Here is a 72089-nt window from a genome sequence, read left to right on the forward strand (position 1 = left end):
CTGTCAAGAAACCTATAGCATAACATGAGCTCAAAAAATGGGATCCTTAGAGAGGGAGAGATCTCTCTCTTTTAAAGGTATAGGGATGGTTGATATCAAGGCAAGAAATGGATAATCAAGGATGGGGGTTGACTTTTGGCATGATCCATGTGTAAGAGTAAGTCAACCAATGAAAAGGAGTTGAATTTTCATGTGAGGCAAAAGCCTTTTCTTTTAATTTTGTAAATAGGAAAAGACTTTATTTGTGCATATTGAATGGTTAGGATAATGGGGTCTTTTATTTAATTAAAAGGAGGACATGGTCTTTTAATCAAATATGGACTTAGGATATTATAGTCAAACTATAGGTTATAATTAAATAAATTTATTTTTAGCAATTTGGCCTAGGTAAATGATTAAATAACTTTTCCAAAATGCTAAGAAGGGGACTTATAGTCTAGATGACCATTATTAGGTGATTACACTACTCTCTCTTTATACATATCTTTGATTGGTTGAATAGCATGGCACACACACTTTCTAGACCATATTATCTATCCAAGCGCATACACGAACCATTCTCATGATACAGGAATACTATATCATGGCAGTGTAAAGCCACCACAAGTGCAAGTTTTTGGGATTGACTATTAGGAACACAAACCCGCTAAGACCATTTGATCCTCCCCTTTCTTTTATTTGTAGGATTGACTATTAAGAACACAAACCCATTAGAACATTTGATAATGCCTCCTATTTTTAATGGGATTGACTCTTGGGCAGGCAAACCCACTAGACTATTCAATCTTATCCCATTTTTGTGTGATTCACAATAAGGAACACAACTTTTATTGGGGAAGTTTATCGCAACCCCGTCTCTCTCTTTCTTTCTTTTCAATGACATCTCTCTTATTATGATTTTGGGATATGATGAAGACTCGAGATTTTTAGGAGCAAATAATGATTCTAAGTATGGCTTAGAGTACTTTAGCATTTTTTGGCTTGATATGATTTATGGTCTATCTTCAAATATATGCATGGTTCCTAGGTTGGTGATTTCTTTGTCTCCTAAGTTATGATAAGATCATCTACTTCTTTTGATCTACTTCACCGTGAGTTTGAGGCAACTTATACTCCAGCTAAAGTTGGGGCTAAATGTGTTGTCTTAAAATGGACCCACTTGCCTTTTTAAGACCTTTTAGAACCCATCCTTTACTAAATTCTTGGACCATGGATGGATCTATATTCAATGTTCTTTTTCTCCTATTTTGCACCATATTTTCTAGTTTTATTTGTGCATCCTTCTAGGCCTTCTACGGGCATGTTTTCTGCATCCTCTAGGACTTGGTCAACCCAAGTCAACTTGGTCCTTTCTGAGACCCTTTTCCTCCATCTTTTGGGTCAAGGTTGACTTAGATCAACCTATTCTAGGACTAGGTCGACCCAGGTTGACCTAGTCCAAGATTAGGTTGACCTAGGTCCATGATGATTTTGAGTTTCAAGGCTCGAAAGATCTTGAGTTTACCAGCTGATTTATTTCTCTCCCTTATTGGCCTAAAGTTAATTCTTTGCTTAAAAATCAGCCTAAAGTTAACTCTTTTCTTACCATCCAGCATGCAGTTAAATCTTCACTTAACAAATGGCCTGTGATCAACTCTCCACTTAATAGTTAGTTTTTAATTAACTCTTTGTTTAACAGTCAACCCTAAGCCCTCCTTTAACCATTTTCCCACCAAAAAACTAGTATAAAAGGAGGTTTAGGGGCTTCATTTTCACATCACATCTCATCAAGCATTCACAGATCATCAAATATTCAAGGCATTCTAGAGCTTAAGGCGTCCAAGCATTCAAGAAGCAAGTTTCTTCAGGCATTCAAGGATCTTTTGTAGTCATTTCCTCTTCAAGATCTAGCATTTATTTTACCATCAAGGGAGCAGATCTACACTGAGGCATTCATTATATTCTTCATTGATGCACATTTACATCTATGTCTCCATTATATAGTTATGGTATATATGTTGCAATTGTGGAAATATCCTATATCTTCCATATTGAATTCAAGATTCTACAACATACATCACAATAAATCCTTATTGACAATGGTTTCTACAAGCAAAGTGAATATTTAAATTTATCTCATTTCCTTTACATTTAAATTTATCATTTACAGTTAATTCCTTAACCTATGGCTTGACCAAGGAAATCCCTCCCCCAACAAAACCACAAAAACCATTCTTTTTTGTGTTTATTTGTAGGATATCAATCGGAGCTTACAGATCTTAAACCTACTCCTTGGGAGATTTTTGAAGAAGTTTTTTGTTGAGTCATCAAGGCACATCAACCTAGTTGTAGGATGTCCTTCCAAGTCAACCTAGTCCTTTTGTGCTCTTTTTCTAGAATATTTCTGGGTTTCATTTCTTTCGGTGTTTCATCTTGAGATCTACAGTCAAATATTTAGAAAATAGTTCAAATCAGTGACTTTTGGAATCAAAATACATCTTCCTCTATTAATTTCAAGGTGAGTCATTCATTTTTATTTTCTTTCATATATTTACCCTAGATCTATATCTTAATTGGGATTTTTGTATACACATAGCATCTAGATTTACATTATTTAATCAATTGGTTCAATTTTAGAGACACATTATCGTATTAAAGGCCAAATAGTAAATTTCCTTATATTGCGTTCCCCTTTATAATTTGAATTTAGTATTTGTTCACTTATTCCTTTGTGTTCTAGTTTATCTAATTTGGATCATAAGTGGAATCATATTTAGAAATTTCCTTCTTTTCCTCACTTACATGTTTGAATGGCTTAGTGGCTTAGATAAGCGAAGACCTACAACCCTATTAGAGTGTCTCCCTTTTCTCCCTAAACACTCCTAATAGATATGGAATCTAATTAAGTGAAATGAGATAGATGTTGAAGACATTTTGAAGAAGCTTTGATTAATCACATGCATCCAAATGATCAACGAGTTTGAAGCTCTGATGATTGTGAGCCAACAGATTGCTTGTAATTGTGAACAAAGATGTAATATTGTAATGTAACATGTGTTGTACTATCTTAATTTGGTCTTTTATTGTTATAGTAAATTAGAAAAGCCTCAAGTCTACCTCAATAGCTTATTCTATTACTTGGTATAAAGGAAGGTCATTTCCTTGGATGTAAAGTGTGATATCTGGCCATATCTATTTGATGTATTGTGTGAGCTTATATGCGAAGAATATCTTTTGGATCAAAGAAGGAATTGGTGTTGTTGAGACATAGTGAGTTTACAAGAAACTGTATTTGGTAAGAGAATTTTTTGTTGGATAGGTGTTGATGTACACTTGTATTATCCAATGAGTCCATAAGTCTTCCTTTCAACTCCTAATAGGGTTGGAATCTCCTAACAGCGACTTAAAGTCTCCTAATAGGAACTCATATGTACTTATTGTATTTCATTGACTCCTAATAGGGTCCATCCTTTCACAAAGAACTTTTATATTAAGACATCATCTTGTGGGTACCTTCCCCCACTCGAGTTTTCCCTCTAATCAAGGGTTTCCCTAGTTAACAGAGTAGGTGTTATTGTTTATGGTTATTTTTCTATGGTTGTTGCATCTATTGTTTACATATTTTAGAGTTAAAGGAGATATTGAGAGTTTTTTTAATTGCATAATTGATTCACCCCCATCCTCTCAGTTGTCTTTGTGGACTTTACTTTCTAACAATTGGTATTAGAGCATCAAGTCCTTGAAGGAAAAGCTTAACAACTCAAGGAGATCTATGTTGAACTTCAAGAAAGAAAGTTTGAAGTTTAATGGAGTTAATTGTGATAGATGGAAAGAAAAGAGTAAGACACATTTTCTATGCATTGGTCTGGGTTATTGGTTGATTACTAAATATCAAAAGGATGTGATTAAAGAAGACAAGCTTGAAGGTTGTAATTAAATAGAGAAATACGTGTTCATGTATAATATGCTTGCTAGAGAAGCACTATTATTAGCTCTTCCTGAAACTGAATTTGGCTAGGTAAAATCTTTAAAACTTTCTCATAAAATTTGGAAATCTTTGAAAGGCACATTTTAAGGTGATAAACATGCTTGGAAGGTTAGATTACAGAATTGGATATGCTTATTTCAAGATGTTAAAATGATGGAAGATGATTCTATAAGAAGTTATTTTGGTAGAATATCAAAGATTTTCATATGAATAAAGACTTTTGGTGGAGAGAAATCAAAAGATGAAGTTGTATGGAAGATATTCAAGATGTTAACACTTTCATACAAATAGACCGCAAAAATGATTGAACAACCCCCTACTCATCTAATTTTTAAAGAGAGACTCTTCTTGGGAGATTGTAGTTAGCTGAGATATGGATGAGATAAAGTGAATAATTTCCTAGAGTTGAAACTACTTTCAGCGCATTAAGTGTTAAACCTGTATTGACAAGGAGTGCTAGTACAAGTGGTGATTATGCTAATAACAGTCGAACAAAAGTGGATGAAGACAAGAAGATTGATGGACTTTCCCTACTTCTAAAGAGAGAACCTGAAGGTAAACAAATCTCTAAGTTTTGGACTTGTAATGAATATGGTCATTATTCTTCTAAATGTCCTAAGAGAGTAAAGAAGTTTAAGAATCCCTAAAAATCAAGAATGCCTAAGGATTTCATTTTTGTTGATGAAGAAGAAATTAATGCTAAACTAGAAGAATTCTTGAGTGAAAGTGATGATGAGAATGATGAAATGGGATTTGTTTCTATTAAGGAAGAAATCCATAAAAAAGAAGTTAGAGAAGAAAAATCATTAGTGTCACAAGTTGAAAAGATAAAATCAGATCAGATTATAGATAGTGGTTGTTCCCATCACATGACTAGAGATATGAATAAGTTTTTTGAGTTCGATAGCTATGATGGAGGAATAGTTAGAGTTGGAAATAATGCATCCTATCATATAAAATAAAAAGGATATATTACCCTTGATGGAAAGACTAACACTGATGATGTGATGTAAGAGCATCCTAGGTTGCCTTTTAGTCCTGCACTTTTTTTCATTTTGACAAGTTTAGACCAAGTTCTTTTCGGAACTTTTCAAGCTCTTCAGTATGAACCAATTGTTTCTTTTGGTGATCGAGTTCCATTAGTATGAGCCAGGTTGTTCCTTTGGTGACCAAGTTCCATTAGTGTGAACCGAGTTGTTCCAATATTGATTAAGCATTTCTTCATTCATCGAGTGAACCTGTGTTGGTGATTCTCGAGTCCTTCTTTAATCAATTTGTCTATGTTTAGTTATTAGTTGGAGACAACTCTTGTATTTAATTTAGATCATAAATTTATTGATGAGATCTTGTCTTGAGATGAGTGTTGATTGTTTTGAGCTCAGTCTTTCTTTGATGTAATATTCTAGAATATTATGTAAGTCATTTTGGCAAGTATAAGTAGAGGTATTTGGTTTAATTTAGATAGAACTTAGAGGACTGGGAGTATAAGTAGATGTTGCAAGATTGAAGCTAAATATAGAACTTAGGGTTGTATTTTGCATCTAGTTGTAACCTAGAAGGCCTTACAATTGTGTATGTATGTTGAACATTTGATGAATCAATAAAAGTATTTGTTCTCTCTCCTTGGAGTAGTTTTCTATTTTTTTCTTCTATCGTGTTTACTCAGTGAGGTGGTTGGTAAGTTGAATGTGCCTTTGGTCCTTGTTGTCCATACCTCCTTCTACTAGGTGGTATCGAAACCAAGTTCATCCTTGTGAAGATTAGATTATGTAGAATCGTAATTTGATTTGGTTGTAGCTTAGTAGGTTTGAAGATTTGAACTATAATTTGTAGAGGCTTACGATCTTGTAGGAACCTGATTATAAAGATGGTTCAAGGTAGAGGAAATGTTTGAAATGTCATATTGGATACATTGAGACAAATTATAGCCAAATTGGATGTTGTGAAGATAGCCCAGAGGAGAGGAGCACATCTTGATGATGTCAGTGATGATGAAGCCATAGCACCAAACCCTAATCCAGAAATTGAAGAAGATTAAGATGAGGAAAGATTGTTGAGAGCATTGGCTATGGCACATTCAAAGCCTATTGTAGAAATTGTTCCTTATGAGGGAAAATTGGACACCAATGATGTGTTGGATTGGATCTCAGATATGGAGAAGTTCTTTGAGTTTGAAAACACTCCTGATAATAGGAAGGTGAAAATTGCAATTGCTAGGCTAAAAGGTCATGCCTTACTATCGTGGGAGCATTTTTAAACTGATAGACAAAGAAGAGGAAAGGAGAAGATCAAGACTTGGTTGAAAATGGTGAACAAGGTAAAGACAAAGTTCCTTCTTGTTGATTACCAGGTTAGCTTGTTAAGGAAAATGTAAAATTTGAGACAAAGGGACATGACAGTGAAGGAGTATACTGAGGAATTATATATATTGGACATTAGATCTAGACATGTAATGATGATGTTGAGAAAGTTTCAAGGTACCTAAATGGATTGAGATCTAGAATTCAAGATGAAATAATTTTTATGAAATTGGAAAGTGTGGAGGAAGCATATAAATATGCTTTGAAAGCTAAGGAGATCTCAACAAAGAAGCATGAACAAAGACAAAAGAGGTGGAAAATTCTAAAGATGTAGAGGTAGATATTATGGAGAAGGTGGTAGATCTAACAATACTGTGCAAGATAAGAGAAAATTTGAATGTAAGAATGATGACAAAGGAAAGACCAAGTGGAAAGGTGGTATTTGTTACCGAGGAGGTACTAGTTCTTACCGAGGAAGAGGTCATTCTTATTCTAGAGGTGGTTTTTGTGGTAATTGTTTCAGGTGTGGCAAAGAAGGACATAGATCCTTTGGGTGTAGATCTTGTGAGATTGAACAAGGTAAAAAAAATGCTATGATTCAAATAGACATTGAGGGTTCGTCAAGTGGACCTAAGGCTAGAGAAAATCTTATGGTGAGAAGAACCTTATGTAATAAGGGAAGTGATGAGGAACTTGTTCTAAGAAAAAAAAATTTCAAGACCAGATGTAAGATGGCTTGAAAATGATGCAAGGTGTTTATTAATAGTGGAAGTTAAAAAAAATCAGCAATAGAAGAATTGGTTACAAAGTTGCAATTTAGAGGCTGAAGCATCCTAAACCCTATGTTTCATGGATCAAAGATGAGCATAATCTATTGGTAAGTGAGAAATGTATTGTGAAGTTCAAGATTGGACATTATTTTGATGAATTTTTGTGTAATATTATGCCTATGTACTGTTGTCATATTCTATTGGGCAGACCTTGGCAATATGATAGATATGTTATACATGATGGAAGGTTGAATCAATATAATCTTTTGGTGAATGGGAGAAATAAAATTTTGTTGCCTTTGATTAAAAGTCCAGATGAGTTCAGTTGTACTACTATGAGAATTTGCATGGTTAATGGAAAGCAATTTGAAAAGGACATTAAGAGGAATCAAGTTTGTTTTGCCATAATTCCTAGGAGACCAAGTTGTGCTAGTAGCAATAGAGTGACTGAAAATAGTAGCAACTAAGTGTCAATCAATAATAACCAAGTACCAGGCAATAGTGACCAAGTAACAAATGGTGGAAATCGAGTGAAAGAAGAAGTTGGTAGTATTGACCAAGTACCAGAAGAAATTGCCAATTTTTTGAATGGGTATAAAGATATTGTTGGAGAGGATATACTTGATGGTTTACCACTAGTAAGGAGTATAAGTCATTGTATGGACCTCAAACCTAGAGCTAGTTTTCCAAATAAAGTACCATATAAATTGACACTTACAGAGAATTAAGAACTTAATAGAAAAGTGAATGAATTGTTGCAAAAAGGTTTAATTAGAGAAATTTTGAGTCCATCTATTGTACCTATTGTATTAGTACCTAAGAAGAATAGAAAATAGAGAATTTGTATTTATTCCAGAGCTATTAACAAGATCATGATGAAATATAGTTTTCCTATTCCAAGGATGGATGACATAATTAATTGTTTGAGTGGAGCAAAGTATTTTACCAAGATTGATTTGAAGAGCGGTTATCATCATATCAAAATCAAAGGAGGTGACGAATGGAAGATTGCTTTCAAGGTAAAAGATGGTTTGTATGAATGATTAGTAATGCCTTTTGGTTTGATTAATGCACCTAGTACTTTCATGAGGTTGATGAATGAAGTTTTCAAGAGATTTTTGGGTAAGTTTGTGATTTTTTATTTGGATGATATTCAAATATTCAATAAGACTAAGAAATAACATCTTGAGCATGTTAGACAAGTATTGAAAAGATTGAAGGAGGAGAAGTCGATGATTAACTTGAAAAAGTGTTCCTTTATGCAAAAGAAGATTGTGTATTTGGGATTTGTGATTTCAGCTGATGGTTTGAGAATGGATCCTGAGAAGGTTAAAGTAATTTTGGAATGGCCTACACCTAAGAATGTGGGTGAGGTAAGATCATTTCATGGTTTGGTTAGTTTTTACAAGAAGTTTATAAATCATTTCAATTCTATTTGTAATGCTATGACTGAGACAATGAGGGGAGATAAAAAGGATTTCAAGTGGATGCATGGAGCTGATATGAGCTTTGAGACTTTGGAACAAAATGTTGTTGAGTTACCTGTATTGTCTTTGCCTAATTTTAATAAGGTGTTTCAAGTTGAATGTGATGCAAGTGGCAGTGCGATAGGAGTTGTGTTGAGTCAAGAAGGTAAACCTTTGCTTTCTTTAGTGAAAAGTTAAATGATGATAAAAGGAACTATTCTATGTATGATCAAGAGTTTTATGCAATTGTTCAAGCCTTGAAGAAGTGGAGACATTATTTGATTCCTAAGGATTTTGTGTTGTATACTGATCATAAAGCTTTACAGTACTTGAGAAGTCAACATAAATTGAATCAAAGACATATAAAATGGGTTGAGTACTTGCAGAGTTTCACATTTGTGATTAAGCATAAGAGTGGAGATAACCAAGTTGTTGATGCATTGAGCAGAAGATGTTCTTTTTTTATCAAAATGAAGGTTGAATTTCTTGGTTTTTATAAGATGAAAAGATTGTATGATACTAACCCTGAGTTTTATGAAGTGTGGAGAGAGTGCAGAGCACCAAATCTATCAGATCACATGAGTAAGTATGATGAGTATTTCATTCAAGAAAGTATGTTATTCAAAGGAATTCATATATGTATACCAAGAAGTTCTATGAGAGTTAATTTGATTAAGGAAAAACATTATGGTGGATTAGTTGGACATTTTGGAATTGATAAGATATTGAGTTTTATGAAGGATAAATACTAATGGCCACATATGTATAAGGATGTTTAGAAGTTTGTAAGGAGTTTCAGAGTTTGTCAAGTTGCAAAAGGAGTAATTTAAAATACTGGTTTGTATGCACCTATTTTTGTTCCTGAGAAACCTTGGAGTGACATTAGTATGGATTTTTTTCTTGGATTACCTAAGACGGTAAAAGGGTATGATTCCATATTTTTTTGTTGTGGATAGATTTTTTAAGATGGACCATTTCATACCATGTAAGAAGACATCATATGTTGAGCATGTTGGTAAATTTTTCTTCAAAGAGATTGTTTGATTGCATGGATTACCAAAAAGTATTATTTCTGACAAGACAATAAGTGTGTTGGTTACTTTTGGAGGACTTTGTGGAAGAAGATGGATACTAAGTTGAGATTTAGTTCTGCATTCCATCCACAGATAGATGGACAGATAGAGGTTGTGAATAGAAGATTGGGTAATTTTTTGAGATGTTTAGTTGGAGATAAACCAAGTAACTTGGAGTTGGTATTGGCACAAGTTGAATTTGCATTTAATAATTTTGTGAATAGGAGTACAAGGAAAACACCTTTTGAGATTGTTACTAGAATGTAGCCTAGAGGAATATCAAATTTGAGGGATGTTGTTGGTGAAGAAAAGAGAATTTTTGCAGGGGAAGAATTTGCTAATTTTATGGAGTCTTTGCTTAAGGAAGTAAATTTGAGGTTGGAACAAATTAATCAAAAGTATAAGGAGAATGCTAATAAGTCTAGAAGATATCATGTCTTTGAAGTTGGTGATGAGGTGATGGTTCATTTGAAGAAAGATAGATTTCCTATTGGGACGTATAGTAAATTGAAAATGAAGAAGTTTGGGCCTTGTGAGATCTTGAGGAAGTTTGATAGTGGTAATGCTTATGAAGTTGAGTTACTTGATGACATGGATATATCTCCTATATTTAGTATTTTTGATTTACATAAGTATCATGAGTAAGATGATGAAGTTTTTGTATTAGATGATTATATTAAGAAGTAGATTGAAGAGGTTGAACAAGTATTGGATCAGAGAATTGGCAAGAGCACAAGAGGAAAAGATTACTGTGTATTTGGTGAAATGGAAGAATAGACCAATTGAAGATGCTACATGAATTTCTCAATCTGAGTTGGATTCAGCTGAAGTTGTGACACTTTCATGATTTAGAAGAATCATTTCTTCAACCCTAGTTGTCTGCTATAGGAGCATCCTGGGCTTCCTTTTAATCATGTACTTTATTCATTGTGACAAGTTCAGACCGAGTTCTTTTCAAATTTTGTCAAGCTCTTCAATATGGATCGAGTTGTTCCTTTGGTGATCAAATTCCATTAGTCCAAACTGAGTTGTTCTAGTGTTGACCAAGTGTTTCCTTATTTGCCAAGTGAACCTATACTGTTGATGCTTGGGTCGTTCTTTGATCAAGTTATCTGTGTGTTTAGTTCTCAATTGAAGCTAACTCTTTTATTTAATTTAGAGCATGAATTTATTGATAAGATCTTGTCTTGGGATGAGTGTTGACTATTATGAGGTCGAACTTTCTTTGATGTAATATTCTAGAATCTTTTGCAAGCCATTTTGGCAAGTATAAGTAGAGGTATTTGGTTTAGTTTTAGATAGAACTTAGAGGACTGGGAGTCTGAGTAGATGTTGTGAGTTTGAAGCTGAGTATAGAACTTAGGGTTATATTTTGTATCTTTTCATAACCAAGAAGGCCTTTCAACTGGGCATGTATGCTAAACGTTTGATGAATCAATAAAAGTATTTGTTCTCTCCTTGGTATTGTTTTATGTGTTTTGCTTCCATTGTTTATATTCAACGAGGTGGTTGGACAGTTAGGTGTGCCTTTGGCCCTAGCTAATCATCCTTCCTTGCACCATGATGTTTACTTTGTGGATGGTTTGAAACATAATCTTATAAGTGTTGGACAACTAGTGGACAAGGGATATTAATTGTAGTTTATAGAGAAGACTTACATCATCAAAGACAAAAATGCCACATTGATTGTTACTAGTACAAGAAAAAGAGGTAGTGTATTTTAGTTGCATCCTACTAAGATGACATGTTTAGCTGCTAAGTTGGATGATAGTTGGCTATGGCATAAGAGATTTTGGCATATCAACTTTGACAACATTGTGAAGGTCAATGTTGCATTTCTAGTTAGAGATTTGCCTAAGATTTTAAAATTGACTAACATGGTGTGTAAGGAATGTGTAATGGCAAAATAGAAGAAAAATTAATTTTCAAACAAGAAATTTACTACTTTGGCAAAGTTGGAGATTGTGCACATAGATTTGAGTGGTCTTGCAAAGAGAAGAGCATTCTATAGTGAACTGTATTTTATCATTCTTATTGATGATTTCACTAGAATGGTGTGGGTAGCATTCTTAGAGAAAAAATCAAAACTTTTGAGAAGTTCAAGATACTTGAGAGCAGAGTTGAGAATGAATTTGGTTTGAAGATTAGATGTTTGAGGTCTAATAGAGGAGGAGATTTTAGTTCAAATGAGTTTAATATTGTTTATGAAGATAATGGTATAAAGAGACAACTTTCAGCCCCTAAAATGCTTGAACAAAATGAGATAGCAAAAAGGAGAAACAAAATAGTGACAAAGGAAGCAAGAGCAATGATGCTTGAAAATAATGTATCTAAAATCTTTTGGACAAAAATAGTAAATATAGCAGTATACACTATGAAAGAGTAAAACTTAGACAAGGCACTAGTAAGAAACCTTATGAACTTTGGTTTGGACATACACCTTCTATTAAGTATTTCAAAAATTTTGGAAGGAAAGATTACATTAAAAGAGATGATGATGTAGGAAAGTTTGATTGAAGAAATGATTAAGGTATGTTCCTTGGTTATTCATTGAAAAGTAAAGCATGTAGATGTTTTAATCAGAGAACTAAGACTTTTGTTGACGGTGCTAACATGGGAGATGATGAAAATTTTAGAATTCGAGAAAGGATACTTGATTATAATTCTGATGAAGAGATTAATCCAAGGTCTAATAGAGATAATGTTGTGCAAAAATTATTTTATGAAATTGACACTCATTTGCAGACTGAAATTCAAAGAGAACCTAAATCTGAACCTAGAATAGAAATTAGAGTTGAGACAATGACACCTAACATAAATTTGATAAAGAATCACCCTGTTGAATAGATAATTGGAAGCAAAGATAGAGGGTTGATGACAAGAAACAAGGTACAAGAAGAACTATGTTTAATTTCTCAAGTTGAACCTAAGAATGTTGATGAAGCTTGCAAGGATTATTATTGATAAATTTTATAAAGGAAGAACTAGAGTAGATTGAAAAGAACAAAACATGAGAATTGATTCTTAGAACTAAGGATAAGAATGTTATTGGAACTAAATGGGTATTCAAAAACAAGATGAATGAACATGGTGAAGTTGTAAGAAACAAAGCAAGATTGGTATGTAAAAGTTACTCACAATAAGAAGGAATTGACTTTGAAGAAACTTTTTCACTTGTTGCTAGATTAGTAGTAGTAAGAATATTTTTGGCATATGCAACTAACAAAAACTTTAAAGTTAATCAAATGGATGTCAAATAAGCTTTATTAAATTGAGAACTTGAGGAACAAATATACATTGAGAAACCCAATGGTTTTCCTTTGATAGAAAAAGAGGATATGATTTGTAAATTAAAGAAGGTATGTATGGACTGAAGCAAGCACCTAGAGCCTAGAATGCAAGATTGCACAAACAATTGACAAATTTGGGATTTGTGAAAGGTAATGTTGATAGTAAACTGTGTGTCAGAAAGATGATAAAGGATTATTGATTGTTGAAGTATTTGTGGATGACATTATGTTTGGAGGTAATAATGAAGCAAGTAAGGTATTTTAAGAGAAAGAATTTAAAATGAGTATGAGTGGTGAGATGAAGTATTTCTTGGGATTGTAGATTAAATTGAACAAAGGCAGTATTTTCATATCACAAGCTAAGTATCTTAAAGACTTATAAGAGATTTGGTTTGGAAAGTTGTAAACATGTTTGGAACACCTATGATAACTAGATGTAAATTGTCTAGCAAAGATTAATCCTCTATTGTTGAACAGAAAAAGTATAGATCTATGAATGGTGGATTGCAACATTTGACACACACTAGACTTGATATAGCTAATAGAGTTGGAATTGTGGCAAGATTTCAAGAAAATCCTAAAGAGACACATTATGCGGCAGTAAAAAAAAATTAGATAGTACATCTGATTATTATGGTATGAAAGATCAAATGATTTCATTTTATGTGCATACACTGATGCGGATTGGGCAAGAAGTGTAGATAACAGAAAAAGCACTAGTGGTGGATTTTTTTTCGGAGGAAGATTGGTTTCTTGGCTAACTAAGAAATTGGACTTTACTTCACATAGTATGGCAGAAGTAGAGTATGTAGCAACATTAAATAGTTGTAATCAAATTATTTGGATGAAACAAATGTTGAAAGATATTGGGATTGAGTTTACGAATCATGTTATCATACATTGTGATAACACAAGTATAGTGAGTATGTTAAAGAGTCCAGTTTTACAACCAAAGAAAAAGCATATATCTATTAAGTATCACTTTTTAAGAGAGGAAGTTGCAAAGAAAGAAATCAGATTGGAGCATGTTAGCACAAAGGAGCATATAGTAGACATATTTACAAAACCTTTGGCAAAGAACACATTTGAGTACTTGAGAGTTATGCTTGGGGTTATAACCTAGCCTACTTTTTGAGTTAATGATGTAGAGATTGCATCAATCTAGTGGTAAAAAAGCACTATTTCTTTTATCTTGATTGGATGCTTGATGCTTCCTCTATGGGGGAGTATCTAAGTTTGAGCTAATTCATTAAGGACTCTTGGTAACTAGTATCTAATAGTATCTTTGGACACTTGAGCTTACTATAGATCTTATGTAGAGAACTAACATAATGATACCTTTGTCATTGATGTCAATGGGGGAAAGATACACGTGAAAAATATCCTATGAAAGATTATCCTTTGAGGGAGAGATGAGTACAGTATAGTTGATATATCCTATGAGAAATGAGGGAGAGATATTCATAAGAAAGACATTCATGTTGATTGATAAAGAGGGTATGAAAAGATGTTGATGTATGGGGAAGATTAACACCTTATGCATGATGATTACAATACTAATTACATTCATGGATAGCATCAATGAGAGAGCAGATGCAACAAAGACGCATTTTCTATTTAGGGAACCTAAATGTTTTTCATCTATGTTGCCATCAATGCTAAAGGGGGATATTGTTAGTATTAATCTTGATGGTATTCCTATGGGGGAGTATCCTAGTAGTGTTGGAGATATGTTTTAGTGATTGTGTGTTGCATTCATGACAAATTTTGTCATTGATGTCATTATACTAGTTATTCTATGAAAATTGGCGTAGTAGCAGACAGAGTTTGACATCGCATAGTTCGAGGATTAAAGTTCATCTTATGCACATGTGGGATTATGTTCTAGAGTATGACTAGATGCTATAGTTAAGAGGGTGTATGAAAATAGGAAGACTAGACAGAGTCATGAAAGATTTGAAGCATTTCTAGAAAGCGGGTACTAATATTTTTATTGTATCTCCTTACAAAGATGGAATCTAGTTAAGCAAACTAAAATAGAGGTTTTGGAAATATGAAGACTGGACAAAGTTATGAAGGATTTGGTGAAGGCAACTTTTAGAAAGTATTTCTAGAAAGTGAGTACTAATGTTTTGATTGTATCTCCTTACAAAGATGGAATTTGGTCAAGCGAACTAAAATAGAGGTTGAAGATATGTTGAAGAAGCTTTGGTTAATCATGCACATTTAGATGATCAATGAGTTTGAAGCTATGAAGACTGTGAGCTGAAAAATTTCTTGTAATTGTGCAAAAGATTTAATATTGTAATGTAACGTGTAATGTAATATCTTAAGTTGGTCCTATATTATTATAGTTAATTGGAAAAGCCTTAAGACCAACTTGATAACTTATTATAGGACTTGACATAAAGGAAAGGTTATTTTCTTGGATATAAAGTGTGATATGTGATCATATCTATTTGATGTATTATGTGAGCTTACATGTGAATATCTTTTGGAACAAAGAAGGAATTGCTGCAATTGAGGCATGATGAGCTTACAAGGAACTATATTGGCAAGAGAAGTTTTTATTGGACAGTTGTTGATGTACACTTGTATTATTCAATGAGGATAGTACTGAAGTTGTTTGGACAGTGGGTCCATCTATCTCCCTTTTAACTCCTAACAAGGTCTAGACAACTCCTAACAGGGACTCATATGCATTGATTGTATTTCATTGACTCCTAATAGGGTCCATCCTTTCACAAGGAACTTTTTTATTGGTACATCATCTTGTGGGTACCATCCCCATCAAGGTTTCCCCTCTGATCAAGGGTTCCCCTAGTTAATATATCTGGTGTATAATATATGGTTATCTATCTATGGTCATTGCATCTACTTTTTAGATGATTCAAAATTAAAAGAGATATTGAGAGTTTTTTTACTTGCTTAACAAGTTCATCCCCACCCCCACCCCCAATTATCTTGGTGGACCTTACTTTCTAACACAAGATCCCCACCCCTAAGAAAAATAACCTTGTTCTTTTTAGGAGTGAGGTAGGTAATAAGCCAAAAATTGGAAAAATTGTTGGTGTTGATCTTAGAGATTTAGTAGAGGAGACTGGTGGGAACCATAGAAGATCAAGTAGATTAGCTAAAAATTGGGCTAAATAGAAGAAAAAGGTAAATAGGTATTTGGACATGGAGTGGTGGAACAATTATCCAAGAGAAGGCTAGGAGGAATTTAGAGGAAGAGGGAGAGGTGGAAATTGGAGAGGAGACCTCTAATTCTATGGAGGGGAAGTTGAAAATGAAGGAGGTGGTGAGTAATGGCACCTCCCATGTCTTTGTCAGCTTCTCTCTGAAGCCTTATAACTTCAGCAATGATACCTACCTGAGTGCCTAGGCCTCTAAAGATGCTTTGCCTATGACTCCCTCCTCTCCTTGGAGGAATGATAAAAAAAGAAAAAGAGAAGTTTTTTTCTAACCCCTCTATGTTACAGGTTAAGGAGAAAGACCCCCCCACGGGGAATTGCATTGTTTGTCTTACTCTAGTTGAGAATGTGGTGAATACCAGCAGTGAATTAAATAAGCTCAAAGTGACATTCTTGGCACTAGATGAGAACTTCATAACCTTTTCAAGGTTTTTTTGTGAAGGTGACTCGTGTTGTGGCCACTACCCTTTAGTTGTTGCTATAGGAATAAGAGGAGGAAGGCCTTGGGACCGAGGACTCTAAACTGTTGTATGGGTTCCTTGTTGAAAACTAGGCTGATGTGTAAAGGGAAAAGAAAAGGCTAAGATTTAGCCTTTCTCATGTTGTTTTATTTTTTGTTTACTCAATTATGTTGGGGTGTTCTAGCCTTGATACTTTTAACTAACCTCGTATGGCTTTAAACTTAATGCTTATAAGACTTTATATGTTAAGAAGGTTTAAGTGGTATAGCTATTACCATAATTGTGGCTTTTTGGAAACTGTAATATGGAAGTTGGTAGTATTAATATTATGGTTTTGAAGAAACCTATGCTAGGAGGAACTTGGGGGGTTAATTTTGTTTTTTATAGTAAGGGTTAAGGATGGTGTGGCAATGTGATTTTACTTGTTGGTTGTCTATTGTTTGGACTACCATTATTTTATAGAAGGGTCAGTCCCCTAGTTTTAGTTGCTTTAATATCAAAAACTTAATAGTTTATGAATAGACTTGTGTTTCTTGTATTAGTTTAAAAAGATATCGTATACTATCTTTACAAAGATTTTACAATTATCTAGATGAAAAACTAATTGAAATTAACTCCTAAGCTAATTGGGAATGACAAGATTGATGAAGTCTTTATAACTACATAAAACACATGGAGACATTTGTCAATAGTAGGATCTACACTTTTAACTCATTCTCCTAGTTTTACATTAACATGTTACGATTTTTGGATGAAACTAGATCATTACAATGTGAAATTTTTGTTTACTCTTTGGTAGAAGGATATCCCTAATGGTCTTAAGCTTCTTCCTTTTCTTTTAGCTATGTTGGATTGTTTTCATTGATGTCAAAGAAGAAACTTGTTGTGTGTGGACAAAAAGTTTGACACTTCTATAAACCATTATACTTAAGAATGCCCATGAAAGAGAGCATCTCAAGAGGCTGCTTACAGCTCTCTATCTATGATGTGCAAAGGTGCAAATATAAGTATGGTGGCTCTCAAATGAACCAAACTATGCAACCCTTGCAAGGTGCACCATAGAATGAGAGATTCAAAGATGGGAGCAAGAATGCTAGCATCCAAGAATCTAGAATGAATGTAATGTAAATTAAAGTTAAATGAGAAAAAGTAGAATGCAAGATAAACCAAAAAATAAGTATTACAACCTCTATTTAGAATAGATGAATTAATCTATAAGCATGGAGAGAAACTAGAATGAATGAGAAGCATGAATAATGAAGAATAGAAGATATTCAATTCTGCAGCACAACATTAGTAATAGACTAGAGTTTTGAAGTGATGAGAGAGCTCTCCCTTTTAAAGAGAAATGGACGATAGAGATCATGAGGCAAGATGCATGTGATCAAGGGTGGATTTTGAAGTGGGAGTGATCCATGTGCACAAGCACTTCCACCAATCGTGATGAAGAGTTAATTTTTGTCCCCCATGTGGGACAAAAATGTCTTTTCTTTTATTTTTAAATAAGGGAAATGCTTTTGTGTGTGCAACTTAGGATAAGAGATGAGTAGGGAATTTTATTTAATTAAAAGTGGGACATGTTCTTTTAATTAAATGTGAACTTAGGATAAAGTAGTCAAACTATAGGATAAAATCAAATAAATGGATATTTAGAGATTTGATCAAAGATAAGCATTAGATAAATTATGCAAAAATGCTAGAAAGGGGGCTCATAGTCTAGATGACCATTTTTTGGTGATTACATTTTATTCCCAAAATACATAGGTTGGTAAAGCAAGACAATGGTCAAATGCCACTGATCAGTTACGCTAATCTTGGTTGATTTTACCTATGTAAAGTTGTTTAAGTCAATTGGCATCAATCAATTGTTTTAAGTAAAATGGGCATTTTTTATGCCCCGATTGGAGCTAAAAAGGTTTTAAAATAAATAATTGTATATTAATTATAAAAGGATCAACCGCTTATGTGAGAAATAAAGATTAACAAGGTGTGTATAAATGTGAAGTTATCCTCCTTTGTAAAGTGCCTTTTCAAGTAGTCGTCCTCCGTGAAGATTGTGAGATGTCAAAAAGGTGTGTGAATGCAAGTTATATCACACAACGCACAAGCAAATTTGAAGTGCAAAATACTATTTCAAGGAACAAAAATTGAAGGACAATTATTTTCAACAAATGCAAGTTTTGTATTTTAGAAGGTTAGTGCCTCTCCATAAAAGAGATCGGCATCTCTTTCCAAGTTGGTGCTTACTTGGGCAAATTAGTGTCTCCACGTGAGTCTTTTATTCTTAGTCGTCAATGTTGTTGAAAAATGAGTGAGTGAAAAAGGGTAAGGGAAATCCTTATACGAGATTAGTATGAACTCGAACAAAAGATCGAAATATTTAAATGGATGTTTGGATGTAAGAAAGAGTTCTGCAAAAGGAATTAGAAGTTGGGTAGGGAAATATTGAGGAGTTGGACATAGGATATTTCCCAAAAGGAATTGGAAGAATGTAGAGAAATTATGTGAATGTTGACAAGGGTGTGGGAGGGAAGTGGACCAAATGTCCAAATTCACACAAGCTCTTAGGAGAATAATAACACTATGCAAAAAATTTCATGTAGAATCATTTATTAGTTCTTCATGCCATGGTCAGGAATACTTATGCATTCATGTTAGTGCTAATATGACATTAACTTGACCAATCAAATCAAAGAATTTAAAAGTTTATATAGAACTTACAATGTTTATATCTATTTTTCATTTCTCCTTATTTTATAAATGACATTTTGTGCTCGTTTTATTGGTCCATACTATTTTTGGTAGGGAGAAAAATCAATTTTCCTTAACAAAAATTCACATATTTTTTCCACCAACAATGTCATGCATTAATGATAGCTTTATCTTTTTTCACAATTGTGACAAATTAATTGGAGTTTCCAAAAAGTAATTATTTTATCTTCCACCTCACTACCTAACACATAAATGCATGTCTGATCAACAATAATAACTAAATCATTTTCCTTACCAAAGATTGTAAATATATCATTCTATTATTTTTAACATCTTGTGAGTTTAAGTTTATTTAAAATTTTACTTAAAAACTAATTATCATATCATTTTAAAATACATTTATTTAATTTTTTCTTCACAATAATTTAAAATTATTTTATTCTAATTTTAAAATTAATTTTTTATTCTAAATTATAATTAAATTAATATAAACAAAAAACCAATTGATGAATAGTCCTTTTTTATTAAAAAAATAATATAATAAGATTTACAATTCACAAAAAAAAGTCAGGATACAAAATTACAATTCACAAATATATATTTTTAAGAATATAATTATTTGATAAATTTTTACTAAAATATTTATAAATTTTGTTAGAAAAAAAATTAAATTTAGTTTTTAATGTTTTATATTTTCTATTTGAAATATATTTATTAGTTTTACATTGTCCCTTACTTTTGTCAATTGTAAAATGTTCTTTTTTCACACTATATTATAACTAGCTATTTTTTCCAATTATGTTTTAATCAATGCTTTTTGTTGAATTTGATGCAGAGGCGAAGCTTCTGCGTTTTTGCGAATTGCTGCAATCTTTTCCTGCGTTTTTCTATTCTGCCGTTTGATTGATCAGCGACGTGAGGGTTCCGTCGCGGTGGCTACTTCCGACGACGTCAATGAGGGTGGTGGAGGACAGTTGGACGCCTTTGTGCTTCCCCTCGAACTGCGTGATCCACTTCCCTCTGCTACTCCTAATGACATTCACATGGCTGAGGTAAACAAGTCTGCCGAACCTATACCAGGTAAGGTGTCTTCTACGATCCCCAAATCTGTTGTTTTAAATAACAATGTCACCTCCAATCCTCCCATCAACGATCGACCTAGATCTTTTTCTGAGGCTGTGGCTCGATCCGCCTCCATTAACGCTAAGGCCAGGTTTGAATGCGCTTGCTCTGGTGTCAATGAAGCCTCCGAATGCGGTAAGGATTCTTCGGTTTCCCTTTCTCCCTTTTCAATTGTTCCTAACCCTGAAATGCTAGAAGAGATTGTGAAGGAAAAAGATAGATTAAGAAGCACTGCTATTTTCTTTTCCGCTGTTGAACTTGATAAGTGTCCACCAAGAAAATTTATGGACGACTGGTTCCATAATTACTGGAATTTAAAGTTAGGCCTTCACATATCATTCTGTAGACAAATCCAGAAAGGTTTGTATGTGATCTTCTTTGTTAATCATGATGCCCAGAGAGAGGTTCTTAAAAAACAATATTGGAATGTGGGAAATACTTCATTTAGGGCTCTCGCATGGTCACCGGATGTCGTCCATGAAGAGGTCCTTGCCCTATCAGCACCCATGTGGATTCTTGTTAAAAATATTCCACCATTTATGTGGCATTTTCTACCACAACTTCTTGAACCTATAAGCAAGATTATCAGGATGGACGATACTGTAAGACTTGTCCCGCATATGGACGCTAGAGTTTTAGTATCGCTCCTTCCTGGTAAGGATATACCTGCGGATATCTCTATTATTATCTTAGGAGAAACTTTCATTTGTCTTATTGAAGTTCTGGGGGGTTTAAATGCGTGTTTTTTGTGCCGAAAGGAGGGGCATCTCCGTAAAGACTATCCTATCATTAAGAAGAACACTGACAAAAACCCTAACCATTCTCAAGCTTCAAACAAAACCGCTTCTAACCCTCCTGTTGCCAGTTGCCCTCCGCCTGAGGGCACCATTAGTGAACCACCTCCTGCCTCGTCCCAGCTGCCTTCCACCTCTGGCTCCAAACTGCGACCTAATCCCGACATGGCTATTGATCTTAACACGAACGATGCCTTTGTTGTTTTTCGTAATAAGAAAAGGAAGGGTAATAATTTGGCCCAACCGGAAGTTGTTGCCCCTGTTCCCATTATCACTGCTAACCATCATAACTCTTTTTCGGCTGCCCTTGTTAAGCACAATTACTCTAATAAGCCTCAAATTGGAAATATTATTACTAACTCCCATGCTAGGGCAGGCATTCAGAAGCTTCCTCCAAAAATTTTCAAAGAGATTGGGGAGGATTACACTTTGGAAATCATCCCAGCCATTCCCAGTACTGTTAAATCATCAAGCATCCCCTCCATGGATGTTGATGCCCAGTCTGAGTTTGAAGATGATCCTAATACTGATCCTTCAACCATTAAACGCAGAGGTAGGCCCCCTGGCTCTAAAAACAAGTCCTCGGGGCTAAAGACAGGTGAGACCCTGAATAAATTTATGCCCCTGGCTGATCAAGCTGGGAATGCGTGCTCCACCCCTCAAAATGTGTCTCAATGAACTGCCTATCCTGGAATGTGAGGGGCTTAGAATCCCCTAATAGGAAGTCCATCATCAAAGGTTTGCTTAACTCTGTTCATCCTATCGATGTCTTTATGATGCAAGAAATCAAGGCTGTTGGTTTCACTCTTGAATCCAATTTAAATTTTATATGGAAATATGCGATTAAATTCTTTACTAACCACACTAGAGGAAGAGGAGGAATAGCCCTCCTCATTAACCATAAATGGGAAAAATACATAATTGATAACGGGTGTTCTCCCTACCACAGAGCTATTTGGGTTACTATGCAATATGATACTAAGGTCTTTGGTGTTTGTGCTATCTATGCTCCTAACAATCCTAAGGAAAGAATTGAGCTATGGAACTGGTTAATAAATCTTCCTGATATACCATGGCTTTTCGGTGGAGATTTCAACATGGTTGAATCTCAAGATGATAAACTTGGAGGAAACCCCTTTCACTGGAAGGATAATGAAAAATTCTTTTGGAATAGACTTTTAAACTCTAAAAATCTCTTTGATCCTATTGCTGGCAATAAAAATATTAACCCTGGTATATGGCACACCTAGTGCAATTTCCAACAGGGCAACTCTCGAATTTATTCTAGGCTTGACCGGTTCTATGGGAACAAACACTTTTTTTCTTTTCCTCCTAACAGTTCTGGTAATATTGTTTAGGCTATTGCTACCACGTTGTCTGATCATCACCCCATTTTCACTAAAGTTAATTTCAGCATTGGTCCCTGTAAGCCCAAGTCTGGTGGCAATAAGTTCATTTTGAACTCCAGTCTCCTCTTGGATGAGGATGTCCTTGCTGCCATCCAAATTATTAGGGGTATCAATAAGGTCAACCTTCAACATCTGTCTCATCAAGAAAGATGGAAAACTAATCTCTCAGCTTGGAGAATATTTATGCAAACCATTGGCCAAAAGAAGGCTAAAGATTATAGATTTGTTGAGAAACATTTGTCCTTTGACCTTCAAATTGCTGAAAATAACATCCAGAAAGATTCTTCTAACATAGATCTCCTTTCTCAGGTTATGGCTGCCAAGGATGCTCTTAGGAGGCACCAACAGGTTAAGATTCGTGGTGCTAAGATTAGATCACGGGCTCACTGGCTCCAATATGGGGACAGGGGCTCCAAATTCTTTTTTAATCTCCTTAAGCATAAACATAGTAAAGAGTCCATTGACAAAATTTCTATCGAGAACCAAGATATCTCAGACCCTGAGATTATTATCCAAGCTTTTGCTGATTATTATAAGAATCTTTTTGTTTCTGAGGACTCCTCTGATGCCGACATTCTTAGGAACAATTGTTCTACTCTAATTCCTAACAAGTTGGACTTAATGGACATTGCTGACCTTTCTAAAGACATCTCTATTGATGAGATTGAGAAAGCTATTAAGGCCCTTAATAATGACAAGGCCCCTGGCCCGGATGGCTTTCCTGTTGAATTCTATAAAGCTAACATTAATTGGATATGTAAGGACCTTCATGAGTTATATTCTGAGGCCTTGTCTAATGGCACCTTAGGTCCTGACATCAACGAGGGAATCATTAAGCTCCTTCCTAAGGATGGTGACAAGGCTCTAATAAAAAATTGGAGACCGATTACGCTTCTTAATGTTTCCTACAAGATTTTGGCTAAAATTATGGCACTCAGATTGGTTAATGTTCTACCTAAGTTTGTTAATGCTACCCAAATGGGTTTCATTAAAGGTAGATATATTCTTGAGAATCTTCTCACTAGTTGGGAAGCCATGTAGTGGTCTAAATGCTCCCATCAAAATTCTGCCATGCTTCTCCTTGATTTTGAGAAGGCCTACGACAGGGTTGAGTGGAAATTTATTATTATGATGCTGGAGGCCTTTGGCTTTCGCCCCTTTTTTTGCAACATTGTTAAGTTGCTTTTGAATGATGCTTCTGCCCAGGTTGAAGTTAACGGTGTCCTCTCTACTCCCTTTTCTCTTGGGAGATCCATCAGACAGGGGTGCCCTTTGGCCCCTTCCCTATTTGTGATTGCCTTGGAAGCTCTTTACTATATCCTCAAGGATAATTCTTTGTCCCCTGAAGTTAGAGGCATTGACCTCCCTAATGATGATGAGCTCATAAATTTTCAATTTGCAGATGATACCGCCCTGTTCTTTGAGCTTTCAAAAAGTAATTTTAAAGCCATGCAAGATAAACTTACCTTATTTTGTTCCATTTCTGGTGCCCAAATTTCTCGAGCCAAGTCCATTGTTTGGGCTGGGATGAGCAGCCTCCCTGCTGGTTTTCTCAATACAATGGTTTTCTCAATACAATTTTCAAGGGGGGGGGGGGGGCCAACAGAATCACTAAATACCTCAGGATTCCTTTCTCGGTTGAACCTGCCCTCAAAGACATGTGGTCCTGGGTTAAAGAGAAGATTGATAAAAAGCTGAATAAATGGCACAACAAGGCTTTGTCCCTTGCTGGCAAGATCTAGGTGTGTCAAAAAATGTTGTCCTCTTACACTATTTACTATTCCTCTGCCTGGTTGTTTAACAATTATCAGATTGCGGAAATTCAAAAGGCTATCAGGCAGTTTCTTTGGTCTAATGGTAAAGGAACTAATAAGATTCATTCTGTTAAGTGGGCTTGTTGTCACATTGACAAGATTCTTGGGGAACTTGGGCTAAAGGATCTTAAGATTCAAGGGATTGCCCTGTCCTCTACGTGGATCTTTCACTCCATGGAGGGTGACAATCCTTGGAAGGCGTTGGTTAGAAATAATATTGAGAGGGGTGTTCCTAATAAAGCTAGATCTTGGAATAACCTCCCCTTTTGTGATCTTATCATCGGCAACTTTCCTGTTTTGGTTCAAGGTTCCACTGTTTTCAAATCTATATGAAAGGCTTGGGACCATGTTAGAAATTTCATCACTAACAAGGACTTTCATAACAATAATCAGCTCCATGGTGAAAGATCCATTTGGTGGAAACTTCACCTAAATGGTAAACCTTTAGCCCTCTCCCAAGGATGCTCTGCCAGATTGTGGGCTAAGAAGGGCATAAAGCAATTTATCGACCTCTTTGAGCATGATCATCTTATTCCTTGGGAGGAACTTAAAAGAAACTTTGACATTCCAAACTCTCAAAAGAAGACTTACAACATGATTGTTCAAGCTTCTAGTAACCTTCCTATTATTTGCGATGTTGACTCTCATAGGCATTTGAAATGTAAATGGCCTGATGGAGTTATCACTACCAAGCTTAAGGCCAAGAATATTTACAAAGTTATTGATCAAAACATTGATATTATTGACCATATTAATGTTGTCTGGTATTCCTCTCTTTATGTTGATGCGTGGAAAAAATATTTTGATATCTTATGGAAGAGTGTTGTTGAACCTAAGCTAAGATGTTTTAAATGGTTAGTTTTGTTGGTCAAAAAAAGTTTTTCTAACTCTGATACTTGCAGCTTGTGCAGACTTCCTGAAACTGGTAGGCATATTCTTTTTTATTGTATTTTTGCTAAAGAGATATGGCACATGTTTGGTTTTTTTTATCCCTTTAATGTTAATATTCTCAACATTATTACTGGTTATATTTTTGGTCTTCCTAAAAATACCAATTTATTATGGGATATATTGTCTTCTCACATTCTCTGGCAGATCTAGAAGTGCAGGAATGAGGAAAGGTACCAAGGCAAGCCGAGGGTTCTTACTGAGTTTTTTCGAAAACTCACATACCTTAAAATTTTCTTACAGGTCTATGAGACTATGATGACTGAAAGAGATAAGCTGAGAAGGTTCCTCCATGACGAGCTAAAGCTTGTATACCAGTCGCAAAGATCCTTGGATGATTTGCCGGCCTTTGAGCAAGCTTGCATGAGGCTGAATAAAGAAATCAAAAAGAACGTGAATGCTAGAAAAGAAGATTTGTTCATGATGACCCAGTCTCAAGAACAAAAGAACATTGTCTAGTTGGAGGGTCCTTTAGGTTGGACAGCATGGATGGATATCTATAATGATGTTCTCAATTAGTTGATGTTTCTCTCTCTTGCATATTTGCTCTGATGCACAATTGATATTTCCTTTCCGTGGGGTGGCTTGGCCCCCCTGTTGTTATTCACTGTGACTGTTCCATATTTTTTTATTTTATTTTTTTGTACTTTGATCCCCTTATTTCTAATAGAAAAAAAAAATATGTTTTAATTCTTTTTTGCATTTTAAAATCTGTAAAACTAATATTGTTCTTCAAACTTACTAACTCTTTTGTTGATTTGGATCAAGTAGTCAACAAGTTATTTTTTAAAATTTAATATTTGAATTTATATTGGAAAACGTAGAAACGAATACTTCATTGATTTAACTCAATTTTATAATTGTTATTTAAATATTTCTTAAAATAACATAATCCTTAATTTTTTTTTGTAATTCTCTTCCAACTATCTCTATTTAGTGTCCCTATAATAACATGTCATTCTCTCTCTTTTAAATCTCTTCATATCCTTTCTATCCTTCATTTCTATCTATAAATCTCTACTATCATTATCTCTCTTTTCAATCTGTCTTCATATATACAAGTCTCTATTTTCCTTCTTTTCTAACTATTACAACGAATATATCTTTTTTAACTCTCTTCATATATTTTACTCTCTAATTTCCTTCTTAACTATTAACAAGAACTTTGACGCAATGCGTCTATTGTTACAAGTAGATATTGGTCAAAAGATTAATACAAGTCCATGTCAAAGGCGACAATAATAAATAACAACAGCAACACCCTCCAACTTAGGATTTCTTCGTTAATCCTACAACTTCAAACACACGATAAGGATATAGACGATAGTAATGAACCAATACTTGTCTGATTTTAACCAAACCATAACTGTCTAAATTTAACAAGGAGTTGGGTAATTTAACTGTTCATTACGAAGTAACTCAGACCCCTTTATAAATTATGCCAATACAAAGAAAAATACGCAAAAGTAGTTGAACTTGGCAAGATTTAGATACCAAATACTAATAGGTACAAGGGTCTAAGCCAAAATTAACACAACCAACTTCAAACCAAAAAAATCATAAAACAAACAACAGTTGCTTAAGTTATATGTAAATTCTCTAGCAACTTTAACTGGAACGATAATAAAAACAAATCTCGAAGTTAACTAGGAAATAAAATATCCGTCTTTGGAACCAAAGACGTACCGTCAGTTTGGATTTCTAATGAAACGAAATATGCGTCTTACAAAGCTTTTACGAGTTATTCATTGCAGTTAGTTCTCTGTGAGTTCGCTTTAAGTCGTATCACCTTTAAGTCAATTTAATTCACAGAGAACTAACTGCAATGAATAACTTTTACGAGTTAGCTTAAAGGTGATACAGCCTCTGAAAGCTTAGTCACTCTCACTCAGCTCCCCATTTGTCCCTTGGGTTAATAGCACCACCAAACTAGTTTCACTTTTCCACACTCCAACCTGCCCACAGTGATTTCTAAATGGTATCTCTGGATCTTTAGTTCAGTCTCTACCTACCAAAGGATGAAATGGAATCTTCAAAACCTGTTTTCAAAGGTTTGCACCAACTTTCATATGGAGCAGGGGTGCCAGAGATCAGGTGCATCGATATCAAATCATAAAATGTCCTCCAAGTTACATTGGGTGCCTTCAAATGTTTAGTTTTCTTCTATAGCAATATTTTCCATTTGAGACGTTGGCTATAAAAGCCAGTTCCCTGTCATTTTGCCACACATTAGGTTGTACACTAAATTGCTGGAAATCAAGATCGGTTCACAGTACATCCAATACAGAACATGACCAAAAATAGTAGCTGAGCTCTGTAGGTTGTAGTTTCCATGTTTTGAATACTCCTATTTATTGTAGTAGCCGTGCTCTGTAGGTTGTAGTTTCCATGTTTTGAATACTCCTACATATTCACATAAACATCCTTCACTAATTATTATAGCTTCTCGTGATTCTCTGTCATAAGATGCAATGATTTAATTTTTCTATCAGCTGATGATAACTTAAATTGCAAGCCAAGTCAGTGAATGATAATCAAAACTAGATGAGGGTGGAAGTTGTTGGAGCTCAGGAATCAAGTTTCATTCAAAATGTTGGTTAGGACATAGCAATTCCTTACATGTAAATAGCCAAGTACAGTCTGCATGTCGGCTACTAACTCCACAGAGTAACATACTTATAGCATGGTAAGGAAAATGTCATTTTCAGTTTTACATATGTATTCATGAAAGCATATGTCCAGGTTCATGTAGATATGCCTCATTCAGTATTTAATTATATAAATCTAAATATTCAGTGTTCAAAGAGTGCTGACTTGTGTTCAAATATTTAATGATCGTCTAGTAACAAAACCTAACATCCATATTTAGGTACTTGATTGAAAACATATTATGATTTCAATTATATTTGTCTATTCAAGATATTGCTGTGTGAAGACTATCCAATAATGAGGAAATGCACAAATAATTAACTTATTAATATCCAACCTACGTTCTGTTTAACCAAAACTGAATGTCATATTACCCAGCAACGGTTAAACAATTTACTGCATGCATGCCTAAACTATTCCTCTAAACAAAAATCTATGATGTTTATTCTTGAATGTGGCCACTTGGCCTTCATTTCTGTTTGGCCTCTTCAGACTTCTCTTTCAAAAATTTGTATCTGCTAGCCTAAGAAGTTCATTATCACCAGGTGAAGTACAATATTGCAGAGAACAAAATCTGCAAATGCTCTTTCTGGGGGAAGATCCTGTGATACAAATCCAACGTGTATCTTGTTACCACCATAAATATGATATAGAATTATTTCAACTCTCGATGCTAAATGAAACAAAGAATTCTTTGGCACTATGTTTTCCTTTTATTCACTAGAAAAGGAGGGTACTTATATGCAAACCATACCTTAAATTCCTTGTTTTCTTTGTTGACTTGCATCCGTAAACAAACTATATATGCATAAAAGCAGATTAAGCAATTATTTATCAATGAACATTAGTCGCTTTACAATTAAATCTGAAAGGTCACTAACAAAAAGATTGTTTTCAAAATCACTTTTATGCTATCAATACTAACAGTGGAAAATAGACTTGTACCTGCAAGCACAGCCGTTCCAATGCATGACAGTACTCCCGAAAGAAATGCATTGAATGGAAACGTTCCAACAATTGCCATGTAAATAACCTGCAAGGAATTGTGTACTTTGAGTAATCATATAAAATCCAACCAAAAATGTTAATGTTAAATGTTAAATATTTTGTAATGTGAAAGAGTCAAAAGTACATTCATAATGTAGTCCAACATTTTAAGGCATATCTGATGATTATTAATTTAGAAAAACTACATGGTATTATCAATATGTGTTAGTCTGATTTCAACCAGTAAACTGACTCCATTTTCATAGAGGATATTTATCATGTAAGTTATGAAAGTTGACCATCAGCCACGTATGACCAGTCATCACTAAAAGAATGCAAATTTATAGGCCATTAGTGCATGTATAAAATTCCTTAAACTGTGAAAGAAAACTCAGATAAGAGAGTTCTAAAAAATATACCGCCCATCAAATTTGCAAGACAGCTCTCTAGCAGACAGACCGTGCTAACCCATAAACATTGTTCTTTAATAGAAAGGAGAATGTTACGGAACGTCTATCCCACACATTCTATCTGATTATTATTTTGCATCTGTTATCAGAAAAACTAGTGGGAAGTCTACTAGCATATCATTCAGCAAAACTACAATGAAAACAACCATATCTCACCAACATATTCTCTGTCCGAAGCCAATTATACCCTCCAACCTATTGTACCTGTTGACACTTTGTGCACCCCCCCCCCCCCCCACTAATTATAACGAATCTGAGATACATTAAATAGGGCACTGCATCAATGGAGATTCTACTGACGGTTTTCCCTTCCATCGGCTTGAATTAGTCCCCAAATGTGGGTTTTCCCTTCTATATGCTTCAATTAGACCCTCAAAATTCACTAATGCAAGGGAAGAGGTTGTTGACACTTACGTAACAATTGTAAACTTTGGAAACCCAATGGTTTTTGGTCCACTCTATCTACAATACAAATGAAAGTGCTGAGGGGGCAAGAATCTCAAGCAACTGGTAGGCCAGTAACGTAAACAGGTCCCAAACAGAAAAAACCAAGGATGTTGCAAGGCAAAAGCCCGACCCTGCCAAAGCACAAATGGCTAAGTAGAAGGGAAAGCAAAAGGAAGGGTCAAACGTGAAGCCTGACCAGTGACCCTCAACTCGGCAGGAGGAGAATATTGGGGATGCATTATTTTAATGCCTCCTCTCTTCTCATGTAGCAGATTTAAAGACAAAGCCCCAACAGGATTCAAATGCATAAGAGCAGGGAAAATGAAATGCATTTGTGCAGGAAGGAACACAAACCCTTAAACACACAATATTAAAGATTAGATACCGGTGCACTTAGGTTTGCCCCGGATGCTGGTGCTGGTGCACGGATGCACAGATGCACCTGAATACTGCACCGATGCTCTCTCAATCCAAATGCCCTTCCCTCATTTCAGAATAGAAGTCGTTCCTTTAATACTATTTTACTGGGATCTAAATGTTTTCAATTTGCAGAATACAAGTCATTCCTTTCATTATATTTACTGGGTGTTTCTAGGTGCTAACACATGAGCCCAAATTGAAATTTAACACTGGAAACTGCATTGCTTGTAAATGTCTGAGCTCCTAGATAATTCTGCAGTGCTCAGACTCACAAAATCCAGCAGTTCGGTTTAAAACGTATCCAAAATCTATAAAAAAAAAAAATCACGCATCCACGCATCTTTAACCCGCACCAGCATCAGAACCAGAACCAGAATCAGTAACTTAGTATTAAAGCACCTCTCCTCAACACGCATTAATGCTTGAATGCACTCTTCCAGCTACCCATCTGATCTTTGAGGTTGCATGGCATTTGGTTTAAGGTTTTGGAACAAACTTTCTGTGGAGATGCAGGCACCTGTACCCCATTCACGGCTGTTGAACTGTTTAGTCAAAGGACCCTCTCCTGCCTACCTGTGTATGTTCTTCAATTCAGGTACTGATGGGGGTGTTTGGGAGGATCCCCACACATGTTGACTTGAGTTTCTTGTACAGGTTTGTGAGGTTTTGCCAGATTGCAGCAAGGGTTTTTTTCTGATCCTGCCACGTCTCTTTTGTTTTGGCCACTTCTTTCTAAATAAAAGACTATACATTACCTATTATAAAGGGTTCTTCTCTTAAATTACCTCTTCTCTCTCTCATTGACATGTATGATCTGATATCTTCATGTATGAATGAGTATTTAGTGTTTTCTAAACATTGATGTTACATAAGGTTTGGTTGCAACAATTGACTGTGAATTGCCTTTCCTTTCTACTATCTTTAAACCCTTAACTTCAAGCTTCATGTAGGATTTTCTATATAGTGCCTCTCCCATTTGAATTTTGTAAGTTGCCCTGATGGATGCACCCTTGCTGATCTTTTGTTGTGATGGATCATGATTGTGACCCTGAGTGGTCTACACCGTTGAGGTGTTTGGATTTATGTTTTTGTATCTGTTGCTTTGATTATGCTTTTGACTGATCTATGAGATTATGATGTGATTTTTGGTTCACTGAGGTTTGTGCCAGTGGTTACCAGGATCGATGTGGTATCATGAGGTTGTTCTGTGATTACCCTGAGATGTGTGCAGAGATTGCACTGTGTACTATTACCATGCTACACTGGACTAGGTTCCTGTAGCAGTGGTTAGTCATGTTTATGATTGTGTTCGTTTATGTGTTTTAAGTGCCTTATTAAATGCTTAAGTAAGTAGAATGGATTGTTCATGTGAGATTATTTGGTTATGTGCTGCGGACATCTACCTTGTTATATTTCTGATTAGAGAGATATTTGTTACTCATGTTATGTTTTACATTTGAGATGACCTGAGGGTCAAATGTTACTCTTTGATTCTAGTATCATAGATATTAGACTACTATGCTGTTCAGTTAATCATATTGCATGATGATGCCATTTTGAGATGACAGTGTGTTTTATGATAATATCTGGTTATCTGGTATTTGGACATACCTCTGATTTTGTTATGTGATGGATTTAATGCTATGGTTATTTACTTCATTCCTGCGTTGCTATGCCTTTTGCGAACGTGAGTGATGTAAATAGATTATTTTAGTATAATTAATTAAATGGTTAAATTAGGTGATTTAATGCATTTATTGCTTCGGCTATGTTATTATATGCAATTGCACTTGATCGGGTTGTTTAGTGTGCAGGATTTATATCCCTGGCAGTGGCACATGGAGTTAGTGATTTAGCCTTTCATATTTTACCAATGTTGTCCTTGTATGGTCGACGTATCCTTAATTAAATGTTTAATTTAAACCTTTCGGTGATTATTAAATCCAAACTCATTTGCATTATGTGATTAGACCAGTAAGCGTGTCTGTGCATTTAGAGTTTCGCTTTGTCGCGAAAGTTGTTTAGGAGATTTATGTGTTTTTGGGTTTTCGGGCTTTTTAATTGATTTATTTTAATTTCTGGCAGCTTTGCCATAGATGAATTCCTATTTATAGGAATAGCCTGTTTTCGTTTGGGTCGATTCGGGATTTAACTAGGTTGGCTGGTTATTTGCCCTAATCGATTATTCACCCGAAAAGTGAATAAGTATCCAAAGAGGAATTTAATTCCTCACTTCTCACTTTCAAATTGGAAAGTTGGAGAGTAAAACCCAAAATCCTCTTCATGAGGATTTACTGTTTTGTTCGTGGTGGGAGCTACGGGCGTGGGATCGTCGCGAGGTTGGGCTCGTTGGATCCAGCTCAGGGAAACCTTGGATTGCCGCAATTTTCAGCTACTTCTGCAGGATATTTATTTTATGGTTCAGATTCTCGTTTTGCCCTTTTGGCTGTGAGGTAGGGCTTTCCTGTTTTATTGTTTCTGCTCTATTTCTGCTTCTGTTTTTGGTAGCTGTTTGTTTGGAGGCTGAGAACTAGTGTTCCCCTCCGTTTCTGTATGCTAGTTCTACCCGGTTGGGCGGGTATGAACATTTCTCTGTTTTTTGAGATGAGGGTTTGGGATTTTGCACCGTTATGCTGGCCGTTTTTGCATACAGTGTCCGTTTTCATCTATTTTTGGATTTTTGGGGTTTTTGAACCCAAAGGTCAAATGGGTTTTAATTTTGAAGTTTTCCAATTTTTTGAATTTTTACCTCGTTTTGCGTGCCGCCCTGTTTTCTCGAATTTTCTTGGCACAATGTGGGTCGTGGACCTTGATGATCCATTTGGATATCAGTCAAACCACTTTTGTACCTTTTTGTTGCATTGGGATGCGTGTTGCATCCGTACTCCCGACGTTGTGTTCGGTTGAGTGATTTTACACTTGTTATGGTTTTTGTTGGACCTTTGCCTTGTCTCATGGACATTGGGATTCGTGTAGAATCCATACTCTCGGATTGAGGCCGGTTGAGTAAGTTCATGATTTTTGGTCTTGTTACATCATTGGGATTCGTGTAGAATCCATACTCTCGGATTGAGGCCGATTGAGTGATTTCATGATGTATGATTTTTTTGGCTTTGGGATTCGTGTAGAATCCGTCCTTCCCGTGTTGCCTTCAGTTGGGTGTTTTCTTTGCATTGTGTTCTCATTCATGTCCTTGTGTTATGATCTTCGTGATGGTGGTGCGCCACACACGAGTACGTACGCGTACATTTGTTGGGTGACTTGCGAGGCCCGATCTTCCGTGGATTTGCCGGAAGTTATGATCATTGGGGTTGGGATGGGAGTATGCATGCCCACGGGCACTTGTCGTAGGATAAGCATGGGTAGGGTAGGGTAGCATATGGAGGGGGCTTCTACCTCGCAGCCTGGTGATCATTGTGCCCAGAGGGTTGGCGAAGGAAGCTTTAATTAAGTGAAAATTAAATAAAATGTGTGACTGGTAATAAAACTTAAGATAATAAAAAGGTTTGGGGTGCAAGAGCCTTTCCGTTGAGGGATGTTGAATCTGCGCAAGTCCTAGCTTGGGCTTTTTGATGCCAAGTGACTCTCCATGATGTTAGTCCCTACATACTAGCCTATTGAGTGTCTGACCAGGACCTGTACTCCTTGCATTGTCTTAGGTTCTTGGTTCAGCCATCATACTATCTGGCGTGAGTGTTAGCCATGGATGTTCTTTTGTATGTTTATGGTTGGATCATTATCTCCATTAGCACGGCGGATGTGGACCTACGGGTGCCACGTGGTTGGGAGGCGTAGCTACCTTCACCACTGCTAGGGACTGGTGTACAGAGACGGTCTCTTATCCTAGTGCGACCGTTGCTGGATGTTTTCACTTGGTACTTCGGGTTCCGGAGTATGCCTTCTTGTTATCTATGCTTTCATTGGGATGCTTGTATATCATGTTTAGATGATGTTAGTTTATTTGACGCATTCCCTTATTATGATGTTTGGCATATGATTAGATGATGTTATTTGATTTAGTGGTATATCTGTTGCTTACTGCTGTTTTGCATGTGATAGGTGATGTTATCTACTGTAAGATTATCTTATGCTTTTCTACTAGCATGTTAGATTTCTTTATGCTTATATTGTTACATGTGTTTTAGTAGTGACATCCCTATTACGACAGTACTGACGATCTGGTCGGTGGCTTGGGATGTTACGCGCAGGGGATGGCTAGGACCCACAATGGTCTTATGATGCTATTGACGGTTGGGAGGAACCGCGTACTTAGTTTGGTTGTCTTGTTCCCGAGATGCATTTCTGTTCATTGCGATGTTGCTTTTGTTCTCTGCAATGCTTATTTTCAGTGTGTTCTTTGCTGCTGTAGTTTAGATGGTTTGGTGTTCTTCATTTTGTGTTGTTGTTGCACTCGAGTGTTCATTCCTTTAGCCTTTGTGGATCCGGTACTCCCGGTGTGGAGGTTCTTTTGTTGGTTTTTCCCCGTTTTTGAGTTCTGGAAGTGTTTTTACTTTCTATGGGCGACATTTGTTCAACATTGCGCGACACTGATAAAGTATCGCACGCCCATAGAAAGAATGTCGTACGATACTATAAAGTGTCGCACACATTACTGGAGAAGTGTCGTACGACACTGGAAGAGTGTCGCACGGCTTTATGAGAAATGTAGCGCGATACTTTTCCAGTATCGCACGCCTTCTTGAGAAGTGTCGCACTCAGTAAGGGAGAAGTGTCGCCCTCCCTTAGTAAAAAGTGTCGCACAATTTTTGTGAAAAACCTGCGCGTGCCATCAGCGGGCACTTTTCTTCATGGTCCGATCTTTTTGAGGGTGGTTTTGGATACCCTTTTGGGCGTTCTTCGAGCCTTTGTTGTTGCATTTTGAATTCAGGAGGTTTCTTTTGAAATTCAGTTTTTGGGTTTCTGTTGTAGTCCTTCGGGGTTTAAAATATATCGTTTAAGTATAAGTTGATCAACTTATACTTAAGATATATTTTAATATATGCGACAAATCATTTGAGATAGGTTTTAGACCTCTCAGAGATAAGTTATGGATTCTAGGAAATTTCAGAGCTTCAGAAATCCAAACTTAGCCAATTTTCAGGGCTTTAGGATATCAGGCTTAGCCAAATTTCGGGATTCTGCATTTTACCCCAGCGTGGTGTTTTGTTGATGAGTGGTCATTTCTTGTGCCCTCATCTTGTTGTGGTGGTTGTTGGCTTTTGTTTGGGTGTGTCAGTTGGGTAGTGGCGTTCGGAGATTCGTTGGTTGTCGGGATTGTGTTGAAGTCTTCCGTTGCGATCTTTGTGATCCCTGTATGATGTTGTCTTGTGCATTCATACTTGTAAAAAATATATATATATATCTTGGCTTGATTTGAATCCTTGTTTCCAAGGATCTTCGGGCGGGGCATTACATTCTAAGTCGGAGATCTGTGTAAGTCATCTCTTCCCTCCCCAACCCTCCCCTCACGCCCACCAACCCTTAAAACTTACAATAACGAGAACAATGGAATCTATAACATGATGAATATTCTTCTCACCTTGTTCTCAAAACTTCTATATTCAAGAATGTCTGAATAAGTCAAATGAAAAAAATTATAAATTGGTACTTCTAATTTATAAAATTTGTAAATTTTGTTTTCCTTCCTCCATATTCTTACAGGGATATTCTCTCCATGGGTTATTTTGTCTTGGGTTATTATGACCTTAGGATATTTTTCCCTTGGGTTATTGTGACCGGGTTATTTTGTCCAGGTTTATTTTTGCTGGGTTATTATGCCCAACAACCCTTGCTGAGGGGGTTAGATAACACAACAAAACTCCATATGCATGCAGTGCCTAGAATGGCAAGACAACATTACTCATCAAGGCCAATGAGGGCCTAATAAATTCACAAGCTTTCCATATAGGCCCTTTCTGTCTGAAGTTCTCAGGATCTACTTAACTGCCAGAGTTTGTCCCCAGTTCTTATGCTCCATGCTTCTAAAAAGATGATGCAAACAACATCAATTCCAAGCAATAATATCTTACTTCCTATTTCCTTTTTCTGATCTTAAAAAATCCTTCACCAGTTAATGAAACAAAGTACCAAGCAGAAATATAATATATTTAAGAAAGAAGGGCACTTTTTGCACACTTGAAATCTGCCCGCAAGAGAAAGAAGTTGGTCCTGCCATTTAGTGACTTCATTTCCAATCTTTATGAATATACATGTCCACGTCACTCAAGGAAGGAGAAAGGGCAAAAGAATATCCCAAATACTTAATCATTTTTTAAGGTCATGCCTTGAGAGATCTCAGCTAAAAACAACATTGCAATGCATTTCCTAAGAATAAGAAAGGCTGGAAAGTGCTTCACTCTTTTGATCTGGTGTTTCAACACTTTTATGTTAAAATAGTGGCATCTTCAGATTTTTGCAGTATTTGGGAAGCTTGGGAATCTGCTAGGCATCTTCTTGTTTGGCATCAACCATTTTCCCCGAAGGATAAGTACTGCTCAGAGCTTCAGGTTTCTTTGGTAAAATCTCTTTTCCAGCTCTGTTAACTTTTCCTTCAATACTGAAATCTAGCAAAAAGATTGGCCTCCCTTAACTTAGATCTCCAGTAAAGCCATAAAATGATAAATTGTCTGTGTCCCAAGGTATTTTTTATGATTGTAAGAATAGATGGAGTCTAAAAGACTCACCTTAGATGTGGAAAAGAGTGTTGTCTTCTATTAATCTTCTTGGACTAAACATAAGTTCTGTTCTTGTTAGCTTTTACTTATTCAAGAATTGGTTGTTGATTCTTCTTTGGCTGCTCCGGGTTGTAATGTGGAGAAAATCTGCTAACATTTACTTTTATAATTGAACTTTTGCCAAAAATAATTGGAGTAACTTCTTGGGGGGGGGTAGGGGGGCGGGGATGAGCTGTGCACTCTAGTAAATATTGTACTTATTGGACTAGTATTTTATTTGGTTGTGTTGACTCTTCTAATTGTTTAAGAATTATAAGAAATTTAATTAGGTTTGTTTAATTTGGGAGATTTTGGGAAAGCAAAGATCAAAGAACTTTTTAAGAATTGGTTAAAATTAAGGCACCTTCTCCTCCAATGCTTTGTTGATTTCTCTTATGTTGAATGTGATAAAGAAAATATTGAACCATGGCTCGCTCACCATACCTAAAGATAATTTGATGCAAGTTGAATGATGTTCTGATGTGGTTGAGAGTGGAAGTCAGCTTCTAAGTCCAAAACAAAATTGATGACCAAATCAATTTAGATTTGCAGAATAAAAAGGGGGCATCCATTAAGATTTGGCAACGGATCCCAGGCGGTCTCCCTCTTTGAACATGCACTAGTATTATATTTGGTTATGTTGATTCTCCTAATAGCTAATTTTGTCTACTGAAGCTTTGTGGGTTTTGTCGAAAGTTAGGACCAAGAATTATTTTGAAAAGAGGATAATTTCTGACTTTGGTCATTAAGTCATCTTCTCCTCTATCTCTTTGCTGGTATCTCTTATGTTGAAAGTGCTAAAGAAACATTTCCACAAGTTTTAGAATCAAGGCTCCCTTGCCATACCTAAATAGAATTTGGCGTGTGTTGACTGATGCTCTGATGTGGTTGACAGTGGATGTCAATTTCTAATTCCAAAAGGAAATTGATGAGCAAATCAATCTAGATTTGCAGAATGTAAAAGTGATATCCAAAAAACATTGACGAAGGACAATGGAGATCTCCTTTTTGCTGTGAGGGTTTCACACAATCACCCCATTGCAAATGAGAACCAATCTGTTCACTTCAGGACATAGAAGTAGTTGCTCTTAGTTAGTTTCCAGGGTCTTTGATAGCATCAACTTTAAGTCTCTAGGCCTTTATGGGAAATGAAATATGTTTGAGTGGAATCCAGCTGACGAGGTGAAAGATTGCTGTCAGTTAGAGCTTTGAACATGAATTTGAGTTTGATAAGGTGAGATCTTCATCTTGTTAAGCACAATGAGAGACTGAGGCTGGAGATTGGCAGGACAATCCTCTGGCTGCTATAGACTTCATGTCTCTGCCATGATTTGATAGATAAGACTGAGTTTCATAGAACAAATAAAAAATGCAAATAAATTGGAGTGTTGGGGCAAGGTTTGGAAGACCTTTGTATAATGGCAGAAATTTGATTTGGGAGAGGATTTTATCCTCTACGCAGTCTGAATTCCACCCAGTTTGATGTAAATACAGAAAGATAATGAAGCGAAATTTAACAAGGGCAGGAGTCCTCGGTGGGTGCAAATTTCTGCCTAGGGGAGAGAGAGAGAAGCATGAAGTCAAGCATAAGGATCAAATGTAGATTCAGTTGTGTTGGTAAAGAGATTTGTCACTGTGACGTTACCTCTGAAACTAACCCTGCTCACCCTGTGAACAGTGACAACCATGCCAACAGTTGGAGAGATTGCAACCGATCACTACCAGATTACAATCTTCCTCTGCATTTGAGAGGGGTAGCTCCCTCGTATGATGGGTGTATTTGATTTTTCAACATAAAAATTAACACTTTGAAAGACAGAAAGAAAGCTACTGATGATGAATGCACCAAACGACTTCAAAGCTTTCTTAGATTAACCTAAACTGCTAATAAGAGCAATCAAGAGTTACGCTTGAAGGCTACCATTAGCACATTGCTGATTCAATAATTCATGAACATTTGCACAATAACGTGAAAACACCCATTACAAAAAGAATCAACACTTAAACATTTCAGATTTGTAGAAAGAGAACCCAAAATGTGTTTCCTTTTATTTCCTTGCACCAAGAACATAAAAGAAATTTCTAATTACAAGAACAAGATTTGTACACACTTTCCAAAAATTGTCTTACTACCAAAACTCCAACATAAGTGTTCTCTACTTCTAAAGTCCCAAAAGTCCTCTACAAAGCCAGAATGATTCCTTATATAGACATTGACGTTAAGAACTACTCCCTTGTGGTTAATAACTACCTCCCAATTACATGTTTTGGGAGAGGTTAATTAACATTCTTTAAAATCAACCCAAGATGACAAAAGTCACTGTTTATAGAGATAGGAGATTACAACTTTCACTGAAAGACAAGGTATGGGCCATATAGAAATGATGGATCACAAAAATTCCAACTCAATGGAAACTATGTCTTCAAATCTGCAAAATATAAAACATTGTTAGTGATAGTGATTGGCATTGCACTCTTTGAAATTCTTGGAATCTCTATAGTGTCTTTCATTCCAAACATCTCTGACAATACTTACAATGTATTGACCAAGTATCCACATGTGAATTTCCTCTAACTTCTCCACCCAATTCAAAATTAACCTTCTAGAGATTGCAATTGGATCATACTAACGTGATCTATGACTTATGCTTCAGTGGATGCCTGCACTCTATTTTAGCTGCTCCCATATTGTCAATGTGGGAAGAGAAATTAGTTTTCTGCCAGCCCACTGTCCACAAATCAATTGATAGTATATTATAAAAGAGGTTGCATCGGTCTCTTCATTTACTATTAGCATATTCTCCCAATAGACACCCTCAAACGTAATCTTTCTCAGCACATATCAATCATTCTTTGCACATATTGTAATAACCTCTATTCTTTCTTTGAAACAATGCTATACAATGCATGCTATAAACCAATTTAATGCCTTACTTGAAATTGAATCCCATATTCTGATTGTGTAGACATGCCCGACCCAACTTTGGCAATGTGGATTCAATAATGCCACATATGATTGATTGGGAGAATTATATATCCAAGAAGGCTTCAAACTCACGCCGCGGATGTTCTGCAATCATTACATTGTCTCAAGCACATTCTGTCAAATAGTTTACTTGCCTTGTTTATGATGTTCCTTGAATGGAGATATTGAGTTGATATATAGTAATTTTGGACTCCATACGTGTCATGTGTACAGTCCTTTCTCTAAAGGTATTACATCAAACGACTCCAACCTGATTCCTCCTTTAAAATTTAGAAGTTTCCCTCAACTTGTCACAGGCTCATGAGGGTGGTGAACATGGAAATACAAATAGACTCGAATTAAGTTGATTAGTGTAGCGTTTGTGTCAAACATTGCGCTTGTTCCTTCATTTCTTCAGTCATTCAATTCTACGGCGCTGATATTTTCTAGAGGTGATAGGTATAACTCTCCATGTACCCGATGCATGCCATGATGAATTCACGAACATTTATCCGTCTGTTTGAATGCTGCATGATGCGCAAAGCATTTGGTGTGTTTCTTCTACCCATTGTCGCAAACCTTATTCTTCATGATGTATTTTATCAAACAAGTGTCACGATTTGGCTCTGCAATCACTCCAAATGTTTCTTCAAGACGAGAACGCTTTGAGGCATTTAGTCAAACAATTAGTGCTCCTTTGTATCCCCTTGCATACACATCTTATCCATTTGCACCCATGGATTCTTGGTGAGGATGGCAGAGAAGTCCAAGATGGTGGACTGAGACTTCAATCACGAAGCCAATAATACTGTGTGATGACATATATGAATGCAATTCGAACTATATATCTGCATGAATACTCATTTCACCACCTTGCGTTAGATCAAACAGTCCGCATGCAAGGCATTATTTCTCGCTATGTTAATATTCAAAAAATGCTTCAAATGTTTGGGGTGCTGAAACCATCACAAGCACGAATTACCAATTCCCTAACACCATTTATAGTCCTTGCGGGCTGGATAGTGGCTGTCTTTCAGTGATTTACATTGTGCTGGACTGTTATCAAACCAATCTGCAGATGACTCACTGCTTCCAAACACACGTGGAATACCGAAATTGGGTGTAAATATGTTATCAAGCTCATACAATGCCATATGTTGCGGCTGGGTTAGTATGCATCGATTAATGCATATTTTCTGAGGCTCTCCACTCCCCAATGGTTGCTCTGAAACATTTCATCCTACGTGTGATCATTGCGTAGACTGGACCCTGCACAACTCTGAATTATCGTATTAAACACTCCTTTCTCATGCACAAGCTCAAGTTATTGAATCAATGACATGGTGGGGCAATTCGGGAGTTGTCCATTATCACCATGGTTATTTGCGCACTTGAGTATTATCAAAGCGATACGTCAATGATCCCCTGCCAACTAGACTCGCGAGGAATATCAAACTTGTGGTAAAATGTGTTAATAATCTCCTTCAATAATGTAACGTGCCGCAAGCTGAAGCATCAAACTGAATTGTCACCCTTCTTTGATCATGACATGTTGCTTATCACCCTTTTGAGGTAGTCTAACTCGCATTTCTTCACCTGCATCAAGTGGACAAAGAAGTTGATAATCCCCTTCAAAATGCGTGTTTTGAGCTTCAATCTTAACCTTTTTAGTTTTTGGAGGTTAAGGTTAATGGTATGGAATGCGTGTTTGAAAAGTTTCCCTTAACTCATTTTTTTTGGGTTCCAAGGTTAAGATTTTAGATCAAACACGTGTTTTGTACCCCAAACCTTAACCTCCAAAAAGGTTAAGGTTAATGATGTGGATGAAAAACACGTATTTTAACACCTTTCATTAACCTGCAATATCTTTTGATCCAGACGTCAGATTCCAAAAATTTGAAATGTTGGATGGAGCTAATAATGAGCCGAAGAAATTGGAATTACAAAATCACTGAAAATTCAATAAAGAAGTGACCATTTTAATGCTCAAGGTGAGGTATGTTTCAACTCATTTCAGGCTCAAAATGATGGAATCTCGGACACTTGATCTATACAGACCATAAGACATATTATCCTCTACACAACTACTATTTCCCAAGAGTAACCTTAGCTCACAAGATGAGAATTTTTAAATTTTGGTGTAAATTTGATACCCGGGCAACAAGTTGGAACAAAACTCTCAGCAAACAGATGAACTAGGCTTGAAAGTTTGAAGTGATTCTTCAAGAGACGATAGAACCCACCCTCTTGTGGGGATAAAATGCCCTAACACCTAAGAATTTCCACCTCCACAATTTGATAAAGTCTTTTGTTGTCAACCAAATCCGAACCAGCAACTTAGCATGGCAATGCATATATATATATATATATATATATTCTTGTACAGACAAATCCGAATCCAACTCCAAAAAAGTTTGAATGAATTTTGAATCCAAATCCGTACCCGGGTCTGAACCAGCAACTTAGCATGGCAATGCTTCACGTTTTCCTTGAAAGTGCACATAGGAGTTCAAAGTTTACAATAGATGCCAAATCCATCCAAAAGCATATTAGGTAATGGAATTTTATGTTGTGCTCCATATATTTGAAAATATTAAAGAAATAAATAACCATAGGAACTTAAAAGATCAAGGGTTACTTGCATTTCTGATATTTTATCAAGGCCTCCTATTGCATTTTGTAAGATTGAAGGCATATCATCAACATAATTAAGAAATTCTCTTAAGCCTAGTTTGCTAGAAATTAGAAGTCATAATCTAAGTTGCTGAATCGCAGGACTTTTCCGGACAATTCCTAGTACAAAACATACTGAACTCAGATTCTGAAACAAATATCCAGTAGGTACACATCTGGGATTTTGTTTTTAAATGCTGAAATGTTTAGTGATTCTAGTTGGATCATTTCGATATTTGTAAGACCTAGACTGCATTGAGAAGTTGAGATTGTTGACAGGTGGTCAGCACCTACTTGGAGAATTGTTCCATGGATCAGATTAAAATCTGGCATTTGTATCAGGCATTAAAAGTTCGATCTTTTGGTGTAACAACAAATGATTCCAAGAAGTGGTATCAGAGCTTTGGGTCGTGTGTTCGAGTCTCCCTTCAGTGGGTGTTGAGGGGGAGATTGTTGAGATTGTGGACTTGGTGGTCAGCACCTCCTTGGAGATTCGTATCATGGACAGGTTAAAATCTGGCATTTATATCGAGCATTAACAGTTCGAGCTTTGGGTGCAACAGCAAATGATTCCAATGGACTGCTAATTAGCGAACTCCAAACTTATCTATAGTGGGATTCTGGCTCAATCTTTTTGATACAGAAACCTGAATTTAAATTAGAATGTATATTTCAAAATTTGAAATTTGTATTGGATTTGTTTAGCATATGTATTGGTATATGGCATTCTAAACTTAATTCTATTTTTCAGCAACACGCACACACACATCCATACATACACATACATATACATTATATATAAATATATATATATATGAATGTACCAAAAACATACCCAACCCCCAAAACAATTTCTGCTGTAACAGCATTTCTATCCATGTACTTGTTCTCACTCTTGATTCAGCAACTTAGGTTATAATATGTAACTGAACTGATTTATCGTATGTCTGGATGTATATATTTAAACCTGGTGTTGAAGCATCTGGTTATCAAACCACAATGGGGCATTAGAGGTTGCAAGAAGGTGCGTGCAAAAATTAGAAAATAAGACTATTCTTTGTGCAATGAGACAAGAGAAGCTACAAAAAGGGACTAAATTTCATGGTTTGGAAGCTGTGTTGGGTCCAGAAGTGCTTCTTGTGGAGTCCATCAATGTGGCAGGGAATACGGTTCATAGTCAATGTGGCAGGGAATACGGTTCATAGCCACACAACTAAAAGATGGAAATCTCTTCCCCTTGATGTCTCTTCCCCTTGATGTTGATCTTGATCTGTGGGATGTATCTAAGATTATCTAATTAGGTGAATGTTTCTTGAGTCTACTATGCCTGTCTATCGATATCAGATAGAGTACAGTCTGCATATAGGGTATCATTGGCACAAGCATATACCCATTCGCATGTGTTGGGTTGCACATGCTGTTCATTACAGTTTTATTGTTTTGTTTGTGGTTTGCGATGCTGTTCGGTGTTAACTATGGTATTACTTTGCCCATATATAGAGTTTGTATTTGTGTATTGGTAATTTCTTCTGTACTCTATTAATTTTATACAGCATTTTTCTTTGCCGTTCGCAACTATTTATGTGCAGGGAAAGGACTCCTTAATAGAACACCTATATCACATCTATTAAAACAATTTAATGTATTTATAGGCTGGTTGTACTCTATCATCGGGTGAAATTGCGTAGCTCAATCTTTCTTGATGGCTTAGTTATGTCCATAGATGTATACTGGCAGAGTACTGGCCAAGTAGCAAAAACAGGCCAATTTTCTGGCCTTGTGAGTTTTTACGATTTCTACTAGCACCAAAAAACCCCCGAATTTTTGGTAAGTACTTGTTGAGTTCTTGTTAAAAAGTCGGTCATAATTTTAGAAGAGCATTTAAAGACAAAAAAATTCCCACGTTAGTTTCATTTCATATTTCTTCGCTTGTATTTCACAGAGGGGGAAAATAGTTTTCCAAACACTAGCGAACTAATTTCTATCACATAGAAGCAGATTTGTGGGGGTTTCTGAAGAGGATAACATGAATGATTTGGAGTGGCAGGCTATGGAGGAGGAAGGTGGTTTGTTATCACATTAAATAGCATTGAGTTGATGGGTAGTCATTGCTAGTGCCAGGAGAAGCTAGAGGCAGAGCTACATCCAGGGTGGAGGACGAACCACAGAGAGAGTCAGACATATTGAGCAGGGATGTGCAGTCATGCCCAATACAGACTTCTAGGACTAGACCCCCTAGTTCTACCTCTCCCTTAGTTTTTACTAGAGCTGGGAAGAGGAAGATGTAATTTTAATGATGTATTTACTTTAGTTTTACAGAAATTATTTACTATTTTGCATCCAGCCATCAACATTCCTCACAAGAATGAGATTTTGTACCCACTTTGTGTTTATATATATATATATATATCTAGACAAAGCTTGTTTCTTTTGTGTTCTCACTTATTGACTCATTGGATGCATCTTCTCATTGCATTTTGCAAAAAAAGAATTGCATTTCTAATTACATTGAAGCAATTTTTAAATTCCTAAATTTCTGCCAAAAACTGGTGAAGTTTTTCCAGAATTTTTTTTCAGCCCTTGGCTACTTATTGGCTTTGGCGAGCTTTCAACTATGGAACTTATTTTTATCATTTTTAAGTGAGTTATTTTGTACTTCACAAGAGTTTACCTTGGTCCACTCAACGTTTTATTTCTCCTGATGATAGACCATTGAATTAGTGTGAATTATCCATGATAGGAAATTCATGGTGTTACCCAAATGGGTTTTTCTCTTATATATTGAAAGATGTTTTTCCTTGGCGGAAAAAGGTACCTTCTTATAAGCTGGAATTCCCTGTCGTAAAGTAATTCGCAACGGATTATTCGACGAAGTAAGAACGTACAGGCTCAGTCAAGCATCCTATAATCAGTTTGATTATTAGAAAACAGCTGTTGTCCAGAATTTGATTAGATCTTTCAAATTACTCAAGCATTGTGCGTGATATAACATATGATATCGAACGAAAGTGCAAATGAAATATGTCCTTGACATAATAGAACCGATTTGCACTGAAAATTAGAGATAAAAATCGTCAAGATAAAGGCCAGCGGCTAAAGAAGTGAGCGAGATTACAAGATCTGTGTTTTTTCCTTTTTTTTCCAGGAATAGACTTTTAAAATGATGGGTAGAGGAATATGAAGTCAGCTGAAATATCTCTTCGCAGAGCAACAAATCCTTTAAAGAGACATATCATGCCCCTATGTCTAATTGTCATAAAAAAATTGTTGGCAGGTAGCAAATAAAGGAAAATAGGCATAGGATCACCTGGAAAACTGCTGTAAAAATGGCGTAAACAACATAGACATCGATAATCTGCACTAATTAAATACGCGAGTTAGGGTTTTGTTTTTTTTAACAGAACATTAGACGATCGTGGTGTACAGCATTGGCATGCAATGAAATACCTTTAGTTTAGTAGGGGTGGAGGAATACGCAGATCGCAACGAAGAAATGAGGACACGCGCATCTTTGGCCGTTGAGCTCGCCATTGCTGTGTGATCTGTGTTCTTCACCTACAAATGCTGTTTAGATGTTTAACTTCCTGACGAGTGAAAACAATTTAAACCCCTCTACAAAATTTTATGTCAAACACCTCTCCAAAAAATTATGTAAATGTTTAACAAGAGATTGTAAAGTTACAATTTTTTTATTGTTTAAAGAAGATTTGAAATTCTAATTTTCATTTAGTTTTGGTAATTTTTAGGGAGCAATTAATATAAAAAATTAAATACCAATGAGGAGCACATTTTCACATTAAGTTTTGATTTATAAATATATTTTAATATTTATATTATAATTATTTATAAGTGTTTTTAGTGAGACATAATTTCAAATAAAAATATTTAAATAAAAGATAAAGTTTGTTTGATGATAATATAATAATTATATATTAATGAATAGTTAAACTTACATTAAGTTTGATTGACAAATTTATTTTATTGTTATTAAAAAAAAGTAAGACATAATTTTCAGACAAAAATAATTAAATAAAAGATAAAGTTTGATTATTTGTGGGCCTCTTATCTAAGAGGTTGTCGATTCGACCCATTATCTGTCAAAATATATGTTAAGTTTGACTCAAAGGATGAAGCTTGATATTTTTTCAAAGCGTGTAAGTTTGTAAGGTTCAAGTGTGTTTTGGCATGTGTAGTTTCTTACAAACTAAAGTTGCAACAACTTTGACTATTTATTATTTTGTGTTTTGGTGACATCACGCAAAATGGTTTGGCATCTTAGCTCTCCTACTATTAGTCAACATGTCTACCAATTCTTAGGTCTCCAAGAGGATGTTTGGTTGGTATTTGAAGGTGGCTTTAGAGGTTTGTTTTAAGTTGAATGCAAAAAAGTCAAAAGTCAAACATCATTGACCTCATAGTTCATATTTTTGCACAAAATTCTTATAGTTGTGGTTTGAGGTCGATTTGGGGATCATGTTGTTTTCAAACAAAAAATATATAGTTGAGTACACATTTGGACTCAAAATGCATTTTACCATATGTGGGCATTGCAAATGTGATTTCATATTTCAAAAAATTATTTAAATCATTTTGATTTAAATAATAGTATGCATAATAAATGACTTAATCGCATCTGTGGATTAAGTGAGCCTCCAAAATCTAAATGTTATTTTATAATGTAATTAAAATCATACATGCCCAGTGATTTTTGCATATTAAAAAAAGGTTTTTCATTTGTCTAATCGAAGATGTGGGTCCCTTTATTCACTCCTAGGAGCAAAAAGAATTATGTAGGCAAGAAGTAAAGATCTACCACTAGTGCATGTGTCTCTCTCCATGAAAATGGAATGGACGAGTCTTTTTTAATGTAAAGCAAGTTGAAAATGTCATTAGTAAGAGATTGAAAATGTCTTCCCAATCATGCATTCTCTCAATGATGAAGGTTTAAAAGTTTAGAACAATAAGTTTCAACAAGGGCAAAAGAAAAAAACTTCCATCGAAGAGACAAATAAAGTCTCTCTCTAATAATATGGAGTCTCTAGGATGAGAATTACAAAAGCCCTTAATATCATTTGCAGACAAGATGAATGGGGGTATTTTTGCTTGATATGCATGCATAGTTGGAAGCATAGAGAAATGTTCATAGAAAATTTTGAGAAAATACAATTGATAGATGTAAAGTCTCAAATGCATAACCTTTGCCAATATCTTCTCTGCTTGTGCCAAAATGAAGCATTAGACCAATGTATGACATCTATTAAAGCATTAAGGAATAAGGGTTGCATGTAGTTGAAGTCACTACCTTAGGGGTGTAGGAGAAAATAGAGTAGGAATATGGGGGAAGAGGGCAGTGGTGTTGTCCTAATCAATCAATTATTGTTATGAAAGGGAGGCAACTAAAAGATATGGCATGGTTATAGGCAAAGGATTAATGAACAATGAAAATGTTATATTGCTTTTATGAATGTAAAAGTGAAGATAGAGTTGGGAGCTCCTATGGCACATAAGAATGGTAGTTTGAACTTTCAAACTTGACTATAATACAAGTTATCATTTATAATACAGGTTATCATTTATCTAGTCCAATGTGAATACAATCAAAAGGGGGTGTCTTGAAGTCGAACACTAACTCATTTTGGTGCATTTTCTAATGAACTATGGGATTTCTTTTGCTTTGTCAAAATTTACAAGGCAATTTGTGGAAAATTTGCTCTTTTTTTAAAAAATAATTACCCACATTTTTTGAGATTCCAATGACAAATATGTTTGTCAAAATTTTGACGAATGTAGACAAGTTTTTAAAAAATATGAAAAATAATTCAATGGCAAAGCATTCAAAAGGTGCAAATTTTTTCTTGTCAATACAACATAAGCCAAATCCCAATGACAACTTGAAGGAGATTGACATAAGGTTCTTCAAAAGTTTCTCTTATCCATTTCACTCTTTTAGGAGTAAGTTTGAGAGTAATATGAGTTTCAATGATGATGTTTAACTAGGGTGCTAATCCACCAAGAATTTCATCAAATAATTGGGCATTGTACATTTTTAAATAATTTAAGATGTTGCCTTTCACTGTGATGAATTTGCAATAATGAACATCGATTATCTAGGGGCATGGTTGAAAGCTTTGGCCACTAATGCCCTCAATTAGTTGCATCCAAAACATCAATCCATGATTGTGACTATGGCCACAATCCATGATTTTCTTGTCAACTCTTATTCCTCCCTTCAAAAACTCCATGTTTATCACCATTTTACCTTTTGTCTCGGCCTATTGATTTTCTATATGACTTATGCAGCCAAAATGTTGTGTGTAACAGAGAAGAGTTCAAAATAGTGGCTTATTTGAATTACAACCATAATGAGTCTAGATTCATTATAGATTGGATTAAATGATGGAATTCATGCATACTCCAAAACATATAAAGACTTCTCAATCACTCCAATAGGCCTTTGGTACTCTCCACCAAATTTGAATGCATTTACAAGATCTAACAGTGATTCTACATGGTAAGGATGTTGAATAAATATAAATGTTATATCTTGTATCCAAATATGGATGCTTATAAGCTACTCTGAATCTCCTCCTCTACTACGAGTGTTAGGAATATGTTGGAAAGGATTGTAGTATGTGGCTTTATGACTACTACTTGTATTTATCTCTAGAATTCCCTTTTTGTATATCCATAGCATTTTCCTTCAAGTTTCTAAAGCTCTCTAACCAATGCATTATATGGGTGAATGTCATGAGAGATGAGAGAAGTATGTTAGAAAATTTTGGATAGATCAAGAACCTTGGTAGAGATTGTGGGTCTAGGAATACCAGTGTTTAATTCACTACAAAAACATAGGTGATTGTCTTGAGTATGACAATGGGCTGAGGGGTAGATTCTAATTGGAAGAACCATGTAGCTAGTGCAATAAAAGTTGGGAATGTATGGGTAAAGTCTTGAGAGTGCAAGAATTAAATTTCTAATGGATAGGGGGGTGACTCAATTAGGATAATCTATAAAATCAGTGAATGAAGGAAAAGAGTTCAGATTTGAGTGTGATCAATTTATGGGTTTGATCATAGTTTGGTGAAAGGAAAATGGTGTGTGTAGTAGTTTGGATTTGAGTTTAAGTGAGAGACCTAAACAATATGGTTCAAATCTTGAGGGGGCATTGGGTGAATCACCAAGAGGTAGGTGGTCAATTGGACAATTAAACATAGTTGGGATGGTGTGTCAAGGAAGTTAGCATGGTGTGAGAAGTTTTATCTCACAATCAATGAGGTTTTGACCTTGTTGACTAGGATATTGGAAAAATGGTATAAGATGTTGGGAATCTTTTCCTATAACATATAATGGTCAAACAATGCAAGAATTAGGCGCTCCTACACCCAAATGAACTTAATGGATCAGTTACAATTGATCCAAACTACCTTTGAACCTATTTTGCCAATTATGTTGCAAACTTGTCATTTTGCAGCTTGACAAATTTTCAAATATCTTGAGAACTTAACCTTAAACCATGAAATTGATCCTAGTAAATACTAAATAGGACCAAAATAGTCCAAATACATCAAATAATGCAAGATTTATGTTTTATGCTTATATGGTCTAAAAGACAAAAAATGATGTGATAAGTGTTAGCATGAATGTTGATGCTATCACTATGGGGGAGCATTGCAAAACATTGATATGATGTATTCATGACTGTGTTTTTCATTGATGACAACATAGTAGTAAGTTTGTGAAGATTGTCAGAGCAATAACCTATGATCTTTGTATTAAGAACAATACATTACTCATCTACTGATGTGTAGTGTTCAAAGTATACTACAATATGTGTTTGTCACAAGGGTAAGTGTGTAGAACCTGAATTGACAGTATATGGAAGATATTATTGATCTATACAGAACCATATGGAAACAAAGTATTAGGAAAGCAATTCCTATGGTGTGATTGCTGCAATTCGTCACAAATGTAATGAAAGGTTGTGTAGTTAACTAGAGATAGTATATAGGGGTGATCCCACAATAATGGGTTCCACTTTTTGACCAATTTTGACACTGAAATCAATATTTTTGAAACAAACCTTAGATTCAAGTGACTATATCTCTAAAACTATGAATAATTTCAAGATGATGTAAACTAGTGATTTCTAGTACTCCATTCCTACTTTCTAACCATATTTTTTAAATAAATAAAAATTTAAAAAATTTAAGTCAATTTTTTCTTCTCTTCCGAAAAGTGGTACATATTAAAATTCAATATTTTTAAAGAGTGACAGTCTGTTTGACACACATAACTTTTTTTTAGAAAAGATAATGACGTAATTTTTTTGGCATTGGATTTGTAACATCAATATCTAGAGGATGCATTTGGTCTTATTCAATTTGGTTGAATATTGTATAGTTTATGAAGTTTTGAAGTGACACCAATCATAATTTAGACATACATTCCTTTTGACACAGATAACTTGAACTCAATTTATCATAAATCTATTTTTACTTTTTTGAATAGAAAGTTATCTCAATTACCCTTTTCCTAGATATTTTTCAAAAAAATTTGACCTAATTTACTAATTTTCTCAAAGTGTCAGTCAGTTGATGTTCAATCGGTAATGAACCTATAATGAGTTAAACTCATATTTGAAAGTCTTAATGAATATAATATGTATTACAATTATAGTCGTTGGAAAGCTTGCTCCGAGCAACACAAATTGGTATTTTTTATTTTATAGTAGGAGATCATTCATTTTCAATTTTTGGCATCAAACAAGCCAATTTTATTTTATTCTTCAGAAAAGAGGGTCAAAAATTTCTAAAATCACATGTTCACGCGAACACTGTGTTCGCATGAACATATTAAAGGTGTTCGCGTGAACCTGTGGGCTAAGTTTACCATGCAAACAAATAGTAAAATGGAGAAAATGCCATACATATTAGTGACGTATGTTCGCGTGAACATGCCTCATATATATCAAATGTGTTCGCGCGAACATAACTCGAATGTTCGCACGAACATATGGTAAATTGGATATGCGGATTTTGCCATTTTTTTTTATTTCCTTCATCCCACAAAAGTGGAACCCATTATTGTGGGTTCACCCATAGGTCGGTGATGACGTCAGAGAGTGCACATACACAAAAGTTGCATGAGTAGAAGTCTGCTCATGACTGTGAGCCAACAACATTAATTAAATATGTATTTTTTTAAGTGACATATTATAATTAAGTGGGAAGCTGACTCAAGAATTTATTATTGGGCATGGTATAAAGGAAAGATGTTTTCTGTGTTTAAGAAATAGAGAGCATATGAGACTTGTGAACTATTGAGCAAGTAGAGCACTAAAGAAGCAAAGTGATTTACCTATGTGTGTAAGTGACCTTAAGGGTTATTATTATTGAGAAATAAGTTCCAGATCTGATTGCATGGTCTGAAGGAGAAGAAGTCTAGCATATTGGATAGAGGAAGAAGTAAAATCTTGTTTCACATCTATTATTCTGAAAGGAATAGTACCGAGGTCAATTGGATAGTGGGTTCATTAATCTAATCCTAAAGTTGTTTGAACAGTGGGTTCAGCTATCTTCCACAACTCCTAACAGGTTTGGAATCTCCTAACAAGGATTCAAAGTCTCCTAACTGGGACTCATTGTACTAAATGTTGTAATAAACTCCTAACAAGGTCCATCCTCTAACAAGGAATATTTATATTAGTACATCATCTTGTGGGCATCATTCCCACTAGGGTTTTCCCTTTGATCAAGGGTTTCCCTAGTCAACATATCTGGTGTAATTGTTTATGTGCATCTTTGTATGGTTGTTGTTTACTTTAGTTGAATGGTTAAGTTTGTTTAAAGAGGATAAATTTTTTTAACTATTGGATAACCGATTCAACCCCCTCTCAATTATCTTGGTGGACTATTGTTTCTAACAATAAGGTCATCAAGAGCCAAATAGGTGATATAATGAACTCATTAGACCCTAGGTCATGAAAGTCAAGTCATAAGTTGTGACAAGGATAAAAAGGCTAAACTTGTAAATCCAAAGATAGAGATAGGCATTTTAGGTCATGATTAATGTCAAAACATATAATGTACCCTTTTGGATTCCTTATATTGTCAAAATAATCTTGACACTTTTCAACTTGTCCAATCACCATGGACTAACCAACTAACTCTCTTGAAAGTACTTTTGAATGCAACTTGCAAAATGCAAGATTTTGCAATGTTGTAACTTATGCACATTTTGGTGCAACTTTTACATCTTGCACATAATAACTTCAAAACTTGGAATTGACTTTTCTAACAACTTATTATAGACTAAATGACTCATTTTACATCATATATTTAACCTCATGACACATTTACATTATTTTGACTTCATGGGCCTAATTAGGACCTAGTTGATAACTCTAAGCAACTTTTGCCCTAACCATTACATTGATTTATCAAATATATCAATGTGACTTGAATGACTCTTGAAATTTCAAAAACATCACAAATGTTGTATATTATGACTCACAAACTCTTGGTATGCCTTGCACCTTAGGTGCTCCTGCACCAACTGGGTACTTGGAGCACCCGATTAATATGTTACTATGTTGAATGTTCAATGGTTTTGGTTTGTTTTGAAATTTTTGTATATTCAAGTATTTCAAGTTGGTATGTTTTTACTAAAAAATCATGCCATAATTAACATTTCAAGTTCTATATAACTCGTTCTAAGAATATTTTTATACTTGCGACATCATTTTTACTAGTTTGTGAAGCTTATAGCCCAAAGTTTTTAGCCATTTTAAAAAATCAAGCTAGGAAGAACCTAGAAATTGTCTCATTTTTTTGTTTCTTCATAATCTTAGGCTCTCGTTAGTGATAGACAATGTTAATCCATTTGGAGACCTAAGTTCTATTTACTCAATGTGGCTTTTTTTTGTTTTCAATAATAACATTCCTCAATGGATGTCAACAAAGAAGGAACACATAATGTTAGCAATTGTTGTTTAAGGTATTTTCATGTAATAGTCATCTATAGTAATTTATAAATATTGAAGTAAAATGGTTACAATAAATATGTAATGTTTCTATTCATTCAACTAGGTAAGTACTAAGTTAAAGATATGAATGTATATATTGAGCCTCTTATTGACACATTGTTGGAGTTATGGAATGGTGTCACTATGTATGACATATCTAGACCAATAGGACAAATATAATTTCAATAACATGCAATGCTTATGTGGACAATTCATGATTTCCTAGGAATAACACATTTTTGTGGTATGTTATAACGTTCAACTTACACATAATTAAATTATTAAAATTAAAATATTTAATCCAATTATACATGATCTTGTAGGTCTTCAAACAAAGAGAAAATGTTATTGTCTAGTTTGTGGTCCAAAGATGAAATCTCATCATTCAAAATTTTTAGGAAAGTAGGTGTTTAATGAGTATATGCACTTCCTATACGAAAATCACAAGTATCAAAATACTAAAAAAGATATTTTCAATGGGAAATAAGAGAATGCATCAAAACCAAAAAGAATGACACCTCTCCTATGAAGTTGGAATATAATGGAATTAATAGTCAAGGTAGTGTCATTCGATCTAATTGTATTTTGTTTACTTGTGATGTAATTGACGATGATTGTCATCATTAAATTTTTAAACTTATATGCCTAATGAAGGTCATCAAGGCATTAATGAACTCCTTTCAAAGGAACTAAAAAGTTATCCCACATAACTTAGTGGGTTTCCCTACTATGAGAAGCTACAAATTGTGCATAGATGTTATGAATTTTTTTGGATGGAAGGTGTAGCAAAAAATAACTATAAAAATTTGTAGTGACATTTAGGATCCAATCATGTAATGAACAAGGTCATTCAGTTAAATAAAGATGTAGACCAGGTTAATATAAGTTCCCTTCCTTGGTTATTAACGAAGAAACAAAGAAATACTCTAAAATAAGTCATACAAAAAATTCAATTTCTCACAAGATTTGTTGCAAACATAAATAGTCACGTAACAAACTATTGGTTAACAGTTTGTCCCTCTTGCTAACTTGGCTTTACCTTGACACTAGATGCCCAAAATGTGAGGAACAAAAGAATGTCACCAATAAATGAGTTAGTGTATGTGTTATATCAGTGCCCTCTGAATTATAAGGTACAACTCCCTTTTATGCAAGATATGCAATGAATTGTTTTTAATAGATCATTGGGATGGGGGCATGCTCTTAACCTGAGAGAGAAAAAGGATAAACCAGAATGTTCATAACTATAAACACCCCAGGAAAAAATAGATTTTGGAAACCTATAACACCCAATGGAATGGATATCAAGTTACCTTAAAGCCCTTTTAATACTACTCCTACTCTAATCTAAACATAAATTAGTCCAATCTAAGGAAAGACAAGAGATACACATGAAAGATGAAATAAAATCCACCTTGACTGATAACCCTCCACTAAAATGGAATCTAGTAAGATATCACTAGCTTCAAATACATTTGTCCTACAATCCCATAAAGACTACTCTAAGATACAAGGTTAGCTTTACTGAAGGAGACAATGAAAGAAACCTAGGCATGCTAGTCCTAAATGGAATCAGAACATCACATTACCTAACTGACAAAATCATACAAATCCTTCATTCCATCTAACTCTTTGATTCTCACTCAACATCTAATAGTTCAGGGGGAAACGTTGGATAGAATTTTCCAATCTTTTTTATTAACTTAGAAAATTACATATATAGGTCCTCTCTTAGGGTTCTTGGCCACTTACAAATTCATCAGTTACATTAACAAAGCACTTGAATTGTTCAGAAATCCAACAGTCACCAATTACAATTCAATGCATCAGAGAAAGAAAACATAAATGATTAGAAACTCTCTGAATGATTCATATTTGTCTCTGATGTGTTGGAGCCAAATTCATATAATTTGAATCTCAATGATTGCAGCAAGTTTAAATCTCTACTGTTGATCTCCTATCAATGATCATGATTAAAGCATGAAAACCCTTTTTACTTTTTCTCTTTTTTCTTCTTTGCACTTGTCATTCATACGATGCCTTCACTCGATGCAATGATGCGATGACTAAATTGGTTTATTGTTCGCAACTTCACAGCTCAAAAATTTTGCTTATGAATTAACCATGCAATGATGCAATAACTATATGAAATTGGTTGTTATCATTTATCGTGACTTCGCAACTTGACATGTCTTCATTCTACCAAACACAGTGTCTTAGAGATAATTGCACATTAACCATGATCACGTGTTCACAACATTGAATTGAGACTTTAGTTGATTGTGTGTGATGTTGTGATGATTGGCTTTTGTTGCTTCGCCATGTTGACTTAAGGTTGCATTTAACCACTTGCGACCATGCAAACACATACTTTCACTCCATTGCAAAATTAACCTCAGGCTACTTCCAACTGCCTGCAACCATGTGACTGTTCAATATTTGAATGCCCTGGGTTACTTTTCATAGCTTCGCCACTTTAAGTCAAAGTTAACTTTAATTTCTTGTGACCGTTCAACCTATCAATGATCATGATTAAATCATGAAAACCCTTCTTACTTTTTCTCTTTTTGCTTCTTCACAACTGTCATCCATACGATGCCTTCACTCAATGCAATGATGTGATGACTAACCTGGTTTTTTGTTCACAACTTCACAACTCAGAACTTATTCTTATGAATTAACCATGCAATGACGCGATAATTGTATGAAATTGATTGTTATCATTTATCGTGACTTCACAACTTGACATTTCTTTATTCTACTAACTATAGCAACTTAGTGGTAACTACACATTAGTCGTGATCATGTGTTCGCAACATTGAATTGAGAGTTTAGCTGACTGCGTGTGATGTTGCGATGATTGGATTTTGTTGCTTTGCCATGTTGACTCAAGGTTACATTTAACCACCTATGACCATGCAAATACATACTTTTTCTCCATCACAAAATTAACCTCAGGCTATCTTCAACTGCCTGTGACCATGCGACTATTCAATATTTGAATGTCCTGGGTTACTTTTCATAGCTTCACCACTTTAAGTCAAAGTTAACTTTAATTGCTTACGACCATGCGACCTTAAGCCTTTCGCTACATCGTAGCCTTAACCATAGGTTACTCTTAATCCTCTGTGATGATGCAATCATTTTGTTTTCACTTTGTCATTGCCTTAACTCTAGGTTTCTTCTAACCACTTACGACCATGCAATCATTAGTTTTTGCTTGTTCACCATATTAACCCAAGGTTGACTTAAACTGCCTGCGACTTTGTGAACACAAGATTTTTGCTCTATCATGATACTAACCTTAGATCATCTTTAACCCCCTGCAACAATGTGATCATTGGTTTTCTTTATTTTCCCACATTAACTCCTGATCTATCTTTAACCCTTGTGACAATGCAACGATCGTTGATCTTTAAGATTTGACAACTGAGAAGATACATCTTTGAGGACTATTATAACTTCATCTTAAAATGCCATCTATCGATATGGTCTTCATCTAATGATCTAGATTTCATCTTTGAGCCATTTGACTTGTCAACTTTGCAATGCAGACACGTGGATTAAATATAAGCCATCGATTAGATTTCAAAGAAAGTCATACCACCTTTGACTGGGTTCTTTCATCATTTTTGAGGATTTATTTGCTTCTCCTATAGTCAATTCAACTTCTTTGATTTTCATGATGTTCCTATGATCTGCACCTTGGACCTAAGCTTCGATCCAAATGTTTTTAGTCACCATTTGTTCTCTATGCAATTTGATCTTCATTTAGATGTATCATGCCTTCGATAAAATACTTTATCATAGAGTTAAGTTTTCTGAACAACTTTCTTCTCATCTAGGAAATGCATAAAATTACCCTCCCTTTCCTAATCACCTAATATGAACCAATGCATTAGATTGCTTTTGAATGCCCACCTAGGTGTACAAAAAGGAATATATGAGAAGAGAAGTTCCTTAGAGTCAATCTAGACATAGATATGACATCACATTGACTTAATCCTAATCCTAGAAGTTTGAAAAATATAGGGGACTAAAATCATGGAAACAAATGGCTTTGACTAGGGAACTAGGCATGTTAGTGCCTAGGTAGGAACCTAGCAATGTTTGGTTTCACAAAAAGTTTGGCAAAAAAAGAACAGCAACAGGCTACCTACTTCCTTTATTATAGAAAACACCAAATAGCAAAAATTAGTGCCCAATCCATTGGGTTTCAGAGTCTTAAATAAAACAGGGAGATGCTATGCATTTGGGTGGTGGGGAAACAGGGCAGTCAACACAAAAGAAAAGCAAATACTCAACAAACATGAAAGCAAGGAAAGACAACTAAACCAAACACATAGCCTAACCTAATATATTTATAGAGGTGAGATGAATCTCACCTTATGAAACCAACATCAAAAGATACTCAAGTGAATCCACTTATTCGTTGGGAGAAGTATGAGCCCTTCCTTCATAATTTCTTGCATCTTTGTGATGTAGCTCCTTCAAATAATATGGGTAAAGCAATTCTGATTAGGCTCATGATATGTGGGAAACATTTGAGTGCCGACTCTGGTCCAAACAACCATGCTTTATCATAGATTACTTCATCCTCCTTAGGTCCTATTATAGTCTCCTTCTAATAATCTTCTAGGAGAGGAAGATTGTCACACACCTCCTTATTAGGAGTAAGGTGGTTAGCACTAGGGCCTTCAGTTACATTCTCACATAAATGGGCTTTATCAACTAGGGTAGAGAAAGGCTTTTCCTGCACAAGTTTCATCATTGGATGGGTACCTGCTTCATTGCATTCAAGAATAAAATCTCCCTCAGCTATGCATTAATTTCCATTATTCCTATCCTCTAATGTATCCTTATTATCTTCAAGAATGAAAACAATAGGAATAAACATAGGAGAAGGGGAAGTAAACTCAACCATTAATGACCCTTCTTTAATTTGATTAGGATTTGTACTTGGGCCGTCAAATGATTCTTTTATTTTGAGGGGTGAAAAGGACCAACACACAACCTCTTTATCTTTGGCAAGAGGACTTATATCTATTGTTAATGAAGAAGAGGATAAGGGTTGATAGTTGACAACAACACTTCCTTCTTTAGTCAAATCTTGCTTAGGAGATGATTCCTTACCAGTTAACAACATTACCTTGTCTTTTCAAAACTCTTCTTCATATTGGAAGGGTTTCTTCATGGATTACTCCTTGCATACCTCTTGAGCTGATGTTGAAGTCTTTCCTCTTGGTTTCTCATCATTGAATGGATGTGTCAGAATAGGATGATGATCATCCACCTTTGTTTTGAGATTTTCTTCAATAGATCTATCTGATGAAGACTCAATGTTTCTTTCGAAAACATCAGAAATGTTCACCTACTCTTTAAACATTTGGAAACCATAAGGAATAGATTCAGGTGACTTTACCAAAGGTTCTTTATTTCAATTGTCTGCACTTGATTTAGCTTCTTACTTTCAGCTTCTCGTAGGTCCTTGAGTCTACAAAAATGGGCATAGATGTGAGTCCAAAACATCTTTGACATGTGATCATCTTCTATGTTGATGTTCTCTTGGACTACATAGGAGATGCTTTCTCTATACTTATTAAAAATCTCATGAAGCACCTTGTTATTTGTGATGTGGAGTTCTTCAAGAGTAGGAATGAGCTTCAACATTTCTTGCTTCAACCTCAACTCCTCTCTTTCCATATATTTTAGTTTGTAGAATCTAGAGCACATACATTTCCATAGAGATGTAGAAACATGATCGTTTTCAATGATAATATTCTTTTGGAAATTATGGGAGATGATTTCTTTGTATAGAAATACAAGCTCTTGCAATAGCTTGTTAGTAATCTCATTAAGTTCTTGGAGAGTGAGTTTAGGCCTTGGCCTTCTCCTAGTCTTTGAATTTTGCATGGCCATTGAGTTACATTGGACCTTCTTAGACCAAAGGGAACAGGTCCTTCATATAGAGTCGCCAGTCTTCATCCTAGGGAAGACACCTTTAGATTCTTGAGAATTAGAAACCAAACATTGGACATAGATTCCAATACCTAACAAAGTCACCAAAAATTGTTGGTTAATAGTTTGTCCCTCTTGCTAACTTGGCTTTACCTTGACTCTAAATGCCTAGAATGTGAGGAATAAAAGGATGTCACCAACAAATGGGTCAGTGCATGTGTTATATCACTTCCCTCTGAATTATAAGGTACAAATCCCTTATGTGCAAGATATGTAGTGAATTATGTTTTTAATAGATCATTGGGATGGGAGGTATGCTCTTAACTTGATAGCAGAAGAGGATAAACCAGGATGCTCATAACTACAAAAACCTTAGGCAAAAATAGATTTGGGCAACCTATAATGCCCAGTGGAATGGATATCACAAGTTACCTTAAAGCCCTTCTAATACTACTCCTACTCTAATCTAAATGTAGATTAGTACTACTAAAATGTCATCCAGGGAAAGAGCAGAGATGCACATGAAAGACAAAATGGAATCCACCTTGACTGATAACCCTCCACTAAAATGGAATCTAGGAAAATATCACCAGCTTTCAAATACATATGTCCTGCAATCCTATAGAGACTACTCTAAGATGCAAGGTTAGCTCAATTGAAAGAGACAATGAAAGCAACCTAGGCATACTAGTCCTAAATGGAATTAGAACATCACATTACCTAACTGACAACATCATACAAATCCTTCATTACATCTAACCCTTCAATTCTCACTCAACATCTGGAAATGCAGGGGGAAAAGTTGGACATAATTTTCTGATCTTTTCTATTAACTTAGAAAATTTCATATATAGGCCCCCTCTTAGGGTTCTTGGCCAGTTATAAATTGATCAGTTACATTAAGAGAGCACTTGAATCGCTAAAAAATCCAACAATCACCAATTACAATTCAATGCATTAGAGAAAGAAAACATAAATGATTAGAAACTCTCAGAATGATTCATATTCTTCTCTGATCTGTTGGTGCCAAATTCATATAATTTGAATCTCAATGATCATAGCGGATTTAAATCTCTATCGTCGATCTCCTATCAATGATCATTATTAAAGCATGAAAACCCTTTTTAACTTTTTCTCTTTTCACTTTTTCACAACTATCATTCATACGATACCTTCACTCGATGCGATGATGCAATGACTAACCTGGTTTATTGTTCGCAGCTTTGCAACTCAGAACTTCTACTTATGACTTAACCATGCGACGATGTGATAACCGTATGAAATTGACTATTATCTTTTATCATGACTTTACAACTTGACATGTCTTCTTTCTACTAACTGCAATGACTTAGCAACAATTGCACATTAATCGTGATCGTGCACTCACAACATTGAATTGTGAGTTTAGTTGATTGCATGCAATTTTGTGACGATTTTCTTTCGTTGCTTCGTCGTGTTGACTCAAGGTTGCATTTAACCACCTGTGACCATGCGAACACATGCTTTTGCTCCATCACAAAATTAACCTTAGGTTACCTTCAACTACCTACGACCATGTGACTGTTCAATATTTAAATGCCCTAGGTTACATTTTGCAGCTTCACCACTTTAAGTCAAAGTTAACTTTAATTTCTTGCAACCATGCGACCTTAAGCCTTTCATTGCATTACAACCTTAACCATAGGTTACTCTTAACCCTTTGCAATGATGTGATCATCCTATTTTTGCTTTGTTGCTACCTTAACTCTAGGTTTCTTCTAACCACTCATGACCATGCAATCCTTGGTTTTTGCTTGTTCACCATGTTAACCCAAGGTTGACTTAAACTTCCTGCAACTCTATGTAAACAAGTTTTTCAATTTGTCGTGACACTAACCTCAAATCATCTTTAACCCCTTGCGATGATGCAATCATTGGTTTTTGTTGTTTCGTCATATTAACTCATGATTTATCTTTAACCCTTATGACCATACGATGATCATTGATCTTTAAGATCTAATAGCTGAGAAGATACATCTCTAAGGACTATTATAATTTCATCTTAAAATGTCATCCGTTGATCTGGTCTTCATCTAATGATCTGGATTTAATTGTTGAGCCATTTGACATGTCAACTTGCAATGAAGACACATAGATTAAATATAAGCCATCGATTTGATTTCAAAGAAATTCACACCACCTTTGACTGGGTTCTTTCATTATTTTTGAGGATTTATCTGCTTCTCCTACAGTCGATTCGACTTCTCTGATTTTCATGATGTTCCTATGATTTACACCTTGGACCTGTGCTTCGATCAAAAATTTTTAGTCGCCATCTATTTTGAATGCAATGTGATCTTCTTTTAGATGTATCATGCCTTCAATGAAATACTTGATCATAGAGTTAGGTTTTCTAAACAACTTTCTTCTCATCTAGGAAATGCATGAACTTACACTCCCTTTCCTAATCACCTAATATGAAACAATGCATTATTTTGCTTTTGAATATCCACCTAGGTGTACAAAAAGGAATAGATGAGAGGATAAGTTCCTTAAAGGAAATCTAGACATAAACATGACATCACATTGACTTAATCCTTATCCTAGAAGTTTGAAAAATATAAGGGATTAAAATCATGGCAACACAAAGAAAACTAAATTTGGGTCAAACATGAAAATGCATGATTGACGTATCTTAATTAAGGTAATACATGTACTTTCATATTTACTATATATTTGTATATTGCATGTACTTTTCATTGTATTATGTTTTCTAGAAAATAATGAAGATATCATTTTATAATTGTCGTAGTACGTTCTACCTCTATCTCCACTAGGCCACTTCGATAATCATGTCGAACAAGTTATATATGATCTTGAAAAATACATGAAATAAGTAGTGATATTTGGTCAATTTGTTGTACACACACAGTATTTGCAATTTGTTTTACTTGTTATGTAATGTATTGTATTTTTTTGTTAAGTCTTGTTAATATGTTTTCTTCTTGAATCAATTCTAGATGTTTTCATCTAAAGAAATCAAAAGAAAATATAAAATACTAGAAGAGAAAAAATCATCATCTAATATGTTGAATGCAACAGTGTCTACCTTCAACTTTTTTCAATGTACGAGAATACTACCTCATACACCAACTTAAAGAGATTGAATTGTGTGGATCTATATACACAAGGTCAATGTGGACGATTAAGAGGCACTTGAAATGTTTGAAGGATTTGGTTTGACAAATAGAACATCCTGAGAATTCTATGGTGGATGGATTTATGGTATACTAGACTATGGTGTGTATTATTGAATACCTTCCTAAATTCATGACAATGATATGTGTAGATTGAGTTTTGGATCCTAGCTCCATTAACAAATTTGAAGGGGAGTACATGATGGAAAAAGGTAGGATGATAAAAGTGAGAGGTAAATATTTATAATCTATGTATGTGTGTGTGTATTATAGTTAATTTTTTCTTAATCTTCAATATACATCAGTTGTAAATTTTTGGTTAGTTTTTGTATAGTTGTTCGAGAGCGAGATGGACTACATTTGTATATTGCAAACAATCTTTAATTGGATGACAATATGGAGTTAATGATGTCAATAGTCAAGTCATGCATTAGCATGTGAAGGTGTGGCTTCATTATTTAAAGAAGCTCATTGTAATGGAGATTTCATTATCACACTAAGAGAATTTGATTTAGCATATGGTTTAAGAGATAATGAGTACGTATAAATATATGAATCACCCATTTTATTTTATTTTTTCCAATTGCAATTACGTAAATATATATTTTATTTTTTTCTTATATTTTGACACATTTGACATATTGTAGGTGAAATACCACAAGTTTATGTGGTGAAATGGTCATAAATTTCACAACAAAGAGATGGATGACACAAAGAAAACTTGTGATTCTAGAATAACTGCAATACTTCAGGTGTTTAACATTTCATCTAGAAGTGACATACATCCTTGAGCCTCATAAAATTGATACTATGGGATTTTGGATGATATACTTGAGTGTGACTTTAGGTCCTTCAAACTAGTCATTTTTGTCATCCAATGGTAGAGGCTACAATTGATTGCAAATGAGCGCGACATAACTATTATTGAGCATAATAGTGGATTTACAATTGTTAAAATACAAGGTCATTTGAGTGATGTTGGTGAACAAATTTGTTCTTTCAGATTATTACTCTTTAATGCCCAATTGGGAACAATATCTGATCACAAACAGTTGGAAAGCTCTTCATGGATATTTTAGCTTTCCTCTGAATTGGTAGGTACAACTCCCTAAAATAGATCTGCAATGAATTTTGTTTTCTTCCTAAACTACTTTGGGGTATGTTCTTAACCTGAGAATAGTAGAGGGATAACCGAGCTAGACCTAAATAAAATCCAACTCAGGTAGATAAAAACTTCTCAATACTGAAATAGATTTATGCATCCATACATCTTATGAATCCATAAATTCCATCCATATAATTAATTGATGCTGAACTAAGCTAATTCAAATCTAAACTATGACTAATAAATTGGAAATACTAGCAGAATCTCTTCGTCAAATGAACTATAACAATACTTATCACATTCATCTGTTGCCTCAAAACAGGGGAGGTAAAACTTTGTTCTTCCCTTGTTCCAATTCAAATGAAAGAGAAAATATGAACTAAATACAATACTAATTGGAACAAAAAATGATTGATATAAAATACCATTCAATTGTCTCTGCAACAAAAAGTACTTCACACCAAAAATTTGCCGACGTTTCATTAATCTTTTCAATTCATACATATAGATTTTTTGAGATAACCATTACAATGAAAGTTTAATCAGTTCATCTTCTGAGGGTGACAAATGGCAAGGTGCCAGTTTGTCATATTAAAAAATCACAAAAGAAAACAAAAGGAGGGCATTACATGAATCATTTAGACTTCTTCCCCTTTTTTGTTTTCACTCTATGTCACTTGGTAGCAACCATTATGGGATCAACTCCTCATGATTGGGCACGTGTATATTAGTGAATCTCAAAAGCCATTTTGCATGTTCCCTTACCAACTCTTTTATGACATTCAATTGATCTGACAACTCCTCTACGACCACATGTATCCATCCACTGAGTGCTTGGAGTTCTGCAATTCTATTCTGGCTACTGGAAGCCACTACGGACAAATTATCCAAAAAAGTAGAGAAGTTACTTTTCATCACTTCCACTCTAATGAGGTCCTTTCCTTGACCATTGGTTTGAGTGTCACTGTGAGGCCCTCTCATCAGCTCAAATCCTCTATGATCCGGTGGATAATTTTAGTGAAAATTGAAGTGTCTTCAAATCTCTAGATTTTTGCACCATCAAAAAGATCTCAGCGTCCTAATTCCAATGCAACTTGAACGGAAATTAAGGGAGACTTGAGAGAAATTGCTCTTGGTGAAGTTTTTTAAAAGGAATAGGGAGATTTTTCTAGGAGATTTTTTGGAGCCATTTTCGTACTTCAGAGTATTGTTATGCTATTGAAGTGCTAGAAGAAATGATCTTCTTTGGTGCATATTTGTAATTGATTTTTGGAGATTAATCGGATCGGTCGTACTCTATTGGAGCCAACCCGAAGACGTAGTCACGTTTGTGGCGAACTCTGAAATCAAACTTTGTTTGCACTTTCTATCTTCTTCTCTCTTTCAATTCTGTTTATTTCATGTCAAGCTTTTGAGTTTGTGATGCTTAATTTCATTTATGTTAAATGTATTAAGAATTTCGCTAATTTGATTTTAGTTAAGCATTCAATACTGCAATTAGTCTAGATCCGTCCATAAGATCAAGTGGTATCAGAGCCTAGTTGATGATTATTGTAGTTGTTTTTTTTTTAATGCTAACAAGATCTAGGATTCAGAAGGGCAAAGACAAGCTTGAAGAATTTAATCCTGAGATCGGGAAGCGAAGAACTTTTCCAAAGATGTCTATTTCTAGAATGGAGGTTCCTGATGAGATCAGTGAGCAAGAATTTCGAAGGGCATTCCTTGAGATGAAGGCTAAGGTGGACATTCTTCTCCAAGAGAGATACAAACGACAATTGAGAAAGGAAAATAAGGCTAAGATGAAGGAGGAAGAAAAATCCTCATTAAAGGATGACAAAGCCAAAGGAGTAGGAGGTGGTAGTGGCCCTCCTGAACCTTCGTCCCTGTCTTCATCATCTTCTTCATCTTCTCCTTCTTCTCCACCTTCTCCTCATTCTACTTCTTTTAATCCGTTCAAGAGTGGGTATAAGCCTAAGATCAAACTGGATGTAAAATTTGACTTGCCTAAGTATTGTGGTGAACTTAATGCTGAAAAATTGGATGATTGGATTCAGCAAGTAGAAGTCTATTGTAGAGTCCAGAACCTATTAGATGATGTTGATAGGATCCAATTAGCTACTCTTCGGTTAGGAGGTACAACTTTAACTTGGTGGGAGAGTAAGACTAAGGCAGAAGTTTCACAGCATGGTAGAGTCAGTTTAACCTGGGTAGAGTTTGTTAATGCTCTTAAGAAGCAGTTTTATCCCCTATGACATATGCAACAGTTAATGATGGACTGACAAATGTTTAGGCAAGGGAAAGGTCAAACTGTCCAAGAGTACACCCATGAATTTAGGAAAAGGGCTATTGCTTTGAATGTTCCTTTGTACACCCAGGATACTTTGTTGAAGTACATAGGAGGTCTTCATTCCTACCTTAGACATTCTATTTTGGTATTGAACCCTTGTAATTTGGATGAAGTGTCTATTCAAGCTACACACTTAAAGTCAAGGGGTAAAGGATCATTTATTGATAAGTTTGATAATGATATAAGGAAATCTTTTAAGAATGCAGAGATAGAGAAAGGAAAGAAGGCAACTATAGTCAAGAAGGATGAGAAATTTTCTTGCACTCATTGTGATAGGAAGGGTCATGATGAAGAACATTGTTGGAAGTTGCATCCCGAATTGAAGCCTAAGTGGGCTCAAAAATTTGATCCAAAATAGAAAGGTAAGGAGAAAGCCACAAATGTTGTTATGGATCTTGGTTCAGATTCAGATGACAAGACTAAGATAATAGCTATGGGTGTAAAAGGTAAAGCTCCCATTTCTAGTGTTTCTGTTCATATTTTTGCTTCTTCATCTATAGTTAATGATTTCTTAGAAGATAAGAAAAGGAATGAGATGGTTCATTTAAGGGTTGTTGCTAAGAACACTAAAATTGATGCACTCATAGATAGTGGTTCTCAAGTGAACGTGATTTTTCAGAGTATTGTGAGAAATTTGGGATTGAAAACTACATTGCATAAGAAACCTTGTCCACTAGGGTGGATTTGTGAAAATGATAAGTTGCAAGTAACAAGACAATGCACCTTAAGATTCACAATCACTAGTAAGTTTGTGGATAAAGTACAGTTTGATGTGGTTCCACTAGATATCTGTGGGATAGTGCTTGGTAGCCCTTATCTTTATGATAGAAAAACAATTTTCTATAGGGAGAAAAATCATTATCACTTGTTTAAAGATGGCATTCAATATGTTATACATTCTCACAGGATTAAGACTGATCATTCTTTTGCAAATACAGGGCAGTTAAAGAGGGTAATTAATGCAAGTAAAGAGTTAACTCTTATGTCTGTCAGTACAGGTGGTTCTACACTTGAACTTGGTGTAGCTAACCAAGGTCAGATGTTGCAGGATGCACTTGCAGTACATCATGAGGGAATGATGATTGAAAGCATGGATGGTTCCTTGGGTAAAAATGTTCCTATTACGAAGGATCAATATGTTGTTGATTTATTCTCTTTCATTTCTGCATTATTGTTCAGCTTGATGCTAGTCAATGTTTGTTGGTTAGTGGCTACGACAGTTGATGTAGAAGCTTATGGAAGTGATAGAATAATGTTTATGATCAACAATGTTGTTGCAGTCTTCATTGTGCTTGTGAGCCAAGTATTCAGATGTACAAATGATATAGGACAAGTGGGGAGGCCAAGTCCTCACTTAATGTCAGAGTAAATGTCACTTTTGGAGGTCCAAAAGGTCTTCAGTGGGGAGGCCTAATCCGGTGGATAATTTTAGTGAAAATTGAAGTGTCTTCAAATCTCTAGATTTTGCACCATCAAAAAGATCTCAGTGTCCTAATTCCAATGCAACTCGAACGGAAATTAAGGGAGACTTGAGAGAAATTGCTCTTGGTGAAGTTTTTTTAAAAGGAATAGGGAGATTTTTCTAGGATATTTTTTGGAGCCATTTTCATACTTCAGAGTATTGTTATGCTATCGAAGTGCTAGAAGAAATGATCTTCTTTGGTGCATATTTGTAATTGATTTTTGGAGATTAATCGGATTGGTCGTACTCTATTGGAGCTGACCCAAAGACGTAGTCACGTTTGTGGTGAACTTCGAAATCAAACTTTGTTTGCACTTTCTATCTTCTTCTCTCTTTCAATTTTGTTTATTTCACATCAAGCTTTTGAGTTTGTGATGCTTAATTTCATTTATGTTAAATGTATTAAGACTTCTGCTAATTTGATTTTAGTTAAGCATTCAATACTGCAATTAGTCTAGATCCGTCCATCAGATCACTCTATCTTGATTCTTTTTTTATTTTACCCTCTATCTCCTTGAGCCCCTTCTCAGCTTCTTGGATCATTTCTACCTTGAACTACATACTTTGGAACCATTCAAACAAAGGTTCATTCCCTTTCTTTAGAATCTTGGCTTTGACTGCTTCTTTTGCTTTCATCTGGATGATCATCTTTAAAAGGGAGATGCATTCATCACACCTGACTCTTTCTCTAGCTAGAGTATTACTGTTAGATAATATGTTATCCTTTTCTGTTTTCAGTTTGAGGATAGCCCAAGGTTGATTGAATGCAATTAAAACCATCAGGAGTCATATCCTCAATTCTCCCTCCTTTGTTCAGCTTTGATATCTCCATTGTCAAGTGCCCTATTTCTGGATCTTGCCCAAGTATGGATAGAGTCTTCTACTTCTTGACCTTTGCCAATGTAGTCCCGGAATAAACCATGAGGGATACAATGTCTTTTGTAGAAATACTCTCATCCTTTCTCATTCTTTTCCTTTCTAATGTATCTTCTAGCCAAGAATCAGTTCTTATCACCTTGGAAGCTATTCTGAGTGATTCTGTGTTGAACATCTTCTTCTTCACTGGAGTCATGGCTACAACAGTTGAAGAGAAAGGATTCTTTGAGTCCTTTGAGATGAATCTAGAAGAAGCTTGGCCCTTCTCCATCTCTGAAGCCTTCTTCATCTCTTCATCTGATTCAGTTGACTCACTGGTACTACTTTTTCCATCCCCTAAGTCTACTATCTACATGGGGGAGCCACCTGGTCTCAAAAGTGAAGCAATTGCTGATGGCACGGGGCTATGATGAGGGGATGTGATTGGAGTGGTATGCAGAGAAGGAATAGGGGTAGTGTGAGGAGATGGAATGAGAGTAGTATGTGGGGAAGGTACTTGAGTAGGAGCACTATCCTTCGGTTCTTCTTCTTTCTTCTCTTCAGTGCCAGTCTAGGTTCCTATAACTGGCAAGGAACCATCATGAAATGTTGGGGCTATAAGAACATTCTTATCTAGGGGTTGATCACCTCCGAGGAAGCTATGGTCACACCCACTATAGCACTGTGAGATGAAGTAGGCATTGCAGCTGCTGGAGAGGTTTGGGTGGTTACACCCTTACTCTGACTCTTTTTGGTTGTTCACTCGACCCATTTCCTAGTTCTCTTGATTATCCTTGCCATCATAATATTGAGACTCTCCTCCACATCCACATATGGCTTAGAACTGATATGAATTCCCCTTAATTTAGTTAGATATGTATTGCTATACATATTTTGACCATCATCCTCTAATCCTTCTACATTGAGATCAATGCCATATGTCTTTATTTGTTCCACCATGAGTCTAGCAAATGCACAATCACGACTCTCCAACTCATCTCTGCAATTTGCCTTTGATCACACTCCTGATTTGAAGCACCTCCCTTGCATATCCATTTGGGTCGAACATGGGCCTCACAACTTTGTATTCCTCCAATTTGTACTTATTCTTGAATGCCTTGAGTATGTTTTTAGCATCATACTAAGAATCACAACTGTAAACCCCAACCTTCATGGGGAACTCATATCCCTTCTTCCTTAGACTGGCACTCAACACATTCACTTGGATAGCTTGTCTTACGATCTCTACGAGCACGATCATGTCGCTTGGGTATTTGGGTAGCTTCAGAGGAAATCCATCGAAAGTTGTAAGACCCAAATATGAGAAGGATGAGAATTGAATGAAGTAGCTACCGAACTGACTAATGGCCACCATCGCTTCTAGGCTAAACCTCCTCTCTAGGCATCCTTGTAGCTCCCTACAAATCCTCATTATAAAAGAGTCATTAACCCTGACATACTCTGCATAACTATTTTATAACTACAAGCATGGATAAAATTCATAACTTTTTACATCATCAGGAAAATCTTCTATTCTGGGAAGGCCCGACCACAATTGTAAAGAAGCCAACATATAAATTAGGAAAGAAGACATGTAGAAGGTATTGTAGAACTTTGTAGCACTAAGAGCTCTGGACAAATGTTCGGTCACCTCATACGACCAATCAACATAATGTGTGTTTAAACAGATCATTTGCATTAAAAATAAATATTGTTCTACGAAATTGAGTGTTTCTACCTCACCTTTCAACCGATGCAAAAGAACTAGGATGCCCACAATTTCAGGCTTGAGATCAATGCCAAAAAGGGTCTTAGGAAACTTACTCTTAGGTCCTCATGGATTTTGGAACCAAGACCTCATGATTTCCTTCTGCCACACCATCTTCTTCAAGGAGAATGCAGAAATGGCTCCTCCGATGGTCAATTTGGAAAATTCTTCCCACTCTGGAATCCAGAGGCAATTGACTACAGTTTGCTGATCAATTGAGATCAAAACTATATGATCTAGCAACATAATTTGTTTAGTATCCAAATTGTAATGGTTAATGCATTCAATGATCAACTTGGTGGCTTGAATTTCTACTGGAAACCCAACTACTTCCACTAGCCCACTTCCTCGAAGTTTCTCCGTTATTGGGTGGATTGGCTTTGTCTTTAACCTTCTCTGGAAATCTTGCATGTCGCAGAAGTGAAGTGAAGTATCTGTAACATTCTGCAATGTTGACTTAATAACATTTAGTCCATCGAAACTACTAAATCTTGTTGCCATCTTAACTAGAATAGAGATGAACTGTAAATCTTAAAATTGAAAATAGTACAAAGAGTAGAGCTTTGTAGCTATGAGGATTATGAAATCACTATTCAATTCAATAGCATAATAGTTCAAATAAGAAAGTGATAGTTTGAAAATCTGTTATGTTCATCTCTATATAGAAATCCCAATCCACCTGTTAATCTTCAAGATCAGTGCCACACAAGTGAATTAAAGGATAAATTCATTAGATTAGTAAATGTGGGGGTTTCTAATGGATTTTTACATGTCATTTCACTATTATCATTGGCCCAACAATTACTTTCCTTTATTACAGACTTACTTCCCTATTTTTCACCAAGTTGCAGAGAATTAAGAACATAGTACTCCATGGGGAAAAATCCACCCAGCTAGATTTTTCTCAAGATACCTTCCCAAATGTGATCAACTAGCTTCAATTATCCTTTTTAAGCATCCTACAATTGATCTATGAACCCAACATGCTTGCAGAAGTGATTTTTCAATGGATGCAGAAAATTGCTTCAAAAGGTTGAAAATCCACCGAGGAGAAGGCAACTTCTATTTTTCTGCCTTTGTTCTTATTTTCACTTAGCCCTTTAAGTCAAGGTGTCTCTAAGCTTTGGAAAATCTTAAAAGGGCTGTGAAAATGAAAAAGAAACCCACTTACTTGCTTTTCTCCCTTACAAATGCCTTTGTCGGAAAACTAACTTCTAGGGTCAAAAACTCGCTATGGAGAAGCTACTTTAGAGTTTTTCGCCAAATGCTATTCTGAACATTATGCTAATTTCTAAGTAACTCCTGAGGTAGAATACTGCAATGTGGGAACAATCTATCCATAAAACAACTCATTTCCTCCTCATTTTAGCTTGTATACCTCTTTTGTTGACCTCTACAAAAAATCACCCTCACAGTTCAAAATTTCGCCAAGGAGAAGCTAATGCTAGGTTTTTCGTAGACTTAATTTTCTTTATGTGCAAATTATAATAAGTTGCGAGAAAGTTCATTCTTGGAAATGACTTTGTGAAGATCGTGATATGATCCAAGAATCTCCACTAGAAGGTTCCTATACTACCCATAAAACTCATGGCAACGAAGGAAACCCACCCGATTATGTAATGTGCGAGAAGAAGGAAGATGAAAGCTTGATGGCGAGACTTTGCACTTGGGGAAAAGAAATAGACTCATACCTAAACCTAATTGAGACACAAGACCATTTTCCACTTTGCATAATGGGTATAGGATGAAAA

The 72089-nt window shown here is 35.4% G+C and overlaps 1 protein-coding gene across 1 annotated transcript; it reads right to left on the reverse strand.

The window, feature by feature from the left end:
• Positions 1-28208: 28208 nt before the first annotated feature.
• Positions 28209-46237, reverse strand: LOC149542838 (dolichyl-diphosphooligosaccharide--protein glycosyltransferase subunit DAD1). The gene is made up of 5 exons (XM_089797727.1): positions 46092-46237; positions 45952-45999; positions 28915-29002; positions 28724-28767; positions 28209-28571 (listed from the first exon to the last, which is right to left on the reverse strand). The coding sequence occupies exons 1-5, from the start codon at positions 46173-46175 to the stop codon at positions 28488-28490; spliced, it is 348 nt and encodes a 115-aa protein (XP_089653853.1). The 5' UTR covers positions 46176-46237; the 3' UTR covers positions 28209-28487.
• Between the last annotated feature and the right edge of the window lie 25852 nt (positions 46238-72089).

This window comes from Cupressus sempervirens, chromosome 8 (genome assembly GCF_028749045.1).
Source record: "Cupressus sempervirens isolate cs-2001-9-10 chromosome 8, ASM2874904v1, whole genome shotgun sequence".
NCBI classification, from domain to species: Eukaryota; Viridiplantae; Streptophyta; class Pinopsida; order Cupressales; family Cupressaceae; genus Cupressus; species Cupressus sempervirens.

Bases quoted from the DNA above. Each gene is read 5' to 3' on its own strand.
- LOC149542838 (XM_089797727.1), bottom strand. From the start codon at position 46,175: ATGGCGAGCTCAACGGCCAAAGATGCGCGTGTCCTCATTTCTTCGTTG. The intron at 46,000-46,091 runs GTATTTCATTGC...TAATTAGTGCAG, and splicing joins CCACCCCTACTAAACTAAAG to ATTATCGATGTCTATGTTGT. The intron at 28,768-28,914 runs GTACAAGTCTAT...ATGCATATATAG, and splicing joins TGGAACGGCTGTGCTTGCAG to TTTGTTTACGGATGCAAGTC.